General features: G+C 46.5%; 3 protein-coding genes across 5 annotated transcripts in view; 2 read left to right on the forward strand and 1 right to left on the reverse strand.

Moving 5' to 3' along the window:
* Window positions 1-492, forward strand: part of LOC106606173 (TGF-beta receptor type-2) — a 75,046-nt gene extending 74,554 nt beyond the window's left edge. For both annotated transcript variants that reach the window (XM_045696423.1, XM_045696420.1), the window contains exon 10: window positions 1-492. This exon is cut by the window's left edge and continues 1,864 nt beyond it. The gene's annotated coding sequence lies outside the window, so the exon portion shown is untranslated.
* Window positions 493-10,157: 9,665 nt separating this feature from the next.
* gadl1 (glutamate decarboxylase like 1) lies at window positions 10,158-35,890 on the reverse strand. Of its 2 annotated transcripts, none has more exon segments than NM_001173933.1 (14): window positions 10,158-11,732; window positions 12,471-12,612; window positions 15,448-15,647; window positions 16,614-16,695; window positions 17,042-17,106; window positions 17,633-17,749; window positions 19,938-19,992; window positions 20,378-20,457; window positions 22,424-22,539; window positions 22,831-22,940; window positions 23,186-23,276; window positions 26,754-26,880; window positions 28,671-28,855; window positions 35,817-35,890. In NM_001173933.1, coding segments are annotated over 14 exon segments (1,575 nt in total). In that variant the 5' UTR covers window positions 35,848-35,890; the 3' UTR covers window positions 10,158-11,558.
* Window positions 35,891-70,857: 34,967 nt separating this feature from the next.
* Window positions 70,858-72,089, forward strand: part of LOC123727364 (dolichyl-diphosphooligosaccharide--protein glycosyltransferase subunit STT3B) — an 86,725-nt gene continuing 85,493 nt past the window's right edge. Inside the window, exon 1 of the mRNA XM_045696427.1 lies at window positions 70,858-71,316. Within this exon, the coding sequence (XP_045552383.1) occupies window positions 71,048-71,316 (269 nt within the window). The 5' untranslated portion in view covers window positions 70,858-71,047. The remainder of the gene's footprint in view (window positions 71,317-72,089) is intronic.

The following is a 72,089-nucleotide window of genomic DNA, read 5'->3' on the forward strand; positions in this document are numbered from 1 at the left end:
ATGAGCCATATTGTAACAGAAGTGCTTCTGTACCACGGATGATGATGTGGAGCTCTATTCACACAAGCAGGTATTCAAAGGATTGTATGTACAGTGTGTGTGTGTGTGTGTGTGTGTGTGTGTGTGTGTGTGTGTGTGTGTGTGTGTGTGTGTGTGTGTGTGTGTGTGTGTGTGTGTGTGTGTGTGTGTGTGTGTGTGTGTGTGTGTGTGTGTGTGTGTGTGTGTGTGTGTGTGTGTGTGCATTCGTGTGTGTGTTTTTACATAGTAATAGTTTGAACTTGTTAGCCAAATAAACATTGTAAATATATATGGAATGTAGCTGTACAGATAATAATCTCCACTCTAGATGCTGTTGTGGAGGCAGAGGAGCATTTTACACATTCTGTCTAAATAACACATTTAATAGGATCTAGCCAAAGATATTTTATCCTTTGTATTTGTAAAATATTGTAAATCTGTTTGTGAATAAAGTATTTCTGTATTTACTCTTAAGCATTGTGAATGGCACATTTCAGTGGGGCATTGGTAGTTTAGACCAGTGGTCACCAACCTTTTCTGAGTCAAGATCACTTCCTGAGTCAAGATCACTTCCTGAGTCAAGATCACTTCCTGAGTCAAGATCACTTCCGGAGTCAAGATCACTTCCGGAGTCAAGATCACGTCCTGAGTCAAGATCACGTCCTGAGTCAAGATCACGTCCTGAGTCAAGATCACGTCCTGAGTCAAGATCACGTCCTGAGTCAAGATCACTTTCTGAGTCAAGATCACTTCCCGAGTCAAGATCACTTCCCGAGTCAAGATCACTTCCCGAGTCAAGATCACTTCCCGAGTCAAGATCACTTCCCGAGTCAAGATCACTTCCTGAGTCAAGATCACTTCCTGAGTCAAGATCACTTCCTGAGTCAAGATCACTTTCTGAGTCAAGATCACTTCCTGAGTCAAGATTACTTTCTGAGCCAAGATCACTAACCGAGTCAAGATCACTTCCTGAGTCAAAATGCATGCTGAGATTTTTTTATTAACATGACTTGAAAAAGGTAAGCCTATGCAACATTAACCAGTTAAAAACAGTTCTGTAGCAATGAGGTTTGTACAGTAGGCTATAGGCCCAATACATTATCACCACATATTGGATTTGCTTGAATTTACCTGGCAATGCATTGTTGTTCGGGACATGTTTTTTAATTATATTTCAGAATTTGAGGTATGCTATATGATCACACCGGTAATAGATCCATTGTTGTATTACTTGTGAGGCACAGCTGAGTTAGCATACATTTAAATACTTAGCTTTTTATTTTACTGGGCTGATGGTGCCTGCATCTGATGGTCAGTCTCAGAGGAGGGAGAGAGCAGCAGACTGAGGGTCCATCTCAGCGGAGGGAGAGAGCAGCAGACTGAGGGTCAGTCTCAGCGGAGGGAGAGAGCAGCAGACTGAGGGTCAGTCTCAGCGGAGGGAGAGAGCAGCAGACTGAGGGTCAGTCTCAGCGGATGGAGAGAGCAGCAGACTGAGGGTCCATCTCAGCGGAGGGAGAGAGCAGCAGACTGAGGGTCCGTCTCAGCGGAGGGAGAGAGCAGCAGACTGAGGCTCCGTCCCTCAACATCACTCCGCTCTCCCTTTCCTCCACTGACACTGACCCAAAAGGGACACAGTCTTCCAGCTGATGACGAAACTCGAGTCGCACCTCATTATTTCTGCCTCAGGCACAAATTTATGTTGTTACTCCTATGAACAGAGAAAGTGAAATATTCCTTGATATTAAAAAAGACCCAAGCCGCTAATAATAACAACAACGCCTATAGATAAACTTCTCCTCCTCATTCATTACTGCTGGAAATAGGAAGAACGCGCATTTTATGGGCTATAAAAGTGTTGAATACAAAGTGTTGACAGTGCTGAGTAAAAACTTAAACATGAACTCAGTCATAAAAACAGCCGCTCTTTGCTGTGTTCGTTGACAGTCTCTCTCTAGTCATGGTTTTAAACGTTTTGAAAGCTCACAGTATCAAATTTTGCCGTAGCTTTCTTTCACGCCTGCTACGTTACTGCAGACTCGTTCATCTGAGCAATCTGATTGGCCAGCGGTGGCATAGTGCACTTGATTTCCTCTCCAGGTCCACCGGGAAGGCAGGGTTTGTATCTTCAGACACATGAAATGGCAACAGTTTGCCCACCCGGTGCGCAGGGCAGCTGAAACGGCTGCACCCACCACCAACAGCCTGATACTAATAAAAAAAGAACACAAGGATTTATATCGTTGGGTTTGTTACAGAAATATTTGGCGATCGACTAGAAATGCCTTGGGCATTGACAAGTCGACCGCGATCGACTAGAAATTCCTTGGGCATTGACAAGTCGACCGCGATCGACTAGAAATGCCTTGGGCATTGACAAGTCGACCGCGATCGACTAGAAATGCCTTGGGCATTGACAAGTCGACCGCGATCGACTAGAAATGCCTTGGACATTGACAAGTCGACCGCGATCGACCGGTTGGTGACCACTGGTTTAGACATTTCACCAAGAGCATGTGGTGTTATCCGTTGCTGTTGTCATGTGTGTATTATATAGTATAAACGGTTAAAAGGACAGATGTATTTTCCCAGTTGAACGGCTGATCATTCCCAGCAATACAACGGTGTTTCAGGTACAGTATGTCTGGTCTGTATTAGGCCCTACAGTACATCTTACCTCCTTCTCATAGCAACACGATGGGAATCAGAGATTGCTGCCAGAAACTGCTGCCAACTATATACTGCTCTGACAACTGACATACACCTTCCTGTCTGAAGGTGAGAGAGAGAGAGAGAGAGAGAGAGACAGAGACAGAGAGAGAGAAAGAGAGAGAAAAAGAGAGAGAGAAAAAGAGAGAGAGAGAGACCAGAGAACAGAGAGAGACAGAGAGAGAGAGAGACAGAGAGAGAGAGAGAGAACAGAGTTTGGGCCAAGCATCACACCTGGTTGATGTGATGTGTCAGCAGGTAATTCTTTAATCTGACAGCTCATTACCTTTGGCATGTTGGAGATCCAACATGAACCTATTATCTATTAACTAGGGGTTAACCTGAGGTAGGTTGAGTAGAAGAACAGATAACAATTTACATTAAACAATAGTAGAGACAGACAGACAGACAGACAGACAGACAGACAGACAGACAGACAGACAGACAGACAGACAGACAGACAGACAGACAGACAGACAGACAGACAGACAGACAGACAGACAGACAGGGTTAGTACTACTACATTTACAGTCAATTGAGCAGCATGACCTCTCCGTTGAGCCTGTGTCCTCTTGCGTGAGCCTGTTTATAGTGGAAAGTGCAGCAACCCTCAGCCAGCGCTGCCCTGGGCTATATTGGGACGAAGGGTATGTCTCAAATCGCACCATATTCCCTATATAGTCCACTACTATGGGCCCTGGTCAAAAGTGAACTATTTAGGGGATAGGGTGCCATTTGCAATACATTCTATCTTGAGACTACATTGAGGTTATATTGGGATCTGTTGGTTGAGGCCATGTTGAGACTACATTGAGGTTATATTGGGATCCACAGGTTGAGGCCATGTGCCATCCAGACATTCCAGTGGACAGTTTGGACCGTGACCTTGACCACAGGACTACCATGACCACAGCCTGACTGTGTTTGTCTGAGACGGGCAGTGTGTGTGTGTGTGTGTGTGTGTGTGTGTGTGTGTGTGTGTGTGTGTGTGTGTGTGTGTGTGTGTGTGTGTGTGTGTGTGTGTGTGTGTGTGTGTGTGTGTGTGTGTGTGTGTGTGTGTGTGTGTGTTTGTCGCTCGAGGAATAGGCGGTACCACTGACCACTCCCTCCACACACACAAACACACACACACAGACATCTTCCAAGATGATGGCGCCGAAGAGCATGTCTGACGTTTTACTTTCTCCCAACCAATTGTGCTATTTTGTCATTTGTTTTTGCGTTTTATGTGCTGCTACCGTCTCTTATGACCGAAAATAACTTCTGGATATCAGAAAGGCGATTACTCACCTGCGGACTGGAAGTTACTTATTCCTTTAACGAGTCTGACGAGAAGGATATCCTGCTTCCACTGGAACAGGCCCAGATCCACACCTTTAGCCTGAAGAAAAGACGCCGGAAAAGAAGGCGTGGATCGGCCATCCTTCTGAGAATCCAGAGGCGAACGAGTAAACTCCCACTGCCTTCCATCCTTCTGAGAATCCGGAGGCGAACGAGTAAACTCCCACTGCCTTCCATCCTTCTGAGAATCCGGAGGCGAACGAGTAAACTCCCACTGCCTTCCATCCTTCTGAGAATCCGGAGGCGAACGAGTAAACTCCCACTGCCTTCCATCCTTCTGAGAATCCGGAGGCGAACGAGTAAACTCCCATTGCCTTCCATCCTTCTGAGAATCCGGAGGCGAACGAGTAAACTCCCACTGCCTTCCATCCTTCTGAGAATCCGGAGGCGAACGAGTAAACTCCCACTGCCTTCCATCCTTCTGAGAATCCGGAGGCGAACGAGTAAACTCCCACTGCCTTCCATCCTTCTGAGAATCCGGAGGCGAACGAGTAAACTCCCACTGCCTTCCATCCTTCTGAGAATCCGGAGGCGAACGAGTAAACTCCCACTGCCTTCCATCCTTCTGAGAATCCGGAGGCGAACGAGTAAACTCCCACTGCCTTCCATCCTTCTGAGAATCCGGAGGCGAACGAGTAAACTCCCACTGCCTTCCATCCTTCTGAGAATCCGGAGGCGAACGAGTAAACTCCCACTGCCTTCCATCCTTCTGAGAATCCGGAGGCGAACGAGTAAACTCCCACTGCCTTCCATCCTTCTGAGAATCCGGAGGCGAACGAGTAAACTCCCACTGCCTTCCATCCTTCTGAGAATCCGGAGGCGAACGAGTAAACTCCCACTGCCTTCCATCCTTCTGAGAATCCGGAGGCGAACGAGTAAACTCCCACTGCCTTCCATCCTTCTCACTAACGTGCAATCATTGGAAAATAAAATTGATGATCTGCAATTAAGATTATCCAACGGGACATTAAAAACTGTAACATCTTATGTTTCACCGAGACGTGGCTGAGTGAAGATACGGACAATATAGAGCTGGCGGGTTTTTCCATGCACCGGCAGAACGGCGACGCTACCTCTGGTAAGACGAAGGGTGGGGATGTGTGTCTAGTTGTCAATAACTGCTGGTACGCGATGTCTAATATTAAATAAGTCTCGAGGTATTGCTCGCCTGAGGTAGAGTACCTCATGATAAGCTGTAGACCACATTATCTACCAAGAGAGTTCTCATCTGTATTATTCGTAGCCGTCTATTTACCACCACAGAACGAAGCTGGCACTAAGACCGCTCTCAACCAACTCTATAAGGCCATAAGCAAAGAAGAAAATGCTCACCCAGAAGCTGCGCTCCTAGTGGCCGGGGACTTTAATGCAGGCAAACTTAAATCAGTTTTACCAAATTTTTACCAGCATTTCACATGTGCAACCGGGGGGAAAACACCTTTACTCCACACACAGTGATGCATACAAAGCTCTCCCTCACCCTCCATTAGGCAAATCAGACCATAACTCTATCCTCCTGATTCCTGCATACAAGCAAAAACTACAACAGGAAGTACCAGTGACTCGCTCAATACGGAATTGGTCAGATGATGCGAATGCTACACTACAGGACTGTTATGCAAGCACAGACTGGAATATGTTCCAGGATTCGTCCAATGCCATTGAGGAATACACCACCTCAGTCATCGGCTTAATCAATAAGTGCATCGATGACGTCGTCCCCACAGTGACTGTACGTACATATCCCAACCAGAAGCCATGGATTACAGGCAGCATCTGCATTGAGCTAAAGGCTAGAGCTGCTGCTTTCAAGGAGCGGGAGACTAATCCGGACGCTTATAAGAAATCCTGCTATGCCCTCAGATGAAACATCAAACAATCCCGTCAATACAGGATTAAGATTGAATCTTACTACACCGGCTCTGACGCTCGTCAGATGTGGCTGGGCTTGAAAACTATAATGGACTACAAAGGGAAACCCAGATGCGAGCTGCCCAGTGACGCTAGCCTACCATACGAGCTAAATGCCTTTTATGCTGGCTTCGAGGCAATCAACACTGAAGCATGCACAAGAGCACCAGCTGGTCTGGATGACTGTGTGATAATGTTCTCGGTAGCCGATGTGAACAAAACCTTTAAACAGGTCCACATTCACAAAGCCGCTGGGCCAGACGGATTACCAGGACGTGTACTCAAAGCATGCGCGGACCAACTGTCAAGTGTCTTCACTGACATTTTCAACCTCTCCCTGACCGAGTCTGTAATACCTACATGTTTCAAACAGACCACCATAGTCCCTGTGCCCAAGGAAGCGAAGGTAAGCTGCCTAAATAATTACCACCCTGTGGCACTCACATCAACAGCATCCTCCCCGACACCCTAAACCCACTCCAATTCGCATACCGCCCCAACAGATCCACAGATGACACAATCTCAATCGCACTCCACACTGCCCTTTCTCACCTGGACAAAAGGAACACCTATGTGAGAATGCTATTCATTGACTACAGCTCAGCGTTCAACACCATAGTGCCCTCAAAGCTCATCAATAAGCTAAGGACCCCGGGACTAAACACCTCCCTCTGCAACTGGTTCCTGGACTTCCTGACGGACCGCCCCCAGGTGGTAAGAGTAGGCAACAACATGTCTGCCACTCTGATCCTTAACACTGGGGCCCCTCAAGGGTGTGTACTTAGTACCCTACTGTATTCCCTGTTCACCCACGGCTGTGTGGCCAAATACAACTCCAACACCATCATTAAGTTTGCAGAGGACACAACAGTGGTAGGCCTGATCACCGACAACGATGAGACGGCCTATAGGGAGGAGGTCAGACACCTGGCAGTGTGGTGCCAGAATAACAACCTCTCCCTCAACGTGAGCAAGACAAAGGAGTTGATCGTGGACTACAGGAAAAGGAGGGCCGAACAGGCCCCCATTAACATCGACAGGGCTGAAGTGGAGTGGGTCGTGAGTTTCAAGTTCCTTGGTGTCCACCAACAAACTAGCATGGTCCAAACACACCAAGATAGTCGTGAAGAGGGCACGACAAAACATTTTCCCCCTCAGAAGACTGAAAAAATTTGGCATGGGTCCCCAGATCCTCAAAGGGTTCTACAGCTGCACCATCGAGAGCATCCTGACCGGTTGCATCACCGCCTGATATGGCAACTGCTCGGCATCTGAGCGTAAGGCGCTACAGAGGGTAGTGCGAACGGTCAAGTACATCACTGGGGCCAAGCTTCCTGCCATCCAGGACCTCTATACCAGGCGGTGTCAGAGAAAAGCTCATAAAATTGTCTAAGACTCCAGTCATCCAAGTTATAGACTGTTTTCTCTGCTACCGCACGGCAAGCGGTACCGGAGCGCCAAGTCTAGGACCAAAAGGCTCCTCAACAGCTTCTTCCCCCAAACAATAAGACTGCTGAACAATTCATAAAATCGCCACTGGACAATTTACATTGACCCTCCCTCCCTTTTGTACACTGCTGCTACTCGCTGGTTGTTTGTTAACCTATGCATGGTCACTTCGCCCCCACCTACAGTGGCTTGTGAAAGTATTCACCCCCCTTGGCATTTTCCCTATTTTGTTGCCTTACAACCTGGAATTAAAATACATTTTTGGGTGTTTGTATCATTTCATTTACACAACATGCCTACCACTTTGAAAATCCCAAATATTTTTAATTGTGAAACAAACAAGAAATGAGACCAAAAAACTGAAAACTTGAGCGTGCATAACTATTCACCCCCCCCCAAAGTCAATACTTTGTAGACCCACCTTTTGCAGCAATTACAGCTGCAAGTCTCTTGGGGTATGTCTCTATAAGCTTGGCACATCTAGCCACTGGGATTTTTGCTCATTCTTCAAGGCAAAACCGCTCCAGCTCCTTCAAGTTGGATGGGTTCCGCTGGTGTACAGCAATCTTTACGTGATACCACAGATTCTCAATTGGATTGAGGTCTGGGCTTTGACTAGGCCATTCCAAGACATTTAAATGTTTCCCCTTAAACCATTCGAGTGTTGCTTTAGCAGTATGCTTAGGGTCATTGTCCTGCTGGAAGGTGAACCCCCATCCCAGTCTCAAATCTCTGGAAGACTGAAACGGGTTTCCCTCAAGAATTTCCCTGTATTTAGCGCCATCCATCATTCCTTCAATTCTGACCAGTTTCCCAGTCCCTGCTGATGAAAAACATCCCCACAGTGAAGCATGGTTGTGGCAGCATCATACTCCAGGACCACAGACAGGTTAGGGGCTGTCTTACTGTCTGTCTCTCTATGGTCTGTTGACTACTCCAGGACCACAGACAGGTTAGGAGCTGTCATACTGTCTGTCTCTCTATGGTCTGTTGACAACTCCAGCACCACAGACAGGTTAGAGGCTGTCTTACTGTCTGTCTCTCCACATGTCTTTTATCAGAGGCTGAAAAGGCTGAGCCAAGGAGGCCATGCTGCAGAGCTACTGTAGAGACAAAGATGACTAATGATTACCCTGGTCCAGACCTGGACATGCTTCAGTTCAGACATCTTCTCTGACTGATGATTACCCTGGTCCAGACCTGGACATGCTTCAGTTCAGACATCTTCTCTGACTGATGATTACCCTGGTCCAGACCTGGACATGCTTCAGTTCAGACATCTTCTCTGACTGATGATTACCCTGGTCCAGACCTGGACATGCTTCAGTTCAGACATCTTCTCTGACTGATGATTACCCTGGTCCAGACCTGGACATGCTTCAGTTCAGACATCTTCTCTGACTAATGATTACCCTGGTCCAGACCTTGACATGCTTCAGTTCAGACATCTTCTCTGACTGATGATTACCCTGGTCCAGACCTTGACATGCTTCAGTTCAGACATCTTCTCTGACTGATGATTACCCTGGTCCAGACCTGGACATGCTTCAGTTCAGACATCTTCTCTGACTGATGATTACCCTGGTCCAGACCTTGACATGCTTCAGTTCAGCCATCTTCTCTGACTGATGATTACCCTGGTCCAGACCTGGACATGCTTCAGTTCAGACATCTTCTCTGACTGATGATTACCCTGGTCCAGACCTGGACATGCTTCAGTTAAGATGGCTAAAGCATAAACATGTACTGTCTAAAACACACAGAGATCTATACCAGGCTATGAAGAGGAAGTCTGTAATCAGAGGAGTGGACTAAAACATACAGAGATCTATACCAGGCTATGAAGAGGAAGTCAGTAATCAGAGGAGTGGACTAAAACACACAGAGATCTATACCAGGCTATGAAGAGGAAGTCTGTAATCAGAGGAGTGGACTAAAACACACAGAGATCTATACCAGGCTATGAAGAGGAAGTCAGTAATCAGAGGAGTGGACTAAAACACACAGAGATCTATACCAGGCTATGAAGAGGAAGTCTGTAATCAGAGGAGTGGACTAAAACACACAGAGATCTATACCAGGCTATGAAGAGGAAGTCAGTAATCAGAGGAGTGGACTAAAACACACAGAGATCTATACCAGGCTATGAAGAGGAAGTCTGTAATCAGAGGAGTGGACTAAAACACACAGAGATCTATACCAGGCTATGAAGAGGAAGTCAGTAATCAGAGGAGTGGACTAAAACACACAGAGATCTATACCAGGCTATGAAGAGGAAGTCTGTATTCAGAGGAGTGGACTAAAACACACAGAGATCTATACCAGGCTATGAAGAGGAAGTCTGTAATCAGAGGAGTGGACTAAAACACACAGAGATCTATACCAGGCTATGAAGAGGAAGTCTGTATTCAGAGGAGTGGACTAAAACACACAGAGATCTATACCAGGCTATGAAGAGGAAGTCAGTAATCAGAGGAGTGGACTAAAACACACAGAGATCTATACCAGGCTATGAAGAGGAAGTCTGTATTCAGAGGAGTGGACTAAAACACACAGAGATCTATACCAGGCTATGAAGAGGAAGTCAGTAATCAGAGGAGTGGACTAAAACACACAGAGATCTATACCAGGCTATGAAGAGGAAGTCAGTAATCAGAGGAGTGGACTAAAACACACAGAGATCTATACCAGGCTATGAAGAGGAAGTCAAAAGATACTCAACAACAACCTGATTCAGTAAACAAATGGTTTTATTTTCACAGATAAAGAAAATAAATAATTCTCAGTCAAACCTCATTGGTGCTGATCCATCTACAAAAAAAAACCACATACAGGCTTTTTTCAGACAACATATCTGAACAAAATGCTATTGGAACAAAACAAAACAACAGGAGAAAACAGAATGTCTTGCAAGAATATGATATGATGTATAGTACAGAATCCACGTATCCTAGTATTGTACACAGTACTTCATACATGTATAAAGTAAACACTGTTCTCTTCGATGGCAAGCTACAAAAAAAAAACACCTTCCTTTTAAGCCAACTGGTATAATGCATTATAAAGCTGGTATAATGCATTATAAATCAGCTGTAATGCATTAAGACTGGTTTGACCACTTAAATTGTGTTATTATCGTCTCATAGCAATGACTAAATAACAGGCATTTTGAGTCAGTTTAAAACAAGTAAGAAAGCATTTCATCTGTTGGCTTTAAGTAAAGTGTTGCTAAAGAAAACCGTTTATAAAACATAACAACGGTAGCCATTTTAAGATCTGTCTGATTTATGGAGGTGGACTCACAGTATCCAAACACTAGGTGTGCTACATTTTTTTTAAATTATTTTCAAAATCACAAAAGTTAATGCCGTGTGCAAGAAAATTCTTCAAAAGAGAAAATCCAAAATGAAAATAAAAGAACTAAAATACATTTAAAGCTCTTTCATGATATTACACATCAGTATTCTCTAAATATTATATATTAATCTCATCAAATAAAATACATATTTTAAGATTTATATAAATCTCTTACAATCAATTGGTATCGCTTAAAATCGTATCTCCTAAAATCTCTTCAAATATTTCAGCTTTTACTAAAAGTTGCACGCCTTGTTTTCTAACAGCAGTTATATTATAACAGTATTATATATTACCCTAAAAAAAGCACATCAACATAAAGGATAATTACTTTGAGTTTTTTTTATTTATCTGAAATTGGTTCCAATAAAGAGGTTGAATCCTCAAACCGTCAACGAGCTACTGAGTCTACTGTCTCATGGACTGACACACTGCCGGTCCTCAGATTTACAAATGGAATCCATAGTGAGCAGAAGAAACAAGAACTCGTTGGAGCCCTTTATGGAGACGGCCAATGGAAGGATGACTTGCTGAGGCTTCTGCACAACCCCGGGGCACCAAATAAGACAACAAGTTAACAAACTTCTTATAGGACGTTTGGGGTACCACCTCTTCCGTTTCACTCAGTTTCAAAACATGATCTCCTGTTTTCGTGCCTACTGAACATGACCCATGGGTTTTGTTTAAAATGGTACCCTATTCCCTGTATAGTGCACTACTTTTGACCAGGGCTCATTGAGGGAATAGGGTGCCATTTTGGACGTATCTCCGTGGGATCATAAGTCCATCCCCAGGCTGTGTATTTGGTCCAGCAGGAAGTCCATGTCTTCTCTGCTGACTTGAGGGCTAATGATGATCTGTCTGAAGAAGTTAGCCTTGTCTCCATGGGGCTGGTAGCCTACCATCATAGAGCCCTTCTTCATCATGCGCTCCTTAACCACTGGCGCCACCTGGGGGTAGGGAGTAGTACAGAACACTGTGAGATGGTGGAACTGGAAGATAAGGTATCAGTATTCCAGTAATCTCTCCTTCCTTCTGAAGTAAGAACTCATTCCCGTGTGAGAACATTGGATTGGTGTTTCCGTGTACCAGTCATTACCTTTCAAATGCATGAAGTCATGGCAGAAAGGAGACATTATTGGGACATAACCACAAGTCAAGTTGTATTTAGAGTCTCCACACACTGATCTAAGGTCCATTTCTGAATGGATTGGAGGAATATGGTCCCGCTTGACATCTGGTGTCAGTGGTGGGATCTGAACCCACGCCTCCGAAAGAGACTGGAGCATAAATCCTCATGGTTCGCTAACTATTGTCTCATTCATATCCTGTGAAATGGAATGTGGTTTTTTGTTTTTCAACATGAATTCATTCCTGAATTCAATTGTATTAACCTTTTTTGTGTTATTCACGACAGGGCTTCTGTTCATGTAGAAAAACACCACAGGAAAGGAGAGGATAGAGTTCTGGGCGGCAGGGTAGCCTAGTGGTTAGAGGGTTGGGCTAGTAACCGTAAAGGTTGCAAGTTTGAATCCCCGAGCTGACAAGGTAAAAATCTGTCGTTCTGCTCCTGAACAAGGCAGTTAACCCACTGTTCCTAGACCGTCATTGTAAATAAGAATTTGTTCTTAACTGACTTGCCTAGTTAAATAAAGGTAAAATATGAGGGGATGTCGTCTCTGACTTACCGCATGGACCTTTCTCCAGAACTCAGGTCCATCAGCCGTGTCCCTCAGACTGGGAGGAATGTACCAGAAACAGACGTTGGTGTACTCAGGCTCCATCACAAGACGGAATCCATCTCTCTTCTTGATCTCCTCGGCCAGATATCTACCAAAAGAGAAGGAAGTCAGAGTGTCAGAAATAATGATATAACACAACCGTACCAACACATTTCAGGCTAGAAGAGTTTTACTGAGCCATTTTTTTCAACAGTGCAAGACTGCAATGTGTCTTCTAGTCTGTCCAACACAGCGCTCCTGCTACATAGTCTTAGACAGACCCACCTATTTTATAACAAGTGAGTAATATCTTTCCTGTTGTCTATGTTTACATCACAGTAGTAGTCCTCCTGCTATCCTCTATACCACCACTAGAGGTCCCTGTCCTCCTGCTATCCTCTATACCACCGCTAGAGGTCCCTATCCTCCTGCTATCCTCTATACCACCACTAGAGGTCCCTGTCCTCCTGCTATCCTCTATACCACCACTAGAGGTCCCTGTCCTCCTGCTATCCTCTATACCACCACTAGAGGTCCCTGTCCTCCTGCTATCCTCTATACCACCACTAAAGGTCCCTGTCCTCCTGCTATCCTCTATACCACCACTAGAGGTCCCTGTCCTCCTGCTATCCTCTATACCACCACTAGAGGTCCCTATCCTCCTGCTATCCTCTATGCCACCACTAAAGGTCCCTGTCCTCCTGCTATCCTCTATACCACCACTAGAGGTCCCTGTCCTCCTGCTATCCTCTATACCACCACTAGAGGTCCCTGTCCTCCTGCTATCCTCTATACCACCACTAGAGGTCCCTGTCCTCCTGCTATCCTCTATACCACCACTAGAGGTCCCTGTCCTCCTGCTATCCTCTATACCACCACTAGAGGTCCCTGTCCTCCTGCTATCCTCTATACCACCACTAGAGGTCCCTGTCCTCCTGCTATCCTCTATACCACCACTAGAGGTCCCTGTCCTCCTGCTATCCTCTATACCACCACTAGAGGTCCCTGTCCTCCTGCTATCCTCTATACCACCACTAGAGGTCCCTGTCCTCCTGCTATCCTCTATACCACCACTAGAGGTCCCTGTCCTCCTGCCAAACAGGCGTGTATTCATTCCGATTCTGTTGAAAAACGTTTCTTAAAACGGAACGAAACAGGGATAAACATACCTGAATTTGTCCAATAGAAACTCTCGTTTGCAACTGTTGGACTAATGATTACACCCTGGATCAGCTAGATGCAGGTAAGAGGGTGGCGGTATTGAATGTGTCACTGTCTGTCACCTTAATTACTCAAATGCTTCTCTCTACCTCTGCACCTATATTGTAATCCTTCATTCATAGGCTAGGTTGTAGTAACCTCATGATGGGTATAGGGAACATTTGACTATCCTGTAGTAGCCTAAACCTATCCATGTTACATTGAACTGGGTGAACGGAATATGAATGACAGTCATCCAATATGACTGTAATAGAAATAAGGCCATTCTCATGGGGGAAAAAGGAATGGTCTTCCCTCATGTTAAACGGCACCAACCACCCTACTGAATCCTAAACAGCATTAGACAGATGACTGGAGCAGAGTGTCGTATAGCCCCCTATCTTAGTCCCACGGGCTATCAGTAGCAGTCTGAAAACAGCCTGGCCGCTGTCTGGTCTCGTGTCGTATATAACCCCCTATCTTAGTCCCACATACCCCCTGCAGTCAGTAGGTCCTGAACTGTAAAGGTGACCACAGGTCATCTGGATCAGAATAGATGAGAGGACAGCTAAAGGCCACACAGAATAGTTAAGGAACCCTGACCTGACCGTCATTTACTGCCAACAGCCCAGAAATAGAACCGGCTGCCCTCCAAATATACAGCTTGATTTCTAGGACTGCTTGAATACATGCAGTCTGCCAAGCCCTTTCTGCCTCTGTATTCTCCACTGTACACCTCGTCAGAAAGCTGTTGAGATGCTGTGGTTTCTCTTGTAGAAGATCTAACATTCCTCAGCCTGGGTTATATCTGTTAGAGGTATCCCAGGTGTAGGGTTTATTACTGTTATTACTCTCAGCGTATGGAAAACATACTGTTTGGATAGCAATGTTACTGTGTATAGACCAGAGGTGACCACAGTGTAGAGATGGAGCCTCCTGTCCTCCTGGAGAACTACCAGGCGGCTGTGCAGGCTTTTGCTTAAGCCCTGCTCTAACAGAGATGATTCAGCAGAAGTCTGCATACCTTAGTAGGTCGTCAGGGTTGGCCACCTTTTGCTATACAGTCTATTTGTAGCTAGCTACTGCTAGAGACACTGAGAGCAGGAAGCATTGGACAGATACTGATTGCATTCGATGCAGAGCCCTTCCCATCACTCTGTATTGCCCCCCCCCAAAAAAATACATTTGATCAAGCAACTTAAAAACACCATGAAACCATTTGAATCTAAAGACTTTAAAATATAAGATTTGTCATCAATCCCAACCCTTTTTGCTATAACGTTAAAGTAGTCTAGCTTCTAGGTGTAAGCTGATGGACTGGGCTATTAGCTGAATAGACAGGACCAGACAGGACCAGACAGGTCCAGACAGTCTGAGGGTGTATACTCATGGATGCTCCAGGATCATGTTCAAGGGCGGTAGGTAGCCTAGTGGTCAAAGTGTTGGGCAAGTAACCGAAAGGTTGCTAGATCGAATCCCCGAGCTGACAAGGTAAAAATCTATCGTTCTGCCCCTGAACAAGGCAGTTAACCCACTGTTCCTAGACTGTCATTGTATGGCCTGCCACTACAATGTACACTAAAGCTCATACATTAGGCCAGAACTGTAAGTATTTTACTGGACCAGAGCACAAACACATCTGGGACCAGGCTAGATAGATGAGTCTTCTATCAAGACTTTGGAGGAAAAATAAAAGAGAAAGAAAATGTTTTTTGTTTGTTGTCATAAGACGTTTCAAACTGACCTGGCCATAGCGAGGGCTCTGTCCACTCTCTCTTCCAGACCCTTGGTGCCGATGGCTTTCCACATCAGCCAGAACTTGAAGGCGTCGGGCTTACGGCTACACTGAATGGACTTGTCTCCCGTGTCATAGCTGACATCATAGAACTTATCCTGCTGGAAGAGGTAGGAGGCCTGGGCCGAGTGACACCGCTGCAGAAGATTCTAGAACAACGAAACACACAGAGAGAACACGTGAGTCTCTGGAGCAGAGTCTGGATAACGAGGAAGAGGTGGGAGGAGGAGGAGGAGGAGAAAGAGAAGGACGGAGAGGTGGGAGGAGGAGGAGGAGGAGGAGAAAGAGAAGGACGGAGAGGTGGGAGGAGGAGGAGGAGAAAGAGAAGGACGGAGAGGTGGGAGGAGGAGGAGGAGGAGAAAGAGAAGGACAGAGAGGTGGGAGGAGGAGGAGGAGGAGAAAGAGAAGGACGGAGAGGTGGGAGGAGGAGGAGGAGGAGGAAGAGAAGGACGGAGAGGTGGGAGGAGGAGGAGGAGGAGGAGGAGAAAGAGAAGGACAGAGAGGTGGGAGGAGGAGGAGGAGGAGGAGGAGAAAGAGAAGGACGGAGAGGTGGGAGGAGGAGGAGGAGGAGGAAGAGAAGGACGGAGAGGTGGGAGGAGGAGGAGGAAGAGAAGGACGGAGAGGTATTTGGTATTTTATAAGGATCGTCATTAGCTGTTACGACAGCAGCAGCTACTCTTCCTGGGGTCCACACATGACATAATACACAACATTCATTAATACAGAAAATGAATAGACAAGAACAGCTCAAGGACAGAATTACAATAAAACTAGTTCTAAAAGGCACACGTAGCTTACATCAATACCAATACATACACACAAACTATCTACGTCAAAGGAGGAGGAAGAGGAGAATGAGGGATAGAATGAGGAAGAGGAGGAAGATAATGAAGAGTAGGAGGAAGATAATGAAGAGGATGAGGAGAAACACAATGAGAAAGAGATTTCGCTACACTCACAATAACATCTGGTAACCATATGTATGTGACCAATACATTTTGATTTGATTTGACTTGAGGGGGAGGAGGATGAGGAAGATGAGGAAGGTGAGGAAGAAGAGGAAGAAGAGGAGGAGGAGAAGGCAGGGGAGGAAGAGGAGGCAGTGTTTATCATACCGTTTTGTCCCGAACCATGAATGCACAGCACTGTAGACCAGCCATCAGCATCTTGTGAGGATTCCATGCTACTGAGTTGGCTCTAAGAGGGAAACAAAGCAACAGAAAGGGGTTTAAAACCCTGTGTTACTATGAACAGTTTATACCTGTTGTCTTACTTCCACCTCCAGATATACCTGTTGTCTTACTTCCACCTCCAGATATACCTGTTGTCTTACTTCCACCTCCAGATATACCTGTTGTCTTACTTCCACCTCCAGATATACCTGTTGTCTTACTTCCACCTCCAGATATACCTGTTGTCTTACTTCCACCTCCAGATATACCTGTTGTCTTACTTCCACCTCCAGATATACCTGTTGTCTTACTTCCACCTCCAGATATACCTGTTGTCTTACTTCCACCTCCAGATATACCTGTTGTCTTACCTGTGAATTCCCTGTAGCAGGTATCTGTGTTTCTTAGACATCAGGGCTCCTCCTCCCCAACATGCCTACAGGAAGGACAGAGAAGAGACAGAGAAGAGACAGAGAAGAGACAGAGAAGAGACAGAGAACAGACAGAGAAGAGACCGAGAAGAGACAGAGAAGAGACAGAGAAGAGACAGAGAAGAGACAGAGAAGAGACAGAGAACAGACAGAGAAGAGACCGAGAAGAGACAGAGAAGAGACAGAGAACAGACAGAGAACAGACAGAGAAGAGACAGAGAAGAGACAGAGAAGAGACAGAGAACAGACAGAGAACAGACAGAGAAGAGACAGAGAAGAGACAGAGAAGAGACAGAGAAGAGACAGAGAAGAGACAGAGAAGAGACAGAGAACAGACAGAGAAGAGACCGAGAAGAGACAGAGAAGAGACAGAGAACAGACAGAGAAGAGACAGAGAACAGACAGAGAAGAGGGTGATTGAGTGAATGATTAAAGGAACAAACAAACTACTGAACAAATGCACAAATGGATTGATGGATCGATATATCAATAAATGAATGAAAGAATGATCTTTAATTAAGATCCACTTACATCTACATGCATCCAGAGATTGTGTCGTTCACAGATGTCAGCTATCTCCTCCAGCGGGTCGAAGGCCCCTAGTACGGTGGTCCCTGCTGTGGCGTTCACCATGAAGGGCAACGCTCCCTGTCAACAACAACAACAACAACAACAACAATATAATGTTACTCCAACATCCTGGTCATTAATACTATATACCATCAGAGGACAACAATATGTTACTCCATCACCCTGGTCATTAATACTATATTGCTGTTTCCTAACCATCACCATGGGTATATTCAACAGCAGTTCCATAACCTTCACCATGGGTATATTCAACAGCAGTTCCCTAACCATCACCATGGGTATATTCAACAGCAGTTCCCTAACCCTCACCATGGGTATATTCAACAGCAGTTTCCTAACCCTCACCATGGGTATATTCAACAGCAGTTCCTTAACCCTCACCATGGGTATATTCAACAGCAGTTCCCTAACCCTCACCATGGGTATAATCAACAGCAGTTCCCTAACCATCACCATGGGTATATTCAACAGCAGTTCCCTAACCATCACCATGGGTATATTCAACAGCAGTTCCCTAACCATCACCATGGGTATATTCAACAGCAGTTCCCTAACCTTCACCATGGGTATATTCAACAGCAGTTCCCTAACCCTCACCATGGGTATATTCAACAGCAGTTCCCTAACCATCACCATGGGTATATACAACAGCAGTTCCCTAACCATCACCATGGGTATATTCAACAGCAGTTCCCTAACCTTCACCATGGGTATAATCAACAGCAGTTCCCTAACCATCACCATGGGTATATTCAACAGCAGTTCCCTAACCCTCACCATGGGTATATTCAACAGCAGTTCCCTAACCCTCACCATGGGTATATTCAATAGCAGTTCCCTAACCATCACCATGGGTATATTCAACAGCAGTTCCCTAACCTTCACCATGGGTATATTCAACAGCAGTTCCCTAACCCTCACCATGGGTATATTCAACAGCAGTTCCCTAACCATCACCATGGGTATATTCAACAGCAGTTCCCTAACCATCACCATGGGTATATTCAACAGCAGTTCCCTAACCATCACCATGGGTATATTCAACAGCAGTTCCCTAACCATCACCATGGGTATATTCAACAGCACTTCCCTAACCCTCACCATGAGTATTTTCAACAGCAGTTCCCTAACCATCACCATGGGTATATTCAACAGCAGTTCCCTAACCATCACCATGGGTATATTTAACAGCAGTTCCCTAACCATCACCATGGGTATATTCAACAGCAGTTCCCTAACCCTCACCATGGGTATATTCAACAGCAGTTCCCTAACTCTCACCATGGGTATATTCAACAGCAGTTCCCTAACCATCACCATGGGTATATTCAACAGCAGTTCCCTAACCTTCACCATGGGTATATTCAACAGCAGTTCCCTAACCATCACCATGGGTATATTCAACAGCAGTTCCCTAACCATCACCATGGGTATATTCAACAGCAGTTCCCTAACCTTCACCATGGGTATATTCAACAGCAGTTCCCTAACCATCACCATGGGTATATTCAACAGCAGTTCCCTAACCATCACCATGGGTATATTCAACAGCAGTTCCCTAACCATCACCATGGGTATATTCAACAGCAGTTCCCTAACCATCACCATGGGTATATTCAACAGCAGTTCCCTAACCATCACCATGGGTATATTCAACAGCAGTTCCCTAACCATCACCATGGGTATATTCAACAGCAGTTCCCTAACCATCACCATGGGTATATTCAACAGCAGTTCCCTAACCATCACCATGGGTATATTCAACAGCAGTTCCCTAACCATCACCATGGGTATATTCAACAGCAGTTCCCTAACCATCACCATGGGTATATTCAACAGCAGTTCCCTAACCATCACCATGGGTATATTCAACAGCAGTTCCCTAACCATCACCATGGGTATATTCAACAGCAGTTCCCTAACCATCACCATGGGTATATTCAACAGCAGTTCCCTAACCATCACATGGGTATATTCAACAGCAGTTCCCTAACCATCACCATGGGTATATTCAACAGCAGTACCCTAACCATCACCATGGGTATATTCAACAGCAGTTCCCTAACCATCACCATGGGTATATTCAACAGCAGTTCCCTAACCATCACCATGGGTATATTCAACAGCAGTTCCCTAACCATCACCGTGGCTATATTCAACAGCAGTTCCCAGTTCCCGAATGTGTTTCATAACATATCTGACACCAAACAACTCTGCTGACTCCATTGACAGCTCTCCTTCTCACCTCATCTTTGGCTCTCTGTACTTGTTTCTCAAACTCCGCTGGAATCATCTTCCCTCTGAGAAACAAAGACACAAAGACATAGAAAGAAAGATGAACAAGGATTAGTAAAACCCAGGTGTCATAGTGACGCAGGTCAGTCATTGTGGACAGTGACAACAGAAGCGTGTGGTGTGGACAGTGGAAGTAACCGTGTAACTGTAGCAGTAACTAGCAGTAACTAGCCATAAGCATGTAATTGTAGCAGTAACCAGCAGTAACTGTAGCAGTAACTAGCAGTAACTAGCAGTAACTGTAGCAGTAACCAGCAGTAACCAGCAGTAACCGTGTAACTGTAGCAGTAACCAGCAGTAACCGTGTAACTGTAGCAGTAACCAGCAGTAACCAGCAGTAACCGTGTAACTGTAGCAGTAACCAGCAGTAACCAGCAGTAACCAGCATACCTCTTATCCGACGGGATCACATAAACATTGTTGGTGCCAATTCCCAGGAAAGCTGCTGCTTTGGAAACAGAGTAATGACACTGAAAATAACAAAGAGAGAAAAGTGTCACTGAGGGAGAACTGGTTAATCAACAAAATGACCAGTCTAGACAGGATCTACAATAAGGTGCTATATTAATGACCAGTCTAGACAGGATCCACAATAAGGTGCTATATTAATGACCAGTCTAGACAGGATCCACAATAAGGTGCTATATTAATGACCAGTCTAGACAGGATCCACAATAAGGTGCTATATTAATGACCAGTCTAGACAGGATCCACAATAAGGTGCTATATTAATGACCAGTCTAGACAGGATCCACAATAAGGTGCTATATTAATGACCAGTCTAGACAGGATCCACAATAAGGTGCTATATTAATGACCAGTCTAGACAGGATCCACAATAAGGTGCTATATTAATGACCAGTCTAGACAGGATCCACTATAAGGTGCTATATTAATGACCAGTCTAGACAGGATCCACAATAAGGTGCTATATTAATAACCAGTCTGGACAGGATCCACAATAAGGTGCTATATTAATGACCAGTCTAGACAGGATCCACAATAAGGTGCTATATTAATGACCAGTTTAGACAGGATCCACAATAAGGTGCTATATTAATGACCAGTCTAGACAGGATCCACAATAAGGTGCTATATTAATGACCAGTCTAGACAGGATCCACAATAAGGTGCTATATTAATGACCAGTCTAGACAGGATCCACAATAAGGTGCTATATTAATGACCAGTCTAGACAGGATCCACAATAAGGTGCTATATTAATGACCAGTCTAGACAGGATCCACTATAAGGTGCTATATTAATGACCAGTCTAGACAGGATCCACAATAAGGTGCTATATTAATAACCAGTCTGGACAGGATCCACAATAAGGTGCTATATTAATGACCAGTCTAGACAGGATCCACAATAAGGTGCTATATTAATGACCAGTTTAGACAGGATCCACAATAAGGTGCTATATTAATGACCAGTCTAGACAGGATCCACAATAAGGTGCTATATTAATGACCAGTCTAGACAGGATCCACAATAAGGTGCTATATGACCAGTCTAGACAGGATCCACAATAAGGTGCTATACAGACAGGGATTGTAATATATATGGTGTTTATAGTACTACACACACACACACACACAGGGATTATAAAACCATTTATTCAATATCTTTCAGAGCAACAGCTGGAACTGAGAAACTCCCTGATAGCTGTGTGGCTGTTGTGATATGTTATCATAAAGAACTGAGAAACTCCCTGATAGCTGTGTGGCTGTTGTTATATGTTATCATAAAGAACTGAGCAGACACCCACTATGATGTGATATCCCACCTCCAGACTCCTGATACGGACCAGCCTGGGACTGGGTAGTGCTGCTGACTGGAATCATTTGACAGATGTATTAAGTAGGTGTATTGACTCTTTTCAGACGCTCTTTGAAAAGGTACTAACTGGTGCTGGTCCACACCATGTACACTCACACCCCCTGGTATTATCAAACTGTTACCCTGAGCATAGGGCTGGTCCAAACCATGTACACTCACACCCCTTGGTATTATCAAACTGTTACCCTGAGCATAGGGCTGGTCCACACCATGTACACTCACACCCCCTGGTATTATCAAACTGTTACCCTGAGCATAGGGCTGGTCCACACCATGTACACTCACACCCCCTGGTATTATCAAACTGTTAGGGCTGCTGCATAATGTTCGCTTTGTATGGTGTTATAATATGTGTGTGTGTGTGTGTGTGTGTGTGTGTGTGTGTGTGTGTGTGTGTGTGTGTGTGTGTGTGTGTGTGTGTCGCTTTGTATGGTGTTCGCTTTGTATGGTGTTATAATGATAACAGGTGTTGGCCTGTGTGTGTGTGTGTGTGTGTGTGTGTGTGTGTGTGTGTGTGTGTGTGTGTGTGTGTGTGTGTGGTGTTAAAACAATAATAGGTGTTGGCCTGCCCTTTGTGTGTGTGTGTGTGTTTACCTCCTGAGATGTAAACATGACCAGTCTAGGCAAGGCAGACAGGCCCAGCACCTTCACATCAGGACAGTGGTGGTACCTGGCCACGTTCACAGCATACATGTTGGACACAGAGCCACCTGGAGAACACAGAGACAATCTCTCAGTAAGAAGATGATGAAGAAGATGAAGGATGAAGATGAAGAAGATGAAGAAAATGAAGAAGAAGAAGAAGGAGAAGAAGAGGATGATGAAGTAGAAGGGGAAGATGAGGAAGAAAATGAAGAGGAAGATGAAGATGAAGGGGAAGATGAGGAAGAAAATGAAGAACAAGATGAAGAACAAGATGAGGAAGAAGAAGATGAAGAAGGAGAAGAAGAAGAAGATGAAGATGGAGAAGAAGAAGATGTCAGTCTGTGTGGTTTCCATACCTGGGCTGAAGATGCCGTCCCCTCCTTCCTGCCATCCAATGATCTCAATCATCTTCTTTAGGACGGCCTCCTCTGTCAGCAGGAACACTGGAGCCACCTCGTATGTGTACCTGCCAAGACAAACAACATGTGCAGTCACTGATTCACCTGCTCTCACCTGAGCTACATACTATCCAATCAATCATCAAGAACGAGCTACAGACACTTCTGAAATGAATAGCAGAATAGTTGTCATTGATATAATTTCAGTAATCATAAAATCCCACATCCCTTGTCAGGCACAGTTATACAGTGAGTATGAGTACATGGTGACAGACCACTCAGATCATATGATATGGTAAGATATAATACTCACAGACTGGGGTTGATAGCTTCTGTGATGAATCGACCCACTAGTGAATAAGGGTCCATGCCTGCATAGAGCTGGTTGAAGAAGAGAGGATGTCCTGCATATACAAACACACAAGGTTTGATTCAATCACAACTAAGTTTCCAGGTTTTCCAGAAAATCCTGGTCGGAAGATTCCCGGGATCAGGAGAGAATAAGCAAGAAATCCAGATACTCCAAACAGGATTTCTGGAGAAGCTGGGAAAATTTACCGTAATTTTGCAACCCAAATCAGAACCTACAGTTGTCAGATATTAATTTGACCAGTATTGTCGCAGCAAAATATGCCTTCAGCAACAGGATTTAATCGGTGGTTAGGCTATTAGCTTCAAGAAAAGTGGAATACTGTTAATATAATCGTGTGTTAGTGTGGGTTTTCACTGAATTTATGTAAATCATGAAGATTCAGGAAGGAGGAAGATTCTCAGCAACAAAAGAGTGATCAAACTAAGATCCTACATCTGTAAAGGCTTTAGCTCGACAGGCTAGCAAAGTCTTGTGGATTCACAGCAGAACCTGGGATTCAAACTCCTATCGTTCACATGTGTAAACAGAGGTGCTTAACTTGCACTCTGCTGCATCCACTGGCACTAAGGAACATTTCTCAGTCTATTCCCGACAGACTGCTATTCCTGACACATACATTGAGACGTGAGACGAGGAGTGTGCCAGCGTTGCCCTGTTTCCTGTGTCAATGTTTCTATATAAAGTACATCATATTGTGTTTTAGGGTCTGACTGGACCAGGCTAGATGCAGGACACAGCAGCTCAGATGTCAGGGACTGAGAGCGTTAAGGGGCTGGGAGGGTTAAGAGGCTGGGAGGCTGGGAGGGTGAAGAGGCTGGGAGCGTTAAGAGGCTGGGAGGGTTAAGGGACTGGGAGGGTTAAGAGGCTGGGAGGGTTAAGGGGCTGGGAGGGTTAAGAGGCTGGGAGGGTTAAGGGGCTGGGAGGGTTAAGGGGCTGGGAGGGTTAAGGGGCTGGGAGGGTTAAAGGGCTGGGAGGGTTAAGAGGCTGGGAGGGTTAAGAGGCTGGGAGGGTTAAGGGACTAGGAGGGTTAAGAGGCTGGGAGGAGCTACTGTTGCTAGCTTGATGATTTACAGCCTGGGTTGGATAGGGATGGGTTAGTGTATCTAGTGTGAGTACAGTTGGTAGAGCATGGTGCTTTCCAACACCAGGATTGTGGGTTCTATTCCCAGGGCCAACCATATGTAAAATGTATGACTGTAAGGGTCTGCTAAAAATATGGCATTTAGTACAGTAACCCTACCCTAATGTTAGCTATCTTTAACCCTACCCTAATGTTAGCTATCTTTAACCCTACCCTAATGTTAGCTAACTTTAACCCTACCCTAATGTTAGCTATCTTTATCCCTACCCTAATGTTAGCTATCTTTAACCCTACCCTAATGTTAGCTAACTTTAACCCTACCCTAATGTTAGCTATCTTTAACCCTACCCTAATGTTAGCTATCTTTAACCCTACCCTAATGTTAGCTATCTTTAACCCTACCCTAATGTTAGCTAACTTTAACCCTACCCTAATGTTAGCTATCTTTATCCCTACCCTAATGTTAGCTATCTTTAACCCTACCCTAATGTTAGCTAACTTGAACCCTACCCCAATGTTAGCTAACTTTAACCCTACCCTAATGTTAGCTAACTTTAACCCTACCCTAATGTTAGCTAACTTTAACCCTAACCTAATGTTAGCTATCTTTAACCCTACCCTAATGTTAACTAACTTTAACCCTACCCTAATGTTAGCTATCTTTAACCCTAACCTAATGTTAGCTATCTTTAACCCTACCCTAATGTTAGCTAACTTTAACCCTACCCTAATGTTAGCTAACTTTAACCCTAACCTAATGTTAGCTAACTTTAACCCTACCCTAATGTTAGCTAACTTTAACCCTACCCTAATGTTAGCTAACTTTAACCCTACCCTAATGTTAGCTAACTTTAACCCTACCCTAATGTTAGCTAACTTTAACCCTACCCTAATGTTAGCTAACTTTAACCCTACCCTAATGTTAGCTAATTTTAACCCTAACCTAATGTTAGCTAAATTTAACCCTAACCTAATGGTAGCTAACTTTTACCCTACCCTAATGTTAGCTAACTTTAACCCTACCCTAATGTTAGCTAACTTTAACCCTACCCTAATGTTAGCTAACTTTAACCCTACCCTAATGTTAGCTAACTTTAACCCTAACCTAATGTTAGCTAACTTTAACCCTACCCTAATGTTAGCTAACTTTAACCCTACCCTAATGTTAGCTAACTTTAACCCTACCCTAACGTTAGCTATCTTTAACCCTGCCCTAATGTTAGCTAACTTTAAACCTACACTAATGTTAGCTATCTTTAACCCTACCCTAATGTTAGCTAACTTTAACCCTACCCTAATGTTAGCTAACTTTAACCCTACCCTAATGTTAGCTAACTTTAACCCTAACCTAATGTTAGCTAACTTTAACCCTAACCTAATGTTAGCTAACTTTAACCCTACCCTAATGTTAGCTAACTTTAACCCTACCCTAATGTTAGCTATCTTTAACCCTGCCCTAATGTTAGCTAACTTTAACCCTACCCTAATGTTATCTATCTTTAACCCTACCCTAATGTTAGCTAACTTTAACCCTACCCTAATGTTAGCAAACTTTAACCCTACCCTAATGTTAGCTAACTGGGGAGTTTTAGTTTGAAGGTTAGTTGTTTGACAGAGCTGGTTGACAGGGGTTTTACATTTGTGGTCTGGCTGGACCAGGCTAGGTGGGGGTCAAGGGAGCTCAGATGTCAGGGGCCGGGAGGTTTAAGGGGCCGGGAGTGTTAAGGGGCCAGAAGGTTTAAGGGGCCGGGAGTGTTAAGGGGCTGGGACGGTTATGAAGGATGGGCTACTGTCGCTAGTTTGATGATTAACAGCCTGGGTTGGATAGGATAACGCTGGGTTGATTAACAGCCTGGGTTGGATAGGATAACGCTGGGTGGATTAACAGCCTGGGTTGGATAGGATAACGCTGGGTGGATTAACAGCCTGGGTTGGATAGGATAACGCTGGGTGGAAGGATGGGAGCTACTATCGCTATAGCCTGTATTGTCCAGTAGCTAGCGTAAGTGCAGTGAGGGTGGCTAACTAGGGTCTAGCTAGTTAATTATGTAACATAGCTGACTGGGGAGTTTAGAGGGAGTCTGGGCTGGAGAATTTGAAGGTTAGTTGGTTAACAGACCTGGTTGACAAGGGTTTTAAATGTGGGGTTTGGCTGGGGGTTTTCAAGGTTAGGGATTGGCTGCATGGGGATTAGGGTTGAGCTGTTTCCTACCAGTCTTGACACTGTATCATATGGCAAAAGAGAGACTGGGCTGGAGAGTTAGAAGGTTAGGGTTTAGGACAGGTTTGGGATGAAGCTCATTGGTATCTTTTTAAAGAGTCCGGGTTTTGAAAGTCAGGGTTTGGATGGGGGGGGGGGGGGTGGGTCAGGGTTTGGCTGAGGTCTGGGGGTTCAGATTTTAAATCAGGGTTGAGCTGGGTTCTTACCGGTCTTGACACTGTATCGGATGGCATCCCGACAGCGCTGCAGTATCTGGGGGTGTGCCTCGCCTCCTTCCCTCAGCTCTAGGTCTAATAGGTCCTTCAGCTGCTCCGGAGAGCGCCACTCACACACCTGTTATACGGGAGAGAAGGAAATAGACTTTGGGTGTTTCTCAAAATGCATACTACCGTGCTAAGAGCACGCAAATTAGAGCACGGGACGGTGGGAGTATGAGTCCAAATCATAGTTTGCAAAACGGAGCACGGAGGGCCCTTCTCGAATGCGTACTCCGTTTGTACATATTCTGAAGCATGCATCGATACAAGCTGCAACGGAAAGTATGCACAGAAATATGATGCAACCGTGTTAAAAATGATGCAACATTTCTTCATCTCATTCACATCTCATATGTTGGCTGACTACAATATTTTATCTTGCTACGTTAATGAATACATGCTGTATTCATTTTGGCATGTTTACTTGCCTACAATACCCACTGTAGTGTGTGTAAATCGCAAGCCCATAGTAAGTCAAAAGGGCTAACTGTCTTTCTACTACTGTTAGCTAGCCACAGAGAATTGTTAACTAGCTAGCTACCCACAAAGACATGACACCTAAAACGTTTTGCTTTGTGTATATCTTGTTTGGTCTCTATTGTTGCCATTGTCCTGTCTGGAAGAAGGGTCAGTGAATGGGGAGGTGCAGCGTGAGGTAATACAGTAGGGGGAGTACTTCTCAAGTGTAATGTTTTATGTGTTTTCCACACTCTCGTCCTCACAAGAACGTACTCTGAGAATGCACTCAGAGCATGAGAGTATGGAGCGCGGTAGGTAGTATGCATATTGATAAACACCCTTCAAGTTATATAGTGAAAATGGTGCCATTTCAGACTGTCCCCTCCACTAGATGTTTGTTTACCTTATCCTTGACGTCAGACAAACTACCTGGGCCTATTCACCATCCATAAAGAACATGTACTGTATATCAATCAAATCGAATCTAATTTTACAGTAGCTATTACAGTGAAAACATACCATGTTATTGTTTGAGGAGAGTGCACAGTTATGAACTTGAAAATGTATATATTGACATTTGGGCAGACTTGATACAACATTTTGAACATAAATGCAATGGTTCAATGGATCAGTCTAAAACTTTGCACATACACTGCTGCCATCTAGTGGCCAAAATCTAAATTGCACCTGGAGTCCTAAGTCAGATCATGGCCTTTCTCTTGCATTTCAAAGATGATGGAACAAAAAAATTCATGTTTTTTTCTTTGTATTATCTTTTACCAAATCTATTGTGTTATATTCTCCTACATTAATTTCAAATTTCCACAAACTTCAAAGTGTTTCTTTTCAAATGGTACCAATAATATGCATATCGTTGCTTCAGGTCCTGAGCTACAGGCAGTTAGATTTGGGTTTGTCATTGTACGCGAAAATTGAAAAAAAGGGTCCGATCCTTTAACCAACAATGCAGTTTTAAGAAAAATAAGAGTTAAGAAAATACTTACTAAGTAAACTAAAGTTTTAAAAAATTATAATAATAAAGTAACACAATAAAATAACAATAAAGAGGCTATGTACAGGATGTACGTTACCGAGCCAATGTGCGGGGGTACAGGTTAGTCGAGGTAAATAAGGTAATATATACATGTAGGTAGGGGTAAAGCGACTATGCATCGATAATAAACAGCGAGTAGCAGCAATGTAAAAAAAAAAAAGGAGGGTCAATGGGTCAATGCAAATAGTCCGGGTGGCCATTTACCTGATAAATTCTTATACAGGTCCATTCCCTATTGTTTGAAAAATAAACTCCAGCATTCTGGTATACTTCACAACAGATCTAATTTTCCTTTATGCATCCTGGGACTGGAAGTGCATGGTGTGAGAAAGAATTGGAAAAGAGATGTTTACCTTCTCCTTGACGTCAGTAGCCTTCCAGACGGCCTCCTCCATGATGATGGGCATGGCTTCTCTGAGGAAGCTCTCTGCTTCCCGGATGTCCAGCGTGGGGCCGTTCAGAGTCACCCCGTCCACAAGCACTGGGGGCCTCTTCCCCTTGGGCTCCGCAGGGCTCTCTGAGGCCTTACTAGAGGTATCTGGGGGTAGGAGATAACAGACAGAAAAGTCAATACTAGAGGTATGTATCTGGGGGTAGGAGATAACAGACAGTAATGTCAATACCAGAGGTCTGATGGTCAGATAGAGGGTTAGATGGAGATAACAGGTCAGTTCGTGGTTCTAATGGTCTCTCTGGCTGGGGTCTTACTAGGGGTCTAGTGGTCTCTCTGGCTGGGGTCTTACTAGGGGTCTAGTGGTCTCTCTTGCTGGGGTCTACTAGGGGTCTAGTGGTCTCTCTGGCTGGGGTCTACTAGGGGTCTAATGGTCTCTCTGGCTGGGGTCTACTAGGGGTCTGGTGGTCTCTCTGGCTGGGGTCTTACTAGGGGTCTGGTGGTCTCTCTGGCTGGGGTCTACTAGGGGTCTGGTGGTCTCTCTTGCTGGGGTCTTACTAGGGGTCTAGTGGTTTCTCTGGCTGGGGTCTACTAGGGGTCTAGTGGTCTCTCTGGCTGGGGTCTTACTAGGGGTCTAGTGGTCTCTCTGGCTGGGGTCTACTAGGGGTCTAGTGGTCTCTCTGGCTGGGGTCTTACTAGGGGTCTAGTGGTCTCTCTGGCTGGGGTCTACTAGGGGTCTAGTGGTCTCTCTGGCTGGGGTCTACTAGGGGTCTAGTGGTCTCTCTTGCTGGGGTCTTACTAGGGGTCTAGTGGTCTCTCTGGCTGGGGTCTTACTAGGGGTCTAGTGGTCTCTCTGGCTGGGGTCTACTAGGGGTCTAGTGGTCTCTCTTGCTGGGGTCTACTAGGGGTCTAGTGGTCTCTCTGGCTGGGGTCTACTAGGGGTCTAGTGGTCTCTCTGGCTGGGGTCTACTAGGGGTCTAGTGGTCTCTCTTGCTGGGGTCTTACACGGGTCTAGTGGTCTCTCTGGCTGGGGTCTTACTAGGGGTCTAGTGGTCTCTCTGGCTGGGGTCTACTAGGGGTCTAGTGGTCTCTCTGGCTGGGGTCTACTAGGGGTCTAGTGGTCTCTCTGGCTGGGGTCTTACTAGGGGTCTAGTGGTCTCTCTGGCTGGGGTCTACTAGGGGTCTAGTGGTCTCTCTGGCTGGGGTCTACTAGGGGTCTAGTGGTCTCTCTTGCTGGGGTCTTACTAGGGTTTTCTGGTGGTTCTACAGTTCATATGTATTTATTTATTGATTTTATTTAACCTTTATTTAACATATAATAGTGTCAATAGTTTGTCAACAGCTGGTGATAAAAAGCACTTCATTGGATGACACACTTGAACAGGTACATACAGAACAGTACAATCATAGCCAGACTACAGCTGACTAGGGGCCTCAGGGTCAGAGTAACACTGCTACTGTAGATGGCCCTCTAATACAGCTGTAACACTGTAGATGACCCTCTAATACAGCTAGTAACACTGCTACTGTAGATGGCCCTCTAATACAGCTGTAACACTGCTACTGTAGATGGCCCTCTAATACAGCTAGTAACACTGCTACTGTAGATGGCCCTCTAATACAGCTAGTAACACTGCTACTGTAGATGGCCCTCTAATACAGATGTAACACTGCTACTGTAGATGGCCCTCTAATACAGCTGTAACACTGTAGATGACCCTCTAATACAGCTAGTAACACTGCTACTGTAGATGGCCCTCTAATACAGCTGTAACACTGCTACTGTAGATGGCCCTCTAATACAGCTAGTAACACTGCTACTGTAGATGGCCCTCTAATACAGCTGTAACACTGCTACTGTAGATGACCCTCTAATACAGCTAGTAACACTGTAGATGGCCCTCTAATACAGCTGTAACACTGTAGATGGCCCTCTAATACAGCTGTAACACTGCTACTGTAGATGGCCCTCTAATACAGCTGTAATACTGTAGATGGCCCTCTAATACAGCTGTAACACTGCTACTGTAGATGGCCCTCTAATACAGCTAGTAACACTGTAGATGGCCCTCTAATACAGCTGTAACACTGCTACTGTAGATGACCCTCTAATACAGCTGTAACACTGCTACTGTAGATGACCCTCTAATACCGCTGTAACACTGCTACTGTAGATGACCCTCTAATACAGCTGTAACACTGCTACTGTAGATGGCCCTCTAATACAGCTAGTAACACTGCTACTGTAGATGGCCCTCTAATACAGCAGTAACACTGCTACTGTAGATGGCCCTCTAATACAGCTGTAATACTGTAGATGGCCCTCTAATACAGCTGTAATACTGTAGATGGCCCTCTAATACAGCTAGTAACACTGCTACTGTAGATGGCCCTCTAATACAGCAGTAACACTGCTACTGTAGATGGCCCTCTAATACAGCTAGTAACACTGCTACTGTAGATGGCCCTCTAATACAGCTAGTAACACTGCTACTGTAGATGGCCCTCTAATACAGCTGTAACACTGTAGATGACCCTCTAATACAGCTAGTAACACTGCTACTGTAGATGGCCCTCTAATACAGCTGTAACACTGCTACTGTAGATGACCCTCTAATACAGCTGTAACACTGCTACTGTAGATGACCCTCTAATACAGCTAGTAACACTGCTACTGTAGATGGCCCTCTAATACCGCTGTAACACTGCTACTGTAGATGGCCCTCTAATACAGCTGTAACACTGCTACTGTAGATGGCCCTCTAATACAGCTAGTAACACTGCTACTGTAGATGGCCCTCTAATACAGCTGTAACACTGCTACTGTAGATGGCCCTCTAATACAGCTGTAACACTGCTACTGTAGATGGCCCTCTAATACAGCTAGTAACACTGCTACTGTAGATGGCCCTCTAATGCAGCTAGTAACACTGCTACTGTAGATGGCCCTCTAATACAGCTGTTTTAGTACTATATCTCTTGACGCAATGATGAAAATAATCATGGCCTCCAAACCCTCAAGCTGCATACTGGACCCTATTCCAACTAAACTACTGAAAGAGCTGCTTCCTGTGCTTGGCCCTCCTATGTTGAACATAATAAACGGCTCTCTATCCACCGGATGTGTACCAAGCTCACTAAAAGTGGCAGTAATAAAGCCTCTCTTGAAAAAGCCGAATCTTGATCCAGAAATTATAAAAAACTATCGGCCTATATCGAATCTTCCATTCCTCTCCAAAATTTTAGAAAAAGCTGTTGCACAGCAACTGACTGCCTTCCTGAAGACAAACAATGTATACGAAACGCTTCAGTCTGGTTTTAGACCCCATCATAGCACTGAGACTGCACTTGTGAAGGTGGTAAATGACCTTTTAATGACGTCAGACCGAGGCTCTGCATCTGTCCTCGTGCTCCTAGATCTTAGTGCCGCTTTTGATACCATCGATCACCACATTCTTTTGGAGAGATTGGAAACCCAAATTGGTCTACATGGACAAGTTCTGGCCTGGTTTAGATCTTATCTGTCGGAAAGATATCAGTTTGTCTCTGTGAATGGTTTGTCCTCTGACAAATCAATTGTAAATTTCGGTGTTCCTCAAGGTTCCGTTTTAGGACCACTATTGTTTTCACTATATATTTTACCTCTTGGGGATGTCATTCGAAAACATAATGTTAAATTTCACTGCTATGCAGACGACACACAGCTGTACATTTCAATGAAACATGGTGAAGCCCCAAAATTGCCCTCGCTAGAAGCCTGTGTTTCAGACATAAAGAAGTGGATGGCTGCAAACTTTCTACTTTTAAACTCGGACAAAACAGAGATGCTTGTTCTAGGTCCCAAGAAACAAAGAGATCTTCTGTTGAATCTGACAATTAATCTGGATGGTTGTACAGTCGTCTCAAATAAAACTGTGAAGGACCTCGGCGTTACTCTGGACCCTGATCTCTCTTTTGAAGAACATATCAAGACTGTTTCAAGGACAGCTTTTTTCCATCTACGTAACATTGCAAAAATCAGAAATTTTCTGTCCAAAAATGACGCAGAAAAATTAATCCATGCTTTTGTTACTTCTAGGCTGGACTACTGCAATGCTCTACTTTCCGGCTACCCGGATAAAGCACTAAATAAACTTCAGTTAGTGCTAAATACGGCTGCTAGAATCCTGACTAGAACCAAAAAATTTGATCATATTACTCCAGTGTTAGCCTCCCTACACTGGCTTCCTGTTAAGGCAAGGGCTGATTTCAAGGTTTTACTGCTAACCTACAAAGCATTACATGGGCTTGCTCCTACCTATCTTTCCGATTTGGTCCTGCCGTACATACCTACACGTACGCTACGGTCACAAGACGCAGGCCTCCTAATTGTCCCTAGAATTTCTAAGCAAACGGCTGGAGGTAGGGCTTTCTCCTATAGACCTCCATTTTTATGGAATGGTCTGCCTACCAATGTGAGAGACGCAGACTCAGTCTCAACCTTTAAGTCTTTACTGAAGACTTATCTCTTCAGTAGGTCCTATGATTAAGTATAGTCTGGCCCAGGAGTGTGAAGGTGAACGGAAAGGCTGGAGCAACGAACCGCCCTTGCTGTCTCTGCCTTGCCGGTTCCCCTCTTTCCACTGGGATTCTCTGCCTCTAACCCTTTTACAGAGGCTGAGTCACTGGCCTACTGGTGTTCTTCCATGCCGTCCATGGGAGGGGTGCGTCACTTGAGTGGGTTGAGTCACTGACGTGGTCTTCCTGTCTGGGTTGGCGCCCCCCCTTGGGTTGTGCCATGGCGGAGATCGTTGTGGGCTATACTCGGCCTTGTCTTAGGACGGTAAGTTGGTGGTTGGAGACATCCCTCTAGTGGTGTGGGGGCTGTGCTTTGGCAAAGTGGGTGGGGTTATATCCTGCCTGTTTGGCCCTGTCCGGGGTATCATCGGATGGGGCCACAGTGTCTTCTGATCCCTCCTGTCTCAGCCTCCAGTATTTATGCTGCAGTAGTTTATGTGTCGGGGGCTAGGGTCAGTCTGTTACATCTGGAGTATTTCTCTTGTCTTATCCGGTGTCCTGTGTGTATTTAAATATGCTCTCTCTAATTCTCTCTTTCTCTCTTTCTGTCTTTCTCTCGGAGGACCTGAGCCCTAGGACCATGCCTCAGGACTACCTGGTATGATGACTCCTTGCTGTCCCCAGTCCACCTGGCCGTGCTGCTGCTCCAGTTTCAACTGTTCTGCCTGCGGCTATGGAACCCTGACCTGTTCACCGGACGTGCTTGTTGCACCCTCGACAACTACTATGATTATTATTATTTGACCATGCTGGTCATTTATGAACATTTTAACATTTTAACATTTTGACCATGTTCTGTTATAATATCCACCCTGCACAGCCAGAAGAGGACTGGCCACCCCTCATAGCCTGGTTCCTCTCTAGGTTTCTTCCTAGGTTTTTGGCCTTTCTAGGGAGTTTTTCCTAGGGAGTTTTTCCTAGCCACCGTGCTTCTTTCACATGCTTTGCTTGCTGTTTGGGGTTTTAGGCTGGGTTTCTGTACAGCACTTTGAGAATATCAGCTGATGTACGAAGGGCTATATAAAAATAAATTTGATTTGATTTGATTTGAGCTGTACCACTGCTACTGTAGATGGCCCTCTAATACAGCTGTAACACTGCTACTGTAGATGGCCCTCTAATACAGCTGTAACACTGCTACTGTAGATGGCCCTCTAATACAGCTGTAACACTGCTACTGTAGATGGCCCTCTAATACAGCTGTAACACTGTAGATGGCCCTCTAATACAGCAGTAACACTGCTACTGTAGATGGCCCTCTAATACCGCTGTAACACTGCTACTGTAGATGGCCCTCTAATACAGCTGTAACACTGCTACTGTAGATGGCCCTCTAATACAGCTGTAACACTGCTACTGTAGATGACCCTCTAATACAGCTAGTAACACTGCTACTGTAGATGACCCTCTAATACAGCTGTAACACTGCTACTGTAGATGGCCCTCTAATACAGCTGTAACACTGCTACTGTAGATGGCCCTCTAATACAGCTGTAACACTGCTACTGTAGATGGCCCTCTAATACAGCTAGTAACACTGCTACTGTAGATGCATCCAAAAAGGCATCCTATTCTTGTGCACTACTTTTGAGCATGGGTCCTGGTCATAAGTACACTACATAGGGAATATGGAGGCCATTTAGGACGCACACTGTAACTCAAGCCTTATTTCAGCTGTGACGCATTCTGTAAGCTCACTGTTATTTACTGGCGTCTCCGTTTGGCTAAGGATGTTACAAGAATATCCACCGCTCATTCCTGACTGACCACTGACTGGGGGCTGCAAATCAAATGGCCCTGGTCTAAAGTAGTGCACTACATGGTGAATACGGTGCCAATCAGGCCACACACAGACAATAATGACAGACAGGATAACTGTCATCCACTTTATACTGTTTATAGCCTATAGCCTAGCATATGCTGTCCAATAACCTGCGAAATGGAACGGTACATGCGTGAGACACGTAGCTACTGCGCTACTGGCGCACCTTGCAGCTCCTGTCCACGGTTGGTTCACGCTACCTCAAAACGGGGCAGACAGTCTTACACTGTGCGTTCTGTGACAGACCGGCTCTTTCTTTCTTTCCCCAACATAGCAAGTTAGGCTACTGATGAAAATAACGCATTTCAAACAATTAAGTATTACATTGTATCTACTTATTATGCAAAGGTCTATTCTATTCAATACCTCCGCAGAGAGACACCTTGCCAGGGCGACTTTCCCCGCTGCCCATCTTCCGGAGCACAGGGCGCTGAGCAGCGTGTGAACAGGTGATGTCTGACCCGACCAGATAGAGGGCGCTGGGTGACATTATAGTACACTGACGTAAATTCATTCTAAAGACATTGTGACAACTTCTATTCTCCAGGCAAAACGCACTAAAATGTCCACATATTGTATTTTTTTATTTTGAGAGAACAGTAAACATTTCAATTCAATATATAGCTAATGATAATCAATATATATTTGCAAATAACATGAAATGCTCCTTCATTAGCCTAACAAACATGTAATAACGAAGGAATAAAGCGAAATAGCAGTCCAACATACCGTTCAAATGTCTTTCATTCGTCGGCGCCATTGTTCATTTATGGTATAATTGATTGGTCTCAAACAGCTCCGATCTTCCAGCTAAATTTTTTTTAATGTTTGGAGATAAAACAGAATGTCTCCTTTATAGACCAAGAATGTCTTTAACCTGGTGACGTCGCGCCCCGTGGGCAAGGTTAGGCCATCCTTGTTCCTGGCTGGTTGCCTGGGCGTCATGGAAGAACACTGGCTGATTACAGTAAAGAGTCTAGAAGAATCAAGTTGCCTAATTTTTTCTCTGCACGTTACCGCAAGTCTACGGTCTCACGGCGTCGGAGCGTTTGTTTGTATCGTGCTGAAATGGAGAGAGGAGCAGGTGGAGAGCTCTGATGACTGGGGAGTGAGGGAGGATACGTGCTCTCTTGTTCACATTCATACCTATATGTTACACTTTAGAACAGTTGAAACATTTATGCTATTTTATTAGGGCAATATATTTCCTATGGAACATCTCCGATATAGAATTAGAGAATTCTGTATTTTTCCTAAAGACATAAACGTAAAAGAGAAGTGACTCATCATCTTGCATATAGCAAGAGTTGGCATCTGTTGCAGGTTTGTATTTCTCCATGAGTAAGACGTTTGACAACAACCTAGGTAACATCGCGTATTTTGTAGGTAGACCTGCCATTAGTCATTTCCGCTAGGTTTTTTGGGGTTTGTTTGTTTTTTTGACTGGATACAGTTAGCTATGATGCAATAATAAAAATACGTATTATTATACTGAATTTGTAGAGCGCATTTCCCACGGTCAATGCGCATCTGTACACTTCAATGAAGGTCAGTGGCATTTAACCCCGAGCTAAGTAGGCTGATACTAGATCTGTTCATAAGTGCAACTAGTAGTACAGTGTCATGCTGAGGATCAGATCTAGGGGGAACTCTAGTGGCTGATAAAAAGTACTACAGACTCAATGGCTTGCTGCTTACCTTTATGATTGTAACCAGGGGCAGTCTGGGATCAGAAATCGACCTTGGCATTTCTAAAACCCTGGCCCATTGTTTTTCTTTGAGGCCCCAGGTTAAAGACATTCTTGGTCTATAAAGGAGACATTCTGGTTTATCTCCAAACATTAAACATTTTTAGCTGGAAGATCGGAGCTGTTTGAGACCAATCAATTATACCATAAATCTCAATTTACATCAACAACTTAGCTCAGGCAGTAGGAAGCTCTCTCATCCATTTATATGCCGATGATACAGTCTTATACTTTGCTGGCCCTTCCACGGAGATTTTGTGTTAAATGCTCTACAACAAAGCTTTCTTAGTGTCCAATAAGCTTTCTCTGCCCTTAACCTTGTTCTGAACACCTCCAAAACCAAGGTCATATGGTTTGGTAAGAAGAATGCCCCTCTCCCCACAGGTGTGATCACTATCTCTGAGGGTTTAGAGTTTGAGGTAGTCACCTCATACAAGTACTTGGCTAGACGGTACACTGTCCTTCTCTCAGCACATATCATAGCTGCAGGCTAAAGTTAAATCTTGGTTTCCTCAATCGTAATCGCTCCTCTTTCACCCCAGCTGCCAAACTAACCCTGATTCAGATGACCATCCTACCCATGCTAGATTACAGAGACATCATTTATAGATCGACAGGTAAGGGTGCTTTCGAGCGGCTAGATGTTCTTTACCATTCAGCCGTCAGATTTGCCACCAATGCTCCTTATAGGACACATCACTGCATTCTATACTCCTCTGTAAACTGGTCATCTCTGTATACCCATCGCAAGACCCACTGGTTGATGCTTATTTATAAAACCCTTTTAGGCCTCACTCCCCCTATCTGAGATATCTACTGCAGCCCTCATCCTCCACATACAACACCCGTTCTGCCAGTCACATTCTGTTAAAGGTCCCCAAAGCACACACATCCCTGGGTCGCTCCTCTTCTCAGTTCGCTGCAATCTCTTCATTCAAAGACACAATCATGGACATTTTTACTGACAGTTGTGGCTGCTTTGCGTGATGTATTGTTGTCTCTACCTTCTTACCCTTTGTGCTGTTGTCGGTGCCCAATAATGTTTTGGTCTCAAGTCTGATGGTCTTGAGATAGAAGCTGTTTTTCAGTCTCTCTGTCCCAGCTTTGATGCACCTGTACTGACCTCGCCTTCAGGATGATAGCGGGGTGAACAGGCAGTGGCTCGAGTGGTTGTTGTCCTTGATGATCTTTTTGGCCTTCCTGTGACATCGGGTGCAGACAGTATTATCTATTTCCCTGGTCTCAATCCTGGGACCTGTAACAAACACGTCATAAACCATGAAAATTATTATTTTTAAATGTATACAGGAAATTAGCTTTAAAACTGCAAAGTTTTCTCTCAGCCTCATGGCAAAATGTGTAAAATAGCGTGAGATTAGCTATAAAACTGCAACATTTTTCTCTCTGCCCCATAACATGTTGTTGCTATAGTAATATTATCTGGGTTAGGACTGGTTAACTCTACCACACATTCAGGGATGTTACCCTGCACATATTGTGTAGACCTGAGCTGGATTTATGGCATTTATAGAGCTTTTTGAATCATTCATTTTTTTTTCTATGTTACTGATGATTTTGAAGCCCTGCTCTGATAAAACCTCTCTCCTGGATGACAGTTGATCAAGCAGGTAGTATATTAATTAAAATACATGAAGCCTACAACATTGTCAGTCAACATGGGCATTTTTTGGGGGGGGCCTTTTTCACAATAGGTTTCTTAATTCAAGTTAAACGTGCAATATGCTGAAATTGTTCCACCATTTCCTGCTTGCTAAAATTCTAATAGTTTGCCTAATTTCAGTTCATGTGACAAAACAAGCAGTCATTGTGTAGAGAATCATTGTACCATCTAAACCGATGTGAAATATATTTTCCATATCCCAAAATATTTAATTTTCAGCTGTTTGAATCTGGTGTACAAAACCTAAAGTAAAAGACGCAAAAACTAAACTTAAACACTGGATGCATAGAAATAGCACACATAGAACAGATCTACTGCTGCTTACACCTGTTTTCAATGAGAATGACAGATCTATAACTCACATTTCTATGTGAATTTGGTCAGATCGCCCAAAGAAGTTACGTATTGTAGCTTTAATAGACTATATTTAACAACAAACACTGTTTAATAAACAAATAAGTTGCTCTTGAAATGAGATAGTACAACTACCCATTTGCTCTTATATTGTGAGATAAATACAGTGTGATTCTCTTTAACTTGTCTTCTCTCAAACCCCTCGATGGAGGAGTCATGGTCTCATCCAACCTCAGCTCTCCATCTCTTCTCCCTCTCTTATTGCTGTTTCTCCTTTCTCCTTCCTGTGTATGTGAGCTGCTCTTCTTCCTGTTTCTCCTTTCTCTTTCCTGTGTCTGTGAGCTGCTCTTCTTCCTGTTTCTCCTTTCTCTTTCCTGTGTCTGTGAGCTGCTCTTCTTCCTGTTTCTCCTTTGTCCTTCCTGTGTCTGTGAGCTGCTCTTCTTGATAGTTACATATACCTCCTCTATCCTTCCCCTCCATCTCTCTATCCTTCTCCTCCATCTCTCTATCTATCCCCTCCATCTCTCTATCCTTCTCCTCCATCTCTCTATGCTCCTCCTCCATCTCTCTATCCTTCTCCTCCATCTCTTTATCCTTCTCCTCCATCTCTCTATCCTTCTCCTCCATCTCTCTATATTTCTCCTCCATCTGTCTGCTGAAGTCCCTCTGCATCTTTCTCTGTGAGATCATGATGCTCCTCTGTAACTCAGGCAGGACTATCTTCATCAGGTTTCTCGTTGCTTCAACTCTGGCCTCTCCTGACATTGTCTCCTCTACCTGCTTCAGCAGCTCTGGGAACTAAGTGCCATGGGCCCTGTTGTTAATGTTGAAGACGTGGTTACTGCTCCCACATTTCTCTACAAGCTGCTGGAGGTCCTGACTCCCTTCTTGGAGAAACTCATCAATGCTCTGCTCTTTCAGGCCATCATGGGAGAATAGAATCACAGTGTGTCTCCAATAACCCTCCCCAAACATCTCTTCCATTCTCTCCAGAGCCCCTCTATCCTCTCATTTGGAGCGCTCCACCAAGACCAGGATGAAGACGTTGGGTGCCGGGGCTGACATCCCGTCTCATCTCCTCCAGAGAGAGTCCAGAGCAGAACCAGTCTGAACCAGTCATCTTCCAGGCCCCACCCCCTCTCCTCATGCTCCTCTGGGTCACTGCAGAGGTGACACAAAATCCTAATTTAATCCATTTTAAATTCAGGCTGAAACACAACAAAACGTGGAAAAAGTCAAGGTGTGTATACTTTCTGAAGGCTATGTATATGGAAGTACTTTAGTGACAGAAAGGGGGTTAAATATGGCCAACATAAAAAATAAACAATTCCTGAACTTCTTTTAGCAGTAAGACCAAATTCAATGTTTCATCAAATACATGTTTTATATATTTCTTTATACTTACAGGGGTCCTAAAATTCTAATTCAAAAAGCTAAATGATCCTTGGTATGACCTTCCCAAAACAATTCCATATGTTAGAAGATCCCCAGCCCGGGGCCTTAGGCCTCAGAAGATCCCCAGCCCGGGGCCTTAGGCCTCAGTAGATCCCCAGCCCGGGGCCTTAGGCCTCAGAAGATCCCCAGCCCGGGGCCTTAGGCCTCAGTAGATCCCCAGCCCGGGGCATTAGACCTCAGTAGATCCCCAGCCCGCGGCCTTAGGCCTCAGTAGATCCCCAGCCCGGGGCATTAGACCTCAGTAGATCCCCAGCCCGCGGCCTTAGGCCTCAGTAGATCCCCCAGCCCGGGGCATTAGACCTCAGTAGATCCCCAGCCCGGGGCATTAGACCTCAGTAGATCCCCAGCCCGCGGCCTTAGGCCTCAGTAGATCCCCAGCCCGGGGCATTAGACCTCAGTAGATCCCCAGCCCGGGGCCTTAGGCCTCAGTAGATCCCCAGCCCGGGGCATTAGACCTCAGTAGATCCCCAGCCCGCGGCCTTAGGCCTCAGTAGATCCCCAGCCCGGGGCATTAGACCTCAGTAGATCCCCAGCCCGGGGCCTTAGGCCTCAGTAGATCCCCAGCCCGGGGCCTTAGACCTCAGTAGATCCCCAGCCCGGGGCCTTAGACCTCAGTAGAACCCCAGCCCGGGGCCTTAGACCTCAGTAGATCCCCAGCCCGGGGCCTTAGACCTCAGTAGAACCCCATCTCAGGGCCTTAGACCTCAGTAGAACCCCAGCCCCGGGGCCTTAGACCTCAGTAGAACCCCAGCCCGGGACCTTAGGCCTCAGTAGAACCCCAGCCCGGGGCCTTAGACCTCAGTAGATCCCCAGCCCGGGGCCTTAGACCTCAGTAGATCCCCAGCCCGGGGCCTTAGACCTCAGTAGAACCCCAGCCCGGGGCCTTAGACCTCAGTAGAACCCCAGCCCGGGGCCTTAGACCTCAGTAGAACTGAGATCTCCTCTTACCTTTATTGATCTTCACGTCCTATATATATATATATATATACACACAAGTACGTACAGACAAATCTATTCAACATTCTTTACCGAAGAGAAATCTACAGACTTTCACCTTTACCAAGGTACTGCCTCACAGGTAAACCCTTCTCTCCGCTATTCTCATCTCCCCTCCTTCCTGCTCTTCATGTCCAATAGAGAACTGTAGATAACATAAAGCATTTTATATGTAGAAATCCTGTACTTATTATTTATAATCATATTATGAGCCTATTGAGACTCATGTACAACTCGCAATAAAAGTCAAACTTTAGGGGAGGTGTCTAAAAATTGATAATTTCACAGAGACGCATCAATCTCACCGGAGAGAGCATCCGAGCGAGCGAAACAGCGCCCCTCTGTCTAAGTATTTGTAGCCAATGTATCTGATGCTATCTGGCCAAAAAGTGTATGACACGCGATTCAGCCGCTGTCTTTATGCACGATGCACTGGTTTGGATGCTGGAATTATTTTGGAGTGGATGAACAAGCGTCGCAGGTGGACTGGTTGGTTTGACAAAAAGATGAAAACATCATGACTGGTTGTGTTCATGCCACATTAAAATGTAAAATATTTTTACTGTTAAATGACATGTCTTTACTTATAGACCCATAACATTTTTTATTGAGGCAAGTACATGTACCCAGTAGAGGCTCCTCTGAATGTCACGGTATAATTCACACTCTGGCTGCCACTGACAGACACTTCAACTCAACTGAGGATCAACTCTGATCATAGATCACCTTATATACTGTACTGCCACCTGCTGATAATAAACTGTACTGCATGTTGCTGATTCTGAGTCCACCTTCCTCCTGTCACATTAACCCTATCAGCTCTGGGATTCAGACGGGTAAACTGTAGAGGGCCGTTTAGGGCTCTGGTCAAAAACACTGCCATATTGTATATATATATATTTAACCTTTATTTAAACAGGGAGTCACACTGAGATTAAAACATCTATTTAGGGTTAATCTGACAGGAGGAAGCTAGAGTCAGAATCACCAAAATGCAGTCCAGTTTATTATCAGCAGGTGGCAGTACAGTATATAACGTGATCTATGATCAGAGTTGCTCCTCAGTTGAGTTGAAGTGTCTGTCAGTTCCCTCTAGTGGTGTGGGGGCTGTGCTTTGGCAAAGTGGGTGGGGTTATATCCTGCCTGTTTGGCCCTGTCCGAGGGCCACATTTTTATACAGACTACAATGATGAGTCCTAAAGTTGTCCCCTGTGATAAAACGTACTGCTGAGTGGTAGACGGCATCCAGGTTGTGCCGCGTGCATGTAAACAATACCACCAGAATCCAATACAGAGAGAAGCGTTGTTTGAACAATCTTTCTCCTATTTTCAATACTGAAGCATTCGTTTTTTTTATATCAAAATAAATATCTTGGATCTTAGCTTCTTAGTCAGATTTTCTATAGGCGTTACGAAGGACAACTTGTCATCAATCCAGTGTCACGTCCTGACCAGTAAAGGGGTTATTTGTTATTATAGTTTGGTCAGGACGTGGCAGGGGGTATTTGTTATTATAGTTTGGTCAGGACGTGGCAGGGGGTATTTGTTATTATAGTTTGGTCAGGACGTGGCAGGGGGTATTTGTTATTATAGTTTGGTCAGGACGTGGCAGGGGGTATTTGTTATTATAGTTTGGTCAGGACGTGGCAGGGGGTATTTGTTATTATAGTTTGGTCAGGACGTGGCAGGGGGTATTTGTTATTATAGTTTGGTCAGGACGTGGCAGGGGGTATTTGTTATTATAGTTTGGTCAGGACGTGGCAGGGGTATTTGTTATTATAGTTTGGTCAGGACGTGGCAGGGGGGTATTTGTTATTATAGTTTGGTCAGGACGTGGCAGGGGTATTTGTTATTATAGTTTGGTCAGGACGTGGCAGGGGGTATTTGTTATTATAGTTTGGTCAGGACGTGGCAGGGGTATTTGTTATTATAGTTTGGTCAGGACGTGGCAGGGGGTATTTGTTATTATAGTTTGGTCAGGACGTGGCAGGGGGTATTTGTTATTATAGTTTGGTCAGGACGTGGCAGGGGGGTATTTGTTATTATAGTTTGGTCAGGACGTGGCAGGGGGTATTTGTTATTATAGTTTGGTCAGGACGTGGCAGGGGGTATTTGTTATTATAGTTTGGTCAGGACGTGGCAGGGGGTATTTGTTATTATAGTTTGGTCAGGACGTGGCAGGGGTTATTTGTTATTATAGTTTGGTCAGGACGTGGCAGGGGGTATTTGTTATTATAGTTTGGTCAGGACGTGGCAGGGGGTATTTGTTATTATAGTTTGGTCAGGACGTGGCAGGGGGTATTTGTTATTATAGTTTGGTCAGGACGTGGCAGGGGGTATTTGTTATTATAGTTTGGTCAGGACGTGGCAGGGGGTATTTGTTATTATAGTTTGGTCAGGACGTGGCAGGGGGTATTTGTTATTATAGTTTGGTCAGGACGTGGCAGGGGGTATTTGTTATTATAGTTTGGTCAGGACGTGGCAGGGGGTATTTGTTATTATAGTTTGGTCAGGACGTGGCAGGGGGTATTTGTTATTATAGTTTGGTCAGGACGTGGCAGGGGTTATTTGTTATTATAGTTTGGTCAGGACGTGGCAGGGGGTATTTGTTATTATAGTTTGGTCAGGACGTGGCAGGGGGTATTTGTTATTATAGTTTGGTCAGGACGTGGCAGGGGGTATTTGTTTAGAGTGTTTCGGGGTTTGTTGGGATATGTCCTTATGTAAGAGGGGTGTTTGTTTTATGTGTTCCGGGGTTTTTGGGTATTGTTTTGTATTTCTATGATTTTCTATGTTGTGTATTTCTTTGTTGGCCTGGTATGGCTGTCAATCAGGAACAGCTGTACATCGTTGTTGCTGATTGGGAGTCATACTTAGGTAGCCTTTTTTGTTTTTTCCACTTGTGTTTTGTGGGAAGTTGTTGTTGCATAGCTGTGTGTAGCCTGCAATACTGTGCGGTCGTTTGTTTTCTTGTTTTGTTACGTGTTCAAATAAAAGTTAAGATGAGCACTCAACCCGCTGCGCCTTGGTCTACTATACACGACGACCATTACATCCAGACACCCAGGTACTGATATTGAGCAACGAGCTCAGTTTGGGCTCCATTTGTAGCGCAAATATACAGGTCCTCAGGGTCAACATGTAGTGACCTAGAGAACAGCATGAGCTTGGTTTTACTTTAATCCTTTAAGATCTGTAAATGATTTCTGACCTGAATCAGAGTCATGCCTGAAGTTCACGAATGGCCTCCTGCACCCAGGTGGCACAGGAATACAGAACTGGGTCGTCTGCATGATTTATTTCTATGTCAAACATAGGGTGCCGTTTAGGACACAGCCAATGAGAAGAGGAGGATTCATCTTTCACAGCACTGGTCAAAAGATAGAGCAAAACATAGATCGGCTCAAATTCACGTATGTATTATTTAATAAGAGAAAAAGACAAGGTGACACGTTACTTAACCTTGCAGGCGACATGCTTCATAACCTGTTATTGTCACGGCTATCAGTGTAGCAGGAAGGGTCAGAGTCAAGGGCAGGGGACGGAGGTCCAAAAATACAGATGTTTATTAACACTGTTTGGAAAAATAGGCCGCCGCAATACTGGGTGCGCCTAAACACCCGACAGGAGCACAGCTCCAAAATAATAAAGAGAACGGGGCGCAGCCCTGCAATAATTAACAGCTCCACAGAACGCTGAACTAACAGGCAGCGTCGAAATACGAACAGCCCTTCGAAATGACACAAAACAATCCCGCACGAATACCTGAACAAAAAGGACAAACTAAATTACCCCCCCACACTAATTACAAACAAGGAACAGGTGCAGACCTAGACAGACAAAACCAAACAACACAGAAACATAGATCGGTGGCAGCTAGTAGGCCGGCGGCGACGACCGCCGAGCGCCGCCCGACCGGGGAGGGGCGCCACCCTCTGTGGACACTGTGACAGTTATCAGCGTGAAGGACTCTTGAAGATGTCTACAGAAGGCTGTAGTTGTTAGGCCAGAGCGTTAAAGGGCAGTCGTTAATGGGGTAATGAGAATACTGGAGGAGCTGAACAGACGAGGTATAAAACAAATATCCAAATGGAGAGAGCATCTGCACTCAGTTCCAACAATCATTATCTGTAACCATTTATTTAAAAAATATATATATTTAACCTTTATTTAATTAAGTCAGTTAAGAACAAATTCTTATTTACAATGACGGCCAAGACCGGCCAAAACCGGACGACGCTGGGACAAATGTGCCAGGATTCGAACCAGGGTGTCTGTAGCGCTGAGATGCAGTGCCTTAGTGGCACAGCAGCTTCTCTCTCTAGAGATGTGTAGAGTTGAGTGGATCAGACTTCAATGCAGCGACTTAGTATCAGATTCTTAGCCTGAAATCCAGCCCTACTCCAAGTCATATGTTTGGCATGACAACGAGTAGCGAAGTAGTGGAATTGGACCTCTCAATCTGATTGGCCTTCGGCCTGTTAATCACCCGCCTTTTCAAACCAATCAGGACCTGTCACGTCGTGACCAGCAGGTGGAGTAGGTGTATAAGTTTTGGTCAGGGCGTGGCAGAAGAAGTTGTGTTTTCTATGTTCTGTCTAGGTTGGGTGTTTTTATGTAGAGGTAATTGGGGTGGACTTCCAATTGAAGGGTCCCGAGGAGCGGGGGGGTCCCCCGAGGAGCGGTTTGAAAACCACTGGACTCAATGTATTTCATCATCTCAACTGAAGATTTTGAAAAGAGGTGCTATTGAGTTCTGTCAGTGTAAAGTGGTAAGATGTGTGGCCTTGGCTTTGCCTCAATGCTGAATAGTTGCTGATTGAGGAACATAGACCCTGCTATGTTATTATGGACAGACCTGCTGGGGGGGGGACATAGACCCTGCTATGTTATTATGGACAGACCTGCTGGGGGGGACATAGACCCTGCTATGTTATTATGGACAGACCTGCTGGGGGGGGACATAGACCCTGCTATGTTATTATGGACAGACCTGCTGGGGGGGGACATAGACCCTGCTATGTTATTATGGACAGACCTGCTGGGGGGGGGACATAGACCCTGCTATGTTATTATGGACAGACCTGCTGGGGGGGACATAGACCCTGCTATGTTATTATGGACAGACCTGCTGGGGGGGGGACATAGACCCTGCTATGTTATTATGGACAGACCTGCTGGGGGGGGGACATAGACCCTGCTATGTTATTATGGACAGCACTGCTGGGGGGGGACATAGACCCTGCTATGTTATTATGGACAGACCTGCTGGGGGGGGGGGGGGCATAGACCCTGCTATGTTATTATGGACAGACCTGCTGGGGGGGACATAGACCCTGCTATGTTATTATGGACAGCACTGCTGAGGGGGGGCATAGACCCTGCTATGTTATTATGGACAGACCTGCTGGGGGGGCATAGACCCTGCTATGTTATTATGGACAGACCTGCTGGGGGGGGCATAGACCCTGCTATGTTATTATGGACAGACCTGCTGGGGGGGACATAGACCCTGCTATGTTATTATGGACAGCACTGCTGGGGGGGGGGGGCATAGACCCTGCTATGTTATTATGGACAGACCTGCTGGGGGGGGGACATAGACCCTGCTATGTTATTATGGACAGTCCTGCTGGGGGGGGGACATAGACCCTGCTATGTTATTATGGACAGACCTGCTGGGGGGGGACATAGACCCTGCTATGTTATTATGGACAGACCTGCTGGGGGGGGACATAGACCCTGCTATGTTATTATGGACAGACCTGCTGGGGGGGACATAGACCCTGCTATGTTATTATGGACAGACCTGCTGGGGGGACATAGACCCTGCTATGTTATTATGGACAGACCTGCTGGGGGGGACATAGACCCTGCTATGTTATTATGGACAGACCTGCTGGGGGGGGGACATAGACCCTGCTATGTTATTATGGACAGACCTGCTGGGGGGGGACATAGACCCTGCTATGTTATTATGGACAGACCTGCTGGGGGGGGGACATAGACCCTGCTATGTTATTATGGACAGACCTGCTGGGGGGGGGACATAGACCCTGCTATGTTATTATGGACAGCACTGCTGGGGGGGACATAGACCCTGCTATGTTATTATGGACAGACCTGCTGGGGGGGGGGGGGCATAGACCCTGCTATGTTATTATGGACAGACCTGCTGGGGGGGACATAGACCCTGCTATGTTATTATGGACAGCACTGCTGAGGGGGGGGCATAGACCCTGCTATGTTATTATGGACAGACCTGCTGGGGGGGGCATAGACCCTGCTATGTTATTATGGACAGACCTGCTGGGGGGGCATAGACCCTGCTATGTTATTATGGACAGACCTGCTGGGGGGGACATAGACCCTGCTATGTTATTATGGACAGCACTGCTGGGGGGGGGGGGCATAGACCCTGCTATGTTATTATGGACAGACCTGCTGGGGGGGACATAGACCCTGCTATGTTATTATGGACAGTCCTGCTGGGGGGGGGACATAGACCCTGCTATGTTATTATGGACAGACCTGCTGGGGGGGACATAGACCCTGCTATGTTATTATGGACAGACCTGCTGGGGGGGGACATAGACCCTGCTATGTTATTATGGACAGACCTGCTGGGGGGGGACATAGACCCTGCTATGTTATTATGGACAGACCTGCTGGGGGGGGACATAGACCCTGCTATGCTATTATGGACAGACCTGCTGGGGGGGACATAGACCCTGCTATGTTATTATGGACAGACCTGCTGGGGGGGACATAGACCCTGCTATGTTATTATGGACAGACCTGCTGGGGGGGGACATAGACCCTGCTATGTTATTATGGACAGCACTGCTGGGGGGGGCATAGACCCTGCTATGTTATTATGGACAGCACTGCTGGGGGGGGGACATAGACCCTGCTATGTTATTATGGACAGCACTGCTGGGGGGGGGCATAGACCATGCTATGTTATTATGGACAGACCTGCTGGGGGGGACATAGACCCTGCTATGTTATTATGGACAGACCTGCTGGGGGGGGGACGTAGACCCTGCTATGTTATTATGGAAGGACCTGCTGGGGGGGACATAGACCCTGCTATGTTATTATGGACAGCACTGCTGAGGGGGGGCATAGACCCTGCTATGTTATTATGGACAGACCTGCTGGGGGGGACATAGACCCTGCTATGTTATTATGGACAGACCTGCTGGGGGGGCATAGACCCTGCTATGTTATTATGGACAGACCTGCTGGGGGGGACATAGACCCTGCTATGTTATTATGGACAGACCTGCTGGGGGGGACATAGACCCTGCTATGTTATTATGGACAGCACTGCTGGGGGGGGGCATAGACCCTGCTATGTTATTATGGACAGACCTGCTGGGGGGGACATAGACCCTGCTATGTTATTATGGACAGTCCTGCTGGGGGGGGACATAGACCCTGCTATGTTATTATGGACAGACCTGCTGGGGGGGACATAGACCCTGCTATGTTATTATGGACAGACCTGCTGGGGGGGGGACATAGACCCTGCTATGTTATTATGGACAGACCTGCTGGGGGGGACATAGACCCTGCTATGTTATTATGGACAGACCTGCTGGGGGGGACATAGACCCTGCTATGTTATTATGGACAGACCTGCTGGGGGGGGACATAGACCCTGCTATGTTATTATGGACAGACCTGCTGGGGGGGGGCATAGACCCTGCTATGTTATTATGGACAGACCTGCTGGGGGGGACATAGACCCTGCTATGTTATTATGGACAGACCTGCTGGGGGGGGGGACATAGCAGGGTCTATGTTATTATGGACAGACCTGCTGGGGGGGACATAGACCCTGCTATGTTATTATGGACAGACCTGCTGGGGGGGGGGGGGGAAGGCATAGACCCTGCTATGTTATTATGGACAGACCTGCTGGGGGGACATAGACCCTGCTATGTTATTATGGACAGCACTGCTGGGGGGGGGCATAGACCCTGCTATGTTATTATGGACAGACCTGCTGGGGGGGACATAGACCCTGCTATGTTATTATGGACAGACCTGCTGGGGGGGGGCATAGACCCTGCTATGTTATTATGGACAGACCTGCTGGGGGGGACATAGACCCTGCTATGTTATTATGGACAGACCTGCTGGGGGGGACATAGACCCTGCTATGTTATTATGGACAGACCTGCTGGGGGGGACATAGACCCTGCTATGTTATTATGGACAGACCTGCTGCGGGGGGACATAGACCCTGCTATGTTATTATGGACAGACCTGCTGGGGGGGACATAGACCCTGCTATGTTATTATGGACAGACCTGCTGGGGGGACATAGACCCTGCTATGTTATTATGGACAGACCTGCTGGGGGGGAACATAGACCCTGCTATGTTATTATGGACAGACCTGCTGGGGGGACATAGACCCTGCTATGTTATTATGGACAGCACTGCTTGGGGGGGGGCATAGACCCTGCTATGTTATTATGGACAGACCTGCTGGGGGGGACATAGACCCTGTTATGTTATTATGGACAGACCTGCTGGGGGGACATAGACTCTGCTATGTTATTATGGACAGACCTGCTGGGGGGGGGACATAGACCCTGCTATGTTATTATGGACAGACCTGCTGGGGGGGGGCATAGACCCTGTTATTTTATTATGGACAGACCTGCTGGGGGGGACATAGACCCTGCTATGTTATTATGGACAGCACTGCTGGGGGGGGACATAGACCCTGCTATGTTATTATGGACAGACCTGCTGGGGGGGGGGCATAGACCCTGCTATGTTATTATGGACAGCACTGCTGGGGGGGGCATAGACCCTGCTATGTTATTATGGACAGACCTGCTGGGGGGGGGCATAGACCCTGCTATGTTATTATGGACAGACCCCTCGGGGGGACATAGACCCTGTTATGTTATTCTGGACAGACCTGCTGGGGGGGACATAGACTCTGCTATGTTATTATGGACAGACCTGCTGGGGGGGACATAGACCCTGTTATGTTATTATGGACAGACCTGCTGGGGGGACATAGACTCTGCTATGTTATTATGGACAGACCTGCTGGGGGGGGACATAGACCCTGCTATGTTATTATGGACAGACCTGCTGGGGGGGACATAGACCCTGTTATGTTATTATGGACAGACCTGCTGGGGGGACATAGACCCTGCTATGTTATTATGGACAGACCTGCTGGGGGGGGGACATAGACCCTGCTATGTTATTATGGACAGACCTGCTGGGGGGGGACATAGACCCTGCTATGTTATTATGGACAGACCTGCTGGGGGGGACATAGACCCTGCTATGTTATTATGGACAGACCTGCTGGGGGGGGCATAGACCCTGCTATGTTATTATGGACAGACCTGCTCGGGGGGGGCATAGACCCTGCTATGTTATTATGGACAGACCTGCTCGGGGGGGCATAGACCCTGCTATGTTATTATGGACAGACCTGCTGGGGGGGACATAGACCCTGCTATGTTATTATGGACAGACCTGCTGGGGGGGGCATAGACCCTGCTATGTTATTATGGACAGACCTGCTGGGGGGGACATAGACCCTGCTATGTTATTATGGACAGACCTGCTGGGGGGGACATAGACCCTGCTATGTTATTATGGACAGACCTGCTGGGGGGGGACATAGACCCTGTTATGTTATTATGGACAGACCTGCTGGGGGGGACATAGACTCTGCTATGTTATTATGGACAGACCTGCTGGGGGGGGACATAGACCCTGCTATGTTATTATGGACAGACCTGCTGGGGGGGGACATAGACCCTGTTATGTTATTATGGACAGACCTGCTGGGGGGACATAGACCCTGCTATGTTATTATGGACAGACCTGCTGGGGGGGGGACATAGACCCTGCTATGTTATTATGGACAGACCTGCTGGGGGGGGGACATAGACCCTGCTATGTTATTATGGACAGACCTGCTGGGGGGGGACATAGACCCTGCTATGTTATTATGGACAGACCTGCTGGGGGGGCATAGACCCTGCTATGTTATTATGGACAGACCTGCTCGGGGGGGGGGGGCATAGACCCTGCTATGTTATTATGGACAGACCTGCTCGGGGGGGGCATAGACCCTGCTATGTTATTATGGACAGACCTGCTGGGGGGGGACATAGACCCTGCTATGTTATTATGGACAGACCTGCTGGGGGGGGCATAGACCCTGCTATGTTATTATGGACAGACCTGCTGGGGGGACATAGACCCTGCTATGTTATTATGGACAGACCTGCTGGGGGGGACATAGACCCTGCTATGTTATTATGGACAGACCTGCTGGGGGGGACATAGACCCTGCTATGTTATTATAGACAGACCTGCTGGGGGGGACATAGACCCTGCTATGGTATTATGGACAGACCTGCTGGGGGGGGACATAGACCCTGCTATGTTATTATGGACAGCACTGCTGGGGGGGGGCATAGACCCTGCTATGTTATTATGGACAGCACTGCTGGGGGGGGGCATAGACCCTGCTATGTTATTATGGACAGACCTGCTGGGGGGGGGACATAGACCCTGCTATGTTATTATGGACAGACCTGCTGGGAGGGGGGGGACATAGACCCTGCTATGTTATTATGGACAGACCTGCTGGGGGGGACATAGACCCTGCTATGTTATTATGGACAGACCTGCTGGGGGGGGGACATAGACCCTGCAATGTTATTATGGACAGACCTGCTGGGGGGGACATAGACCCAGCAATGTTATTATGGACAGACCTGCTGGGGGGGGGACATAGACCCTGCTATGTTATTATGGACAGCACTGCTGGGTGGCGGGGACATAGACCCTGCTATGTTATTATGGACAGACCTGCTGGGGGGGACATAGACCCTGCTTTGTTATTATGGACAGACCTGCTGGGGGAGGGGGGGCATAGACCCTGCTATGTTATTATGGACAGACCTGCTGGGGGGGGACATAGACCCTGCTATGTTATTATGGACAGACCTGCTGGGGGGGCATAGACCCTGCTATGTTATTATGGACAGACCTGCTGGGGGGACATAGACCCTGCTATGTTATTATGGACAGACCTGCTTGGGGGGGGGGGCATAGACCCTGCTATGTTATTATGGACAGACCTGCTGGGGGGGGCATAGACCCTGCTATGTTATTATTGACAGACCTGCTGGGGGGGACATAGACCCTGCTATGTTATTATGGACAGACCTGCTTGGGGGGGGGGCATAGACCCTGCTATGTTATTATGGACAGACCTGCTGGGGGGGGGCATAGACCCTGCTATGTTATTATGGACAGACCTGCTGGGGGGGGACATAGACCCTGCTATGTTATTATGGACAGACCTGCTGGGGGGGACATAGACCCTGCTATGTTATTATGGACAGCACTGCTGGGGGGGGGGCATAGACCCTGCTATGTTATTATGGACAGCACTGCTGGGGGGGGGCATAGACCCTGCTATGTTATTATGGACAGCACTGCTGGGGGGGGGGCATAGACCCTGCTATGTTATTATGGACAGACCTGCTGGGGGGGGGCATAGACCCTGCTATGTTATTATGGACAGACCTGCTGGGGGGGACATAGACCCTGCTATGTTATTATGGACAGACCTGCTGGGGGGGGGACATAGACCCTGCTATGTTATTATGGACAGCACTGCTGGGGGGGGGGGCATAGACCCTGCTATGTTATTATGGACAGCACTGCTGGGGGGGGGGCATAGACCCTGCTATGTTATTATGGACAGCACTGCTGGGGGGGGAATAGACCCTGCTATGTTATTATGGACAGACCTGCTCGGGGGGGGGCATAGACCCTGCTATGTTATTATGGACAGACCTGCTGGGGGGGACATAGACCCTGCTATGTTATTATGGACAGACCTGCTGGGGGGGACATAGACCCTGCTATGTTATTATAGACAGACCTGCTGGGGGGGACATAGACCCTGCTATGGTATTATGGACAGACCTGCTGGGGGGGACATAGACCCTGCTATGTTATTATGGACAGCACTGCTGGGGGGGGGCATAGACCCTGCTATGTTATTATGGACAGCACTGCTGGGGGGGGGCATAGACCCTGCTATGTTATTATGGACAGACCTGCTGGGGGGGGACATAGACCCTGCTATGTTATTATGGACAGACCTGCTGGGGGGGACATAGACCCTGCTATGTTATTATGGACAGACCTGCTGGGGGGGACATAGACCCTGCTATGTTATTATGGACAGACCTCCTGGGGGGGGACATAGACCCTGCTATGTTATTATGGACAGACCTGCTGGGGGGGACATAGACCCTGCTATGTTATTATGGACAGCACTGCTGGGGGGGGGCATAGACCCTGCTATGTTATTATGGACAGACCTGCTGGGGGGGGGCATAGACCCTGCTATGTTATTATGGACAGACCTGCTGGGGGGGACATAGACCCTGCTATGTTATTATGGACAGACCTGCTGGGGGGGACATAGACCCTGCTATGTTATTATGGACAGACCTGCTTGGGGGGGGGCATAGACCCTGCTATGTTCTTATGGACAGACCTGCTGGGGGGGGCATAGACCCTGCTATGTTATTATGGACAGACCTGCTGGGGGGGGACATAGACCCTGCTATGTTATTATGGACAGACCTGCTGGGGGGACATAGACCCTGCTATGTTATTATGGACAGCACTGCTGGGGGGGGGGGCATAGACCCTGCTATGTTATTATGGACAGCACTGCTGGGGGGGGGGGCATAGACCCTGCTATGTTATTATGGACAGACCTGCTGGGGGGGGACATAGACCCTGCTATGTTATTATGGACAGACCTGCTGGGGGGGGACATAGACCCTGCTATGTTATTATGGACAGACCTGCTGGGGGGGACATAGACCCTGCTATGTTATTATGGACAGACCTGCTTGGGGGGGGACACATAGACCCTGCTATGTTATTATGGACAGACCTGCTGGGGGGGACATAGACCCTGCTATGTTATTATGGACAGACCTGCTGGGGGGGACATAGACCCTGCTATGTTATTATGGACAGACCTGCTGGGGGGGGACATAGAGCCTGCTATGTTATTATGGACAGACCTGCTGGTTGGGGGACATAGACCCTGATATGTTATCATGGACAGACCTGCTCGGGGGGGGCATAGACCCTGCTATGTTATTATGGACAGACCTGCTCGGGGGGGCATAGACCCTGCTATGTTATTATGGACAGACCTGCTGGGGGGGACATAGACCCTGCTATGTTATTATGGACAGACCTGCTGGGGGGGACATAGACCCTGCTATGTTATTATAGACAGACCTGCTGGGGGGGACATAGACCCTGCTATGGTATTATGGACAGACCTGCTGGGGGGGACATAGACCCTGCTATGTTATTATGGACAGCACTGCTGGGGGGGGGGCATAGACCCTGCTATGTTATTATGGACAGCACTGCTGGGGGGGGGCATAGACCCTGCTATGTTATTATGGACAGACCTGCTGGGGGGGGACATAGACCCTGCTATGTTATTATGGACAGACCTGCTGGGAGGGGACATAGACCCTGCTATGTTATTATGGACAGACCTGCTGGGGGGGACATAGACCCTGCTATGTTATTATGGACAGACCTGCTGGGGGGGACATAGACCCTGCTATGTTGTTATGGACAGACCTGCTGGGGGGGACATAGACCCTGCTATGTTATTATGGACAGACCTCCTGGGGGGGACATAGACCCTGCTATGTTATTATGGACAGACCTGCTGGGGGGGACATAGACCCTGCTATGTTATTATGGACAGACCTGCTGGGGGGGGACATAGACCCTGCAATGTTATTATGGACAGACCTGCTGGGGGGGACATAGACCCTGCTATGTTATTATGGACAGACCTGCTGGGGGGGGGACATAGACCCTGCTATGTTATTATGGACAGCACTGCTGGGTGGCGGGGACATAGACCCTGCTATGTTATTATGGACAGACCTGCTGGGGGGGACATAGACCCTGCTATGTTATTATGGACAGACCTGCTGGGGGGAGGGGGCATAGACCCTGCTATGTTATTATGGACAGACCTGCTGGGGGGGACATAGACCCTGCTATGTTATTATGGACAGACCTGCTTGGGGGGGGGCATAGACCCTGCTATGTTATTATGGACAGACCTGCTGGGGGGGGGGGCATAGACACTGCTATGTTATTATGGACAGCACTGCTGGGGGGGGGCATAGACCCTGCTATGTTATTATGGACAGACCTGCTGGGGGGGGGGACATAGACCCTGCTATGTTATTATGGACAGACCCCTCGGGGGACATAGACCCTGTTATGTTATTCTGGACAGACCTGCTGGGGGGACATAGACTCTGCTATGTTATTATGGACAGACCTGCTGGGGGGGACATAGACCCTGTTATGTTATTATGGACAGACCTGCTGGGGGGACATAGACTCTGCTATGTTATTATGGACAGACCTGCTGGGGGGGGGACATAGACCCTGCTATGTTATTATGGACAGACCTGCTGGGGGGGACATAGACCCTGTTATGTTATTATGGACAGACCTGCTGGGGGGACATAGACCCTGCTATGTTATTATGGACAGACCTGCTGGGGGGGGACATAGACCCTGCTATGTTATTATGGACAGACCTGCTGGGGGGGGGACATAGACCCTGCTATGTTATTATGGACAGCACTGCTGGGGGGGGGACATAGACCCTGCTATGTTATTATGGACAGACCTGCTGGGGGGGACATAGACCCTGCTATGTTATTATGGACAGACCTGCTGGGGGGGGCATAGACCCTGCTATGTTATTATGGACAGACCTGCTCGGGGGGGGCATAGACCCTGCTATGTTATTATGGACAGACCTGCTCGGGGGGGCATAGACCCTGCTATGTTATTATGGACAGACCTGCTGGGGGGGACATAGACCCTGCTATGTTATTATGGACAGACCTGCTGGGGGGGGGCATAGACCCTGCTATGTTATTATGGACAGACCTGCTGGGGGGGACATAGACCCTGCTATGTTATTATGGACAGACCTGCTGGGGGGGGACATAGACCCTGCTATGTTATTATGGACAGACCTGCTGGGGGGGACATAGACCCTGCTATGTTATTATAGACAGACCTGCTGGGGGGGACATAGACCCTGCTATGGTATTATGGACAGACCTGCTGGGGGGGACATAGACCCTGCTATGTTATTATGGACAGCACTGCTGGGGGGGGGCATAGACCCTGCTATGTTATTATGGACAGCACTGCTGGGGGGGGGGCATAGACCCTGCTATGTTATTATGGACAGACCTGCTGGGGGGGGACATAGACCCTGCTATGTTATTATGGACAGACCTGCTGGGAGGGGGGGGACATAGACCCTGCTATGTTATTATGGACAGACTTCTGGGGGGGACATAGACCCTGCTATGTTATTATGGACAGACCTGCTGGGGGGGGACATAGACCCTGCAATGTTATTATGGACAGACCTGCTGGGGGGGACATAGACCCAGCTATGTTATTATGGACAGACCTGCTGGGGGGGACATAGACCCTGCTATGTTATTATGGACAGACCTGCTGGGGGGGACATAGACCCAGCAATGTTATTATGGACAGACCTGCTGGGGGGGGGACATAGACCCTGCTATGTTATTATGGACAGCACTGCTGGGTGGCGGGGACATAGACCCTGCTATGTTATTATGGACAGACCTGCTGGGGGGACATAGACCCTGCTTTGTTATTATGGACAGACCTGCTGGGGGGGGGGGGGCATAGACCCTGCTATGTTATTATGGACAGACCTGCTGGGGGGGACATAGACCCTGCAATGTTATTATGGACAGACCTGCTGGGGGGGACATAGACCCAGCTATGTTATTATGGACAGACCTGCTGGGGGGGACATAGACCCTGCTATGTTATTATGGACAGACCTGCTGGGGGGGACATAGACCCAGCAATGTTATTATGGACAGACCTGCTGGGGGGGGACATAGACCCTGCTATGTTATTATGGACAGACCTGCTGGGGGGGACATAGACCCTGCTATGTTATTATGGACAGACCTGCTTGGGGGGGGGGCATAGACCCTGCTATGTTATTATGGACAGACCTGCTGGGGGGGGCATAGACCCTGCTATGTTATTATGGACAGACCTGCTGGGGGGGGGACATAGACCCTGCTATGTTATTATGGACAGACCTGCTGGGGGGGACATAGACCCTGCTATGTTATTATGGACAGCACTGCTGGGGGGGGGGGCATAGACCCTGCTATGTTATTATGGACAGCACTGCTGGGGGGGGGCATAGACCCTGCTATGTTATTATGGACAGCACTGCTGGGGGGGGCATAGACCCTGCTATGTTATTATGGACAGACCTGCTGGGGGGGCATAGACCCTGCTATGTTATTATGGACAGACCTGCTGGGGGGGACATAGACCCTGCTATGTTATTATGGACAGACCTGCTGGGGGGGGGGGGCATAGACCCTGCTATGTTATTATGGACAGCACTGCTGGGGGGGGGGCATAGACCCTGCTATGTTATTATGGACAGACCTGCTGGGGGGGACATAGACCCTGCTATGTTATTATGGACAGACCTGCTGGGGGGGGACATAGACCCTGCTATGTTATTATAGACAGACCTGCTGGGGGGGGACATAGACCCTGCTATGGTATTATGGATAGACCTGCTGGGGGGGACATAGACCCTGCTATGTTATTATGGACAGCACTGCTGGGGGGGGGCATAGACCCTGCTATGTTATTATGGACAGCACTGCTGGGGGGGGGGCATAGACCCTGCTATGTTATTATGGACAGACCTGCTGGGGGGGGACATAGACCCTGCTATGTTATTATGGACAGACCTGCTGGGGGGGACATAGACCCTGCTATGTTATTATGGACAGACCTGCTGGGGGGGGACATAGACCCTGCTATGTTATTATGGACAGACCTCCTGGGGGGGACATAGACCCTGCTATGTTATTATGGACAGACCTGCTGGGGGGACATAGACCCTGCTATGTTATTATGGACAGCACTGCTGGGGGGGGCATAGACCCTGCTATGTTATTATGGACAGACCTGCTGGGGGGGGCATAGACCCTGCTATGTTATTATGGACAGACCTGCTGGGGGGGACATAGACCCTGCTATGTTATTATGGACAGACCTGCTGGGGGGGACATAGACCCTGCTATGTTATTATGGACAGACCTGCTTGGGGGGGGGCATAGACCCTGCTATGTTATTATGGACAGACCTGCTGGGGGGGGCATAGACCCTGCTATGTTATTATGGACAGACCTGCTGGGGGGGGACATAGACCCTGCTATGTTATTATGGACAGACCTGCTGGGGGGGACACAGACCCTGCTATGTTATTATGGACAGCACTGCTGGGGGGGGGGCATAGACCCTGCTATGTTATTATGGACAGCACTGCTGGGGGGGGGGGCATAGACCCTGCTATGTTATTATGGACAGACCTGCTGGGGGGGGACATAGACCCTGCTATGTTATTATGGACAGACCTGCTGGGGGGGGGACATAGACCCTGCTATGTTATTATGGACAGACCTGCTGGGGGGGGACATAGACCCTGCTATGTTATTATGGACAGACCTGCTTGGGGGGGGGACACATAGACCCTGCTATGTTATTATGGACAGACCTGCTGGGGGGGGACATAGACCCTGCTATGTTATTATGGACAGACCTGCTGGGGGGGACATAGACCCTGCTATGTTATTATGGACAGACCTGCTGGGGGGGACATAGAGCCTGCTATGTTATTATGGACAGACCTGCTGGGGGGGACATAGACCCTGCTATGTTATCATGGACAGACCTGCTCGGGGGGGGGGCATAGACCCTGCTATGTTATTATGGACAGACCTGCTCGGGGGGGGCATAGACCCTGCTATGTTATTATGGACAGACCTGCTGGGGGGGACATAGACCCTGCTATGTTATTATGGACAGACCTGCTGGGGGGGACATAGACCCTGCTATGTTATTATAGACAGACCTGCTGGGGGGGACATAGACCCTGCTATGGTATTATGGACAGACCTGCTGGGGGGGGACATAGACCCTGCTATGTTATTATGGACAGCACTGCTGGGGGGGGGGCATAGACCCTGCTATGTTATTATGGACAGCACTGCTGGGGGGGGGGCATAGACCCTGCTATGTTATTATGGACAGACCTGCTGGGGGGGGGACATAGACCCTGCTATGTTATTATGGACAGACCTGCTGGGAGGGGGCATAGACCCTGCTATGTTATTATGGACAGACCTGCTGGGGGGGACATAGACCCTGCTATGTTATTATGGACAGACCTGCTGGGGGGGACATAGACCCTGCTATGTTATTATGGACAGACCTGCTGGGGGGGACATAGACCCTGCTATGTTATTATGGACAGACCTCCTGGGGGGGACATAGACCCTGCTATGTTATTATGGACAGACCTGCTGGGGGGGGACATAGACCCTGCTATGTTATTATGGACAGACCTGCTGGGGGGGACATAGACCCTGCAATGTTATTATGGACAGACCTGCTGGGGGGGACATAGACCCTGCTATGTTATTATGGACAGACCTGCTGGGGGGGGGACATAGACCCTGCTATGTTATTATGGACAGCACTGCTGGGTGGCGGGGACATAGACCCTGCTATGTTATTATGGACAGACCTGCTGGGGGGGACATAGACCCTGCTATGTTATTATGGACAGACCTGCTGGGGGAGGGGCATAGACCCTGCTATGTTATTATGGACAGACCTGCTGGGGGGGACATAGACCCTGCTATGTTATTATGGACAGACCTGCTTGGGGGGGGGCATAGACCCTGCTATGTTATTATGGACAGACCTGCTGGGGGGGACATAGACCCTGCTATGTTATTATGGACAGCACTGCTGGGGGGGGGGCATAGACCCTGCTATGTTATTATGGACAGCACTGCTGGGGGGGGGGCATAGACCCTGCTATGTTATTATGGACAGCACTGCTGGGGGGGGACATAGACCCTGCTATGTTATTATGGACAGACCTTCTGGGGGGGGCATAGACCCTGCTATGTTATTATTGACAGACCTGCTGGGGGGGGGACATAGACCCTGCTATGTTATTAAGGACAGACCTGCTGGGGGGGGACATAGACCCTGCTATGTTATTATGGACAGACCTGCTTGGGGGGGGGACACATAGACCCTGCTATGTTATTATGGACAGACCTGCTGGGGGGGGGACATAGACCCTGCTATGTTATTATGGACAGACCTGCTGGGGGGGGACATAGACCCTGCTATGTTATTATGGACAGACCTGCTGGGGGGGGACATAGAGCCTGCTATGTTATTATGGACAGACCTGCTGGGGGGGGACATAGACCCTGCTATGTTATTATAGACAGACCTGCTGGGGGGGACATAGACCCTGCTATGGTATTATGGACAGACCTGCTCGGGGGGGGGGCATAGACCCTGCTATGTTATTATGGACAGACCTGCTCGGGGGGGGGGCATAGACCCTGCTATGTTATTATGGACAGACCTGCTGGGGGGGACATAGACCCTGCTATGTTATTATGGACAGACCTGCTGGGGGGGGGACATAGACCCTGCTATGTTATTATAGACAGACCTGCTGGGGGGGACATAGACCCTGCTATGGTATTATGGACAGACCTGCTGGGGGGGGACATAGACCCTGCTATGTTATTATGGACAGCACTGCTGGGGGGGGGGACATAGACCCTGCTATGTTATTAAGGACAGACCTGCTGGGGGGGACATAGACCCTGCTATGTTATTATGGACAGACCTGCTGGGGGGGGGGCATAGACCCTGCTATGTTATTATTGACAGACCTGCTGGGGGGGGGACATAGACCCTGCTATGTTATTATGGACAGACCTGCTGGGGGGGGACATAGACCCTGCTATGTTATTATGGACAGACCTGCTTGGGGGGGGGACACATAGACCCTGCTATGTTATTATGGACAGACCTGCTGGGGGGGGACATAGACCCTGCTATGTTATTATGGACAGACCTGCTGGGGGGGGAACATAGACCCTGCTATGTTATTATGGACAGACCTGCTGGGGGGGGGACATAGACCCTGCTATGTTATTATGGACAGACCTGCTGGGGGGGACATAGACCCTGCTATGTTATTATGGACAGACCTGCTGGGGGGGGGCATAGACCCTGCTATGTTATTATGGACAGACCTGCTGGGGGGGGACATAGACCCTGCTATGTTATCATGGGGGGGACATAGACCCTGCTATGTTATTATGGACAGACCTGCTGGGGGGGGACATAGACCCTGCTATGTTATTATGGACAGACCTGCTGGGGGGGACATAGACCCTGCTATGTTATTATGGACAGACCTGCTGGGGGGGACATAGACCCTGCTATGTTATTATGGACAGACCTGCTGGGGGGGACATAGACCCTGCTATGTTATTATGGACAGACCTGCTGGGGAGGGGACATAGACCCTGCTATGTTATTATGGACAGACCTGCTGGGGGGGGACATAGACCCTGCTATGTTATTATGGACAGCACTGCTGGGGGGGGACATAGACCCTGCTATGATATTATGGACAGACCTGCTGGGGGGGACATAGACCCTGCTATGTTATTATGGACAGACCTGCTTGGGGGGGGGACATAGACCCTGCTATGTTATTATGGACAGACCTGCTGTGGGGGGGGAACATAGACCCTGCTATGTTATTATGGACAGACCTGCTGGGGGGGACATAGACCCTGCTATGTTATTATGGACAGACCTGCTGGGGGGGGCATAGACCCTGCTATGTTATTATGGACAGACCTGCTGGGGGGGACATAGACCCTGCTATGTTATCATGGGGGGGGACATAGACCCTGCTATGTTATTATGGACAGACCTGCTGGGGGGGGACATAGACCCTGCTATGTTATTATGGACAGACCTGCTGGGGGGGGACATAGACCCTGCTATGTTATTATGGACAGACCTGCTGGGGGGACATAGACCCTGCTATGTTATTATGGACAGACCTGCTGGGGGGGGACATAGACCCTGCTATGTTATTATGGACAGACCTGCTGGGGGGGGGCATAGACCCTGCTATTTTATTATGGACAGACCTGCAGGGGGGGGACATAGACCCTGCTATGTTATTATGGACAGACCTGCTGGGGGGGGACATAGACCATTCTATGTTATTATGGACAGACCTGCTGGGGGGGGACATAGACCCTGCTATGTTATTATGGACAGCACTGCTGGGGGGGGACATAGACCCTGCTATGTTATTATGGACAGACCTGCTGGGGGGGACATAGACCCTGCTATGTTATTATGGACAGACCTGCTGGGGGGGGACATAGACCCTGCTATGTTATTATGGACAGACCTGCTGGGGGGTGGGGGGACATAGACCCTGCTATGTTATTATGGACAGACCTGCTGGGGGGTGGGGGCATAGACCCTGCTATGTTATTATGGACAGACCTGCTGGGGGGGACATAGACCCTGCTATGTTGTTATGGACAGACCTGCTGGGGGGAACATAGACCCTGCTATGTTATTATGGACAGACCTGCTGGGGGGGACATAGACCCTGCTATGTTATTATGGACAGACCTGCTGGGGGGAACATGGACCCTGCTATGTTATTATGGACAGACCTGCTGGGGGGGACATAGACCCTGCTATGTTATTATGGACAGACCTGCTGGGGGGGGGGGGGACATAGACCCTGCTATGTTATTATGGACAGACCTGCTGGGGGGTGGGGGCATAGACCCTGCTATGTTATTATGGACAGACCTGCTGGGGGGGACATAGACCCTGCTATGTTATTATGGACAGACCTGCTGGGGGGGGACATAGACCCTGCTATGTTATTATGGACAGACCTGCTGGGGGGACATAGACCCTGCTATGTTATTATGGACAGACCTGCTGGGGGGGGGACATAGACCCTGCTATGTTATTATGGACAGACCTGCTGGGGGGGGCATAGACCCTGTTATTTTATTATGGACAGACCTGCAGGGGGGGACATAGACCCTGCTATGTTATTATGGACAGACCTGCTGGGGGGGGCATAGACCATTCTATGTTATTATGGACAGACCTGCTGGGGGGGGACATAGACCCTGCTATGTTATTATGGACAGCACTGCTGGGGGGGGACATAGACCCTGCTATGTTATTATGGACAGACCTGCTGGGGGGGACATAGACCCTGCTATGTTATTATGGACAGACCTGCTGGGGGGGACATAGACCCTGCTATGTTATTATGGACAGACCTGCTGGGGGGTGGGGGACATAGACCCTGCTATGTTATTATGGACAGACCTGCTGGGGGGAACATAGACCCTGCTATGTTATTATGGACAGACCTGCTGGGGGGGACATAGACCCTGCTATGTTATTATGGACAGACCTGCTGGGGGGAACATGGACCCTGCTATGTTATTATGGACAGACCTGCTGGGGGGGGACATAGACCCTGCTATGTTATTATGGACAGACCTGCTGGGGGGGACATAGACCCTGCTATGTTATTATGGACAGACCTGCTGGGGGGTGGGGCATAGACCCTGCTATGTTATTATGGACAGACCTGCTGGGGGGGACATAGACCCTGCTATGTTATTATGGACAGACCTGCTGGGGGGGACATAGACCCTGCTATGTTATTATGGACAGACCTGCTGGGGGGGACATAGACCCTGCTATGTTATTATGGACAGACCTGCTGGGGGGGGACATAGACCCTGCTATGTTATTATGGACAGACCTGCTGGGGGGGCATAGACCCTGTTATTTTATTATGGACAGACCTGCAGGGGGGGGACATAGACCCTGCTATGTTATTATGGACAGACCTGCTGGGGGGGGCATAGACCATTCTATGTTATTATGGACAGACCTGCTGGGGGGGGGACATAGACCCTGCTATGTTATTATGGACAGCACTGCTGGGGGGGGGACATAGACCCTGCTATGTTATTATGGACAGACCTGCTGGGGGGGACATAGACCCTGCTATGTTATTATGGACAGACCTGCTGGGGGGGGACATAGACCCTGCTATGTTATTATGGACAGACCTGCTGGGGGGTGGGGGGACATAGACCCTGCTATGTTATTATGGACAGACCTGCTGGGGGGTGGGGGCATAGACCCTGCTATGTTATTATGGACAGACCTGCTGGGGGGGACATAGACCCTGCTATGTTGTTATGGACAGACCTGCTGGGGGAACATAGACCCTGCTATGTTATTATGGACAGACCTGCTGGGGGGGGACATAGACCCTGCTATGTTATTATGGACAGACCTGCTGGGGGGAACATGGACCCTGCTATGTTATTATGGACAGACCTGCTGGGGGGGGACATAGACCCTGCTATGTTATTATGGACAGACCTGCTGGGGGGGGACATAGACCCTGCTATGTTATTATGGACAGACCTGCTGGGGGGGGGGGGCTGAGGGTTTACTCAACTTATTCTGTTCATCACTGTTGTTGCTACACAGATCATTCCGGAAATAGTTCACTTCTTCAAATAAAGTCTCTCGGTGTGTGTGACTGAATACATTTAATTTCAACTGACGAATGTGAAGAGGAGTGCTTCTACACCTGCATTGCTTGCTGTTTGGGGGTTTTAGGCTGGGTTTCTGTACAGCACTTTGAGATATCAGCTGATGTAAGTATAAATACATTTGATTTGATATTAAGTGTTTAAGCCATGTGACCTGGACTCCCTTGTACTGAGTAGCTGTTGATGTAGATGAATAGGCCCTGTTATGGACCGAGCTGGGAGGATGACCTGAGACCTAAATGTCATTCATACTCTGTTTCTCTATTTACCAGTTGCTACTATACATACAGCTACTTCTGTAAATACTTTATTTCTACATGTTTTTTTATACAGGGAAGTCTCAGTGAGAACGATGTCTCTTTTGCAACGGAGCACCATTTCACAACAAAAACAGGTCAAACTTTACAGCCTAAAGTAACGGATAGAATTGGATGAGCAACTGCTTGTTGTCTGTATTTGGTTGATCTCTCAAACGTCAATCTCTAATTGGTTTCACATAGTGGGTTTCACTGTTTTTAAACAGGATTCTATCCAGTATCTTTTCTGGAGGAAATCTATGAATGTGTCACAAAGGGCAGCTTATTCCCTTTATAGTGCACTACTTTTAATGTGCCCTGATTGAAAGTAGGGACTTTATTATCGGGAATAGGGTGAAATTTGGGACGTAACCCCACATGTTATTTTCCTGCTTTGAGCCAATCTAGACTGGGTGGGGAGAGTAATAGGATTTCCTTTATCAATTTGACTTGAAATGATTACGCCTTGCCTCAGTAAGCTCTGACAATCTACAGCACACAAATGTACACACAACTCAAACTCTCATCTTCTGGGAACGGTTTGGACAAAAAGAACAATTTTGCAGCTTGCCTCAAAAAGTCCTCTACCCTTCTTGTTCTAGAACAGTGTGCAGAACAGTGTATGGAAGGAAGGTCATTTAAGCGAGGGTTTGTTTGACAGTTACTGAACACTACTGACTATAATTATACAATAGAGACAGTTACTGAACACTACTGACTATAATTATACAATAGAGACAGTTACTGAACACTACTGACTATAATTATACAATAGAAAACGTTACTGAACACTACTGATTATAATTATACAATAGAGACAGTTACTGAACACTACTGACTATAATTATACAATAGAGACAGTTACTGAACACTACTGACTATAATTATACAATAGAGACAGTTACTGAACACTACTGACTATAATTATACAATAGAGACAGTTACTGAACACTACTGACTATAATTATACAATAGAGACAGTTACTGAACACTACTGACTATAATTATACAATAGAGACAGTTACTGAACACTACTGACTATAATTATACAATAGAGACAGTTACTGAACACTACTGATTATAATTATACAATAGAGACAGTTACTGAACACTACTGACTATAATTATACAATAGAGACAGTTACTGAACACTACTGATTATAATTATACAATAGAAACAGTTACTGAACACTACTGATTATAATTATACAATAGAGACAGTTACTGAACACTACTGACTATAATTATACAATAGAGACAGTTACTGAACACTACTGACTATAATTATACAATAGAGACAGTTACTGAACACTACTGACTATAATTATACAATAGAGACAGTTACTGAACACTACTGACTATAATTATACAATAGAGACAGTTACTGAACACTACTGACTATAATTATACAATAGAGACAGTTACTGAACACTACTGACTATAATTATACAATAGAGACAGTTACTGAACACTACTGACTATAATTATACAATAGAGACAGTTACTGAACACTACTGACTATAATTATACAATAGAGACAGTTACTGAACACTACTGATTATAATTATACAATAGAGACAGTTACTGAACACTACTGATTATAATTATACAATAGAGACAGTTACTGAACACTACTGATTATAATTATACAATAGAAACAGTTACTGAACACTACTGACTATAATTATACAATAGAGACAGTTACTGAACACTACTGACTATAATTATACAATAGAGACAGTTACTGAACACTACTGACTATAATTATACAATAGAGACAGTTACTGAACACTACTGACTATAATTATACAATAGAGACAGTTACTGAACACTACTGACTATAATTATACAATAGAGACAGTTACTGAACACTACTGACTATAATTATACAATAGAGACAGTTACTGAACACTACTGATTATAATTATACAATAGAGACAGTTACTGAACACTACTGATTATAATTATACAATAGAGACAGTTACTGAACACTACTGACTATAATTATACAATAGAGACAGTTACTGAACACTACTGACTATAATTATACAATAGAGACAGTTACTGAACACTACTGATTATAATTATACAATAGAGACAGTTACTGAACACTACTGATTATAATTATACAATAGAGACAGTTACTGAACACTACTGACTATAATTATACAATAGAGACAGTTACTGAACACTACTGACTATAATTATACAATAGAGACAGTTACTGAACACTACTGATTATAATTATACAATAGAGACAGTTACTGAACACTACTGACTATAATTATACAATAGAGACAGTTACTGAACACTACTGACTATAATTATACAATAGAGACAGTTACTGAACACTACTGACTATAATTATACAATAGAGACAGTTACTGAACACTACTGACTATAATTATACAATAGAGACAGTTACTGAACACTACTGACTATAATTATACAATAGAGACAGTTACTGAACACTACTGACTATAATTATACAATAGAGACAGTTACTGAACACTACTGACTATAATTATACAATAGAGACAGTTACTGAACACTACTGATTATAATTATACAATAGAGACAGTTACTGAACACTACTGACTATAATTATACAATAGAGACAGTTACTGAACACTACTGACTATAATTATACAATAGAGACAGTTACTGAACACTACTGACTATAATTATACAATAGAGACAGTTACTGAACACTACTGACTATAATTATACAATAGAGACAGTTACTGAACACTACTGACTATAATTATACAATAGAGACAGTTACTGAACACTACTGATTATAATTATACAATAGAGACAGTTACTGAACACTACTGATTATAATTATACAATAGAGACAGTTACTGAACACTACTGACTATAATTATACAATAGAGACAGTTACTGAACACTACTGACTATAATTATACAATAGAGACAGTTACTGAACACTACTGACTATAATTATACAATAGAGACAGTTACTGAACACTACTGATTATAATTATACAATAGAGACAGTTACTGAACACTACTGACTATAATTATACAATAGAGACAGTTACTGAACACTACTGACTATAATTATACAATAGAGACAGTTACTGAACACTACTGACTATAATTATACAATAGAGACAGTTACTGAACACTACTGACTATAATTATACAATAGAAACAGTTACTGAACACTACTGACTATAATTATACAATAGAAACAGTTACTGAACACTACTGACTATAATTATACAATAGAAACAGTTACTGAACACTACTGACTATAATTATACAATAGAAAACGTTACTGAACACTACTGACTATAATTATACAATAGAGACAGTTACTGAACACTACTGACTATAATTATACAATAGAGACAGTTACTGAACACTACTGATTAAATTACTTCTCTTTTGTTTTCATGTATACTCTGTGCTCTCCCCTCAATCTCACCCTCTTTCTTTTCTTTTCAAATCAGTGTATAGGGAGAGGTTTTCCGGGTCAGAGAGAGAGAGAGAGAGAAGGAGAGAGAAACGATGGAGAGAGAAGGAGAGAGAGAACGATAGAGCGAGAGATCACGATGGAGAGAGAAGGGGAGAGAGAACGATAGAGAGAGATAGAGAGAGAGATAACGATGGAGAGAGAAGGGGAGAGAGAACGATAGAGAGAGATAGAGAGAGAGATAACGATGGAGAGAGAAGGGGAGAGAGAACGATAGAGAGAGAGAAACGATGGAGAAAGAGAGAGAGAGAGAACGATGGAGAAAGAGAGAGAGAACGATGGAGAAAGAGAGAAAGAGATAACGATGGAGAAAGAGATGGAGAGAGAGAGATATATAACAATGGAGAGAGAGAGGGAGGTATTGTTGCAGAAAAGCCACACATTGGTATTGTGTCAGTGTGGACCTGTATTAATGTTCCAGGTATTGAGCAGTATTTGTGTTTGAATAGAAAGCAGACTGTGTGAGAGTGGATGTGCTCTGCTCTCCTCATCTCTCTCCTCCCTCCCCTCTCTCTCTTGTGTATGCAGCTCTCCTCTGTTGGAATGCTGCTCACCCACTTGAATCAACGGCTGTACTTTTACTACTGAGCTCAGACAATATCATGTATTTAGAGGAGCTGAAACAGGTTTGGTGTTATGCTACAACCACAGTAGAAATTCTGTGGAAATGAACCTCCAGTTCATTTCATTCCAGTAATAACAAATAGACATGGGTAATAACCTAAACCCGATACACTAGGCCTGTATGGGTAATAACCTAAGCCTGATAAACTAGGCCTGTATGGGTAATAACCTAAACCTGATAAACTAGGCCTGTATGGGTAATAACCTAAGCCTGATAAACTAGGCCTGTATGGGTAATAACCTAAACCTGATAAACTAGGCCTGTATGGGTAATAACCTAAACCTGATAAACTAGTCCTGTATGGGTAATAACCTAAGCCTGATAAACTAGGCCTGTATGGGTAATAACCTAAGCCTGATAAACTAGTCCTGTATGGGTAATAACCTAAACCTGATAAACTAGTCCTGTATGGGTAATAACCTAAACCTGATAAACTAGGCCTGTATGGGTAATAACCTAAGCCTGATAAACTAGTCCTGTATGGGTAATAACCTAAACCTGATAAACTAGGCCTGTATGGGTAATAACCTAAACCTGATAAACTAGGCCTGTATGGGTAATAACCCAAACCTGATAAACTAGGCCTGTATGGGTAATAACCTAAGCCTGATAAACTAGGCCTGTATGGGTAATAACCTAAACCTGATAAACTAGTCCTGTATGGGTAATAACCAACCTAAACCTGTACTCTGGCTTAGTGTGGCTGCTGACTGACGTCACCGTGAGACTAGATGAAAACACAACACCAAATAATACAACAGAATAAGCCACGTGACAATAACAGGTCTAATTCACCCTGTCTGTTATTAGTGTGAGAAGTCTATTCCCGACATGCTGTGGTGACTTCCTGTTTGTGTCATTCTCAGCAGGAGGATTGTTTTGAATGGAAGGAGGACATTATACCGCTGGTATGTGGGCAGTGGGAGGCAGCTGGTTGGAGGCAGGTCCTACTGTAGCCTACTGATCCTACTTATTCACACGGTTTACACGGCTGTGGTTTACGCTCTGGTGGCAGGCATGTCTCGCGGATTTCATTTATTTCATTGGCTTCTTCCGTGAAACCGATCCCGCGCTGTTGATAGCGGATTGGCTATCTGTTCAGTCCATTATTATATCCTAGACATATGATTGGTGGACTTTCTTGTGCGCGATCCTCCACACGAACGCTACGACTATCCGGCGTGAATCCCATCCCATTGGTTACTGTCCCTGTCAGTCTGTACACTCTCTCTTGTGATTGGTGTTATGACATGGCTGTGGACCTGTCTGGTTGTGAGAGGCTGAGCGCTCTTCCTGGTCCTGCTCTTCCTGGTCCTGCTCTCCTCGGTGCGCCCGCCCTGCCGTTAACGTCCAAAGAGGAGCAGCCAGTCGGTTCGCGTGTGCTACTGCGGTACTGCAACCCCGTCTGCTATGTGACTCCATCGGGGAACTTGGTTTGAATTAGCGGTCCGGTTATACCAAGGATAGGGTTCTGGTGCACCGTAGGTCATTGGAAGTAAAACGAGAGGTGCAGATAGGCTGTGAGGGTCTTTACAGTGGAGCGTGGCAGCAGGGGGGGGTCTCTCTTTCCTATCAGATCTGCCAACAACGTAGAATATGGCGGAACATCACTCCGTTACCGATAGCAAGCATAAAGCCTCTGCTGCGAATATTGGAGCTTCGTTCTCTGGGAATGGACGGACCAGTCCAGCGGGGAACGTCGGTAGCAGTCCTACCGGGACTCTCTCCACCGGGATAGCTCAGCCGGCAGGGTGGCAGTCCTTACTGTCGTTCACCATCCTGTTTCTGGCCTGGCTGGCTGGTTTCAGTGCCAGGCTCTTCGCTGTCATCCGGTTTGAGAGTATAATCCACGAGTTTGACCCTTGGTGAGTAAACAGGAACAGGAATGTAGCCAACTACCGCGCTACTGGAAACATGTTGCTATAATTGATCTGATATCAGGCATCACAGCAGACAGAGCAGAGCAACGTTTGTTTAAACTCAGCCACTTGTCCTCTGTACCAGTTCCAGTGTGATGATACGTTGTGACAATAATTGTGTGCATGTCGGAGGGAGGGAGGAGGAGGGAGGAGGGGGAGGAGCGTCCGTCTTCATAAAGAGGACAATGGTGCGGTGTGAGTGACACAGCGGATTGAACCCGGAAACAAGTAGCTGTAGACTGGAGAGTAGCCTATAGTCTACCTACCCTATAGCCTACCTACCCTATAGTCTACCTACCCTATAACCTACCTACCCTATAGCCTACCTAACCTATAGCCTACCTAACCTATAGCCTACCTACCCTATAGTCTACCTACCCTATAGCCTACCTACCCTATAGTCTACCTAACCTATAGCCTACCTACCCTATAGCCTATCTACCCTATAGTCTACCTAGCCTATAGCCTACCAAGCCTATAGCCTTCCTAGCCTATAGTCTACCTACCCTATAGCCTACCTAACCTAAAGTCTACCTACCCTATAGCCTACCTAACCTATAGTCTACCTACCCTATAGTCTACCTACCCTATAGTCTACCCAGCCTATAGTCTACCTAGCCTATAGTCTACCTAGCCTATAGTCTACCTAGCCTATAGCCTACCTAGCCTATCTATATGCATTTCCTCATTTTTTATCCAACTGTTTGGCAAGATCTTAC

This window comes from Salmo salar, chromosome ssa02 (genome assembly GCF_905237065.1).
Source record: "Salmo salar chromosome ssa02, Ssal_v3.1, whole genome shotgun sequence".
Classification (NCBI taxonomy): Eukaryota; Metazoa; Chordata; class Actinopteri; order Salmoniformes; family Salmonidae; genus Salmo; species Salmo salar.

What these genes read in the sequence shown, in the direction of transcription:
- gadl1 (XM_045696230.1), bottom strand. Translation starts at nt 35,577, where the DNA reads ATGTCACCCAGCGCCCTCTATCTGGTCGGGTCAGACATCACCTGTTCA. An exon ending in CCGATACAGTGTCAAGACCG is followed by an intron (nt 23,277 to 26,753) that starts GTAAGAACCCAG and finishes TTGTATATGCAG; the next exon opens with GACATCCTCTCTTCTTCAAC. An exon ending in CTGCTACAGGGAATTCACAG is followed by an intron (nt 16,696 to 17,041) that starts GTAAGACAACAG and finishes TTTCCCTCTTAG; the next exon opens with AGCCAACTCAGTAGCATGGA.